The sequence below is a fragment of the Dipodomys spectabilis genome, unplaced genomic scaffold, assembly GCF_019054845.1.
Source record: "Dipodomys spectabilis isolate Male_0828 unplaced genomic scaffold, ASM1905484v1 ptg000118l, whole genome shotgun sequence".
Taxonomy (NCBI): Eukaryota; Metazoa; Chordata; class Mammalia; order Rodentia; family Heteromyidae; genus Dipodomys; species Dipodomys spectabilis.
Genome location: NW_024870795.1, coordinates 4,166,629 through 4,237,110, shown reverse-complemented (window position 1 = coordinate 4,237,110; position 70,482 = coordinate 4,166,629). Strand labels below are relative to the sequence as shown.

At 47.9% G+C, this 70,482-nt stretch overlaps 2 protein-coding genes and 1 non-coding gene across 3 annotated transcripts in view; all 3 read right to left on the bottom strand.

The window, feature by feature from the left end:
• Rcan3 (RCAN family member 3) overlaps positions 1-7,006 on the bottom strand; it is a 16,613-nt gene extending 9,607 nt beyond the window's left edge. The window contains exon 1 of the mRNA XM_042688749.1: positions 6,960-7,006. The gene's annotated coding sequence lies outside the window, so the exon portion shown is untranslated. The remainder of the gene's footprint in view (positions 1-6,959) is intronic.
• On the bottom strand, positions 4,796-4,902 carry LOC122115357. Its single transcript, XR_006148757.1, has one exon. It is a non-coding gene; the product is annotated as a U6 spliceosomal RNA (small nuclear RNA).
• Positions 7,007-28,893: 21,887 nt separating the features above from the next.
• Nipal3 (NIPA like domain containing 3) lies at positions 28,894-64,316 on the bottom strand. Its single transcript, XM_042688632.1, has 12 exons — positions 64,216-64,316; positions 59,352-59,639; positions 55,251-55,319; positions 53,457-53,628; positions 52,146-52,205; positions 50,351-50,496; positions 48,989-49,085; positions 45,301-45,436; positions 41,909-41,997; positions 40,244-40,307; positions 37,104-37,198; positions 28,894-32,516 (listed from the first exon to the last, which is right to left on the bottom strand). Exons 2-12 carry the CDS (start codon positions 59,454-59,456, stop codon positions 32,320-32,322), a joined length of 1,230 nt encoding a protein of 409 aa, XP_042544566.1. The 5' UTR covers positions 59,457-59,639; positions 64,216-64,316; the 3' UTR covers positions 28,894-32,319.
• Between the last annotated feature and the right edge of the window lie 6,166 nt (positions 64,317-70,482).

Here is a 70,482-nt window from a genome sequence, read left to right as displayed (position 1 = left end):
TCCCTGAGCTTCTTTTGCTCAAGGTGGCACTCTACCACTTGAGCCACAATGCCACTTCCGGCTTTTTCTGTGTATGTGGTACTGAGGAATCAAACCCAAGACTTCATACATGCTAGGCAAGCACTCTTACCACTAAGCCACAATCCTAGCCCCTACAATCATTTTTATCAGTTATGGGTTTTTTTTTTTGGGGGGGGGGGTCCGGTCGTGGGGTCTGAACTCTGAGCCTGGGGGCTGTCCCTCAGCTCTTCAGCTCAAGGCTAGCACTCTACCACTTGAGCCACAGTGCCACTTCCAGCTTTTTTCTTTTTTCTTATGTGGTGCTGAGGAATTGAACCCAGGGCCTCAGGCATGCAAGGCAAGCGTTCTACCACTGAGCCACCTTCCCAGCCCCCAGTTATGGGGTCTGAACTCTGGGCTGGGCACTGACCTTAAGCTCTTCAGCTCAATGCTAGTTCTATACCACTTGAGCCACAGAGCCACTTCCAGCTTTTTGTTTATGAGGAATCAAACCCAGGGCTTCATGCATGTTAGGCAAGCATTCTACCTCTAAGCAACCTTCTCAGTCCTATCTTACTGATTTAATTAGATTCTTGTGCCAGAATCTCCAGTATGCATAGGCTGGCAGGAAACAGTATCTCACTGTGGCTTTCATTATAAACTTTTCCTTTAGATGAAGATGTCAGAGTTTGAGCTTGCACAGCACTTTGCACAGTTTTCTCCTCTATATTTATGAGTATTTGCTCACAAATCACTTGTAGCTCCCAGACTGGGAGTGCCTTTGAATCCCCAGGCCCTGTCATGGTGTCCTGCCAGATGCTTAACAAGGCCTACTGACTAAAGCCAGACAGCACTGAGCACCAGCAGGCACAAAGGCAGTGCAACTCTGCATGGATTAGAGGCCAGCTCCTGAAAGTGGCAATGGAGGGGATGGTGAGTCTTGGATGAACAGTTTTAGCAGGAAAACGGGGTACCCTGCAGGCAAAACTGGCAGGGTAGAAGCAAGTCAAAAAGGCAAAAGGATTAGCATCCCAGGGCCCAGGCCCTGCACCCAGCTCTGTGAGCTGCATGCCGTGGTGTATTGCTTGTAGGAGCAGGCAGGAGACCAAGTCAGAAAGGCAGGTGTGGCCCAGGCTGTCACGACAGCAGGGCTACAGTTTTGATGTAAAAACCAGTCAGTATCACACGTGATGGTAGGTTTTCACACTGGGCAATGACAGAACCAACCCAATTTAACTTTTAGTACCATTACAAGTAGGCTGTCTAAACCAGGGTACTGGTGGCTCATACCTGTAATCCTAGCTACTCAGGAGGCTGAGATCTGAGGACTGAGGTTCAAAGCCAGCCCAGGTAAGGAAAGTCTGTGAGACTCTTATCTCCAATTAACCACCAGAAAACCAGCAGTGGTGCTGTGGCTCAAGTGGTAGAGTGCTTGACTTGAGCTGATGAACATGGGGTCAGCACCCAGGCCCAGAGTTCAAGCCCCACCACCGACAAAAAGAAAAAAAAAAGGTAGACTAAGACGTGGGGATGTGGTCCAAGTGGAACAGTGCCAGATGAACAAGCACAAGGTTCTAAGTTGAATTCTTACTATCACCAGAAAAATAAGTAAATAAACATAAGCTGTCTTTATATGGTATCTTTTAGAGATATGAATGTTTTTACTTCTCCATTTAAAAGAGATGAGAAAAATTCTGGGGCTGGTAAGGTGGCTCAGTGGTACAGCGTTTGCCTTACATACATGAGGCCCTGGGGGTTCGATTCCTCAGCACCACATAAGCAGGAAAAAAAAAGCCGGAAGTGGCACTGTGGCTCAAGTGGTAGAGTGCTAGCCTTGAGCTGAAGAGCTGAGGGACAGCGCCCAGGCCCAGAGTTCAGGCCCCAGGACCAGCAAAAAAAAAAAAAAAAACTGTGTCCAGTTTTGGAGGCTGGTGAATTGGGGAGATATGAATGATGGAGTGAAATTAGAGTTAGTTCACACTCTGTGTGTGTGTGTGTGTGTGTGTGTGTGTGTTGCAGAGGATCAAACCCAGAGTCCTGTATACTGCTAATCACACACTCATACTGCTAATCACACACTGTACCATTGGGCTATGCCTCAGACTTTTTTTTTTTGGTGTCAGTACTGGGGCTTGAACTCAGGCCAGGGCACACTCCCTTAGCTTTTTTCATTCAGGGTTGGGACTCTAATCATTTGGAACACACCTCCACTTCTGGCTTTTTGCTGGCTAACTGGAGGTAAGAAACTCATAGATTTATCTGCCCTGACTGGCTTCAAACCTCAACCCTCAGATCTCAGCAAGACTTATAGCCATGAGCCACTGCATCTGGCTCCAGTCAACTAACCCCGGCCCTACCTGGGACTCAAACTCTGGGCTTATACACTGTTCTTGAGCTCCTTTTTGCTCAAGGCTAGCGCTCTACTACTTGAGCCATAGTGCCACTTCTGGCTTTTCCAGTGATTAAATGAAGAGTCTCACGAACTTTGCTGTCCGAACTGGCTTTAAACTGCAATCCTCAGATCTCAGCCTCCTGAGTAGCTAGGATCACAGGCTTGAGCCACCAGCACCTGGCTTTTCAGTCAACTTTTGATGGGACTGTTTTGTTTCAAGTTCCCTCTTCCAACAAAATATACAGCACAGAAGCAATCTTTTACCTGTCTGAAAAATAAATTCTTACATTACACATTCACTTCCTGTTTTGTACCTTGAATTTGGGTGACATTTTTTTTTCAGAAACTTCAAACAGAAGTTATAAGACTTGCACAAGGAACTCCTGAATGTCTGCTTAGTTACCCATTTGCTCATTTGTTTTATCCATCTTTTCTGACATATTCATACATATTTTTAAAAAGGACTATATGCATATATACATATATGTATCCCTTTATTCCAAAATTACATCATTGTGTAAGAACAGATCATTTTCTTACATAACCCGAAGTACCAACGCCAGCAAATTTAGCCAAGTGCTGGTGATTCACACTTGCAACCCTAACTACTTAGGAGGATCAAGTAGGATCAAGGTTAAAATCCAGCCCAGGAAGAATAGGCCTTGAGAGTCCATCTCCAAAATAACTAGCAAAAAGCTGGGCTGGAGGTATGGCTCAGGAGTAGAGCACCAGTTATGAGCAAGAAAGCTGAGTGAGGCACTGAGTTCAAAGACACTGAGTTCAAGCGCCAGCAAACCTCTTGCCTCCCCCCAGCAAATTTAACAATTAATAGTTATCCCAACAATGTCTTCAACAACAATTTTTCTTTCAAAGTTTTAAAATTACCCTTCAGTTATTTGCATTCCCCCTGCAAGATATTTCACTCATCTTTATATTCCAGTATTGCTGCATTTCCTTCACTTAGACAGGTCTGTTTAAAAAAGGACTGGTGGCTGCCAACAAGTTTAAGCAGTGTTATCATATACCACCAAGATTCAGGCTCCAAAGTCAGTCTTAGATTTGAGCACTGACACCTCAGCACTCTACATTAGGAAAATTATTTTGCCATTCCCCATCCTTAACTATAAAATGATATAACAATAGTCCTTGCCCAATAAGGATATTGGAAGACTTAAATGAGAAATGACACTGAAATTAAGTGAGAGTCACTCATGAAGCTGAGATCTGGAGGAACACGGACAAAGTCAGTCTGTATAGAAAAGTCTAAGAGACTATCTCCAAGTAAGCAGCAAAAAACCAGGCTGGAGGCATGGCTCAAGTGGTAGAGCACCAGCTGTGTGCAAGAAAGCTTAGTCAGTGCAAAGCCCCAAGCTCTAGTCCTGGTACCAACAAAATATTTATAAACAATGTTAGATGGGAAGAGGCAATGGTGCCTTTTTATAGGTCTTACAGAATTTTATGTCATGCATATAGTTATCAGAGTGATTGCCAATTTAAAAAAAATTATGCCAACAATGTTAAAAATTTACTAACAAAAATGTTTTTGCAGGCTGGAAAGATGGCTCAGTGGTAGAGCACTTGCCTCGCATGCATGAAGCCCTGGGTTCAATTCCTTAGCACCACATAAGCAGGAAAAGCTGGAAATGGCACTGTGGCTCAAGTGGTAGAGCACTAGCCTTGAGCTGAAGAGCTGAGGGACAGTGCCCAGGCCCAGAGTTCAGGCCCCATGACTGACAAAAAAAAAAAGTTTTTGCTGTACTGGAAGGCATGGTTTCATAACTTTCTGATATCATAAATGCAGTCCAATTTGAATAGAGAACTACGTAAGGAGATCATAAAAGGCAACTTGGTGCTACTTAAAAGGGATCTTTGGTTTGATTACAGCACAGAAGGAAATGACAGAGGTGTACTGGACCTCCGTGGCTACTACAGGAGTTGCTGCTTGCTGACACTGTCTTACTAGAGCACAGGCTCCCGCAGCTGACCTGGGAAAATCCTGGCCCAGAAGAAAAGGCTCAGCCCTCACACTTTAGCTTCCCTATGCAAAGGTCCGAGCTAATCAGGGCTCAGTATCATGCTTAACCTAACTGTGGCCGCAGCTGGCTTCTGGCAAATAAGTCCTTCATAGAAACAGCAGATGAGTGGAAAATCTCCCAGGAGCATAACCATCTGCTCTGCTCTGACCAGGAAATCATCAAGCAAAACATCAAGTACGTGGGGGAAAGGCAGATTCTCTCTCCTCCAGGATTGTTTAAAAACCATTTTAAAGAAGATAATATGCTTCTCAATTTGGAGGACATGTTAAGACTTGATCCAGATGCATTTGTATTTTTTATACATTCAAAAGGCTACAAGAATACTGGAAGTAAATGTGTACTTTGTTTGAATTTATAATTTAGACTTTTTTTTATGGAATGCTTCACGAATTTGAGTGTCATCCTTGCGCAGGGGCCATGCTAATCTTCTCTGTATTGTTCCAATTTTAGTATATGTGCTGCCGAAGTGAACACTTGTCTTTTGTTGTTTTTTTGTCGGTCATGGGGCTTGAACTCTGGGCCTGGACGCTGTTCCTCAGCTGTTCAGCTCAAGGCAAGCACTCTACCACTTGAGCCACAGCGACACTTCCGGTTTTCTGGTGGTTTACTGGAGATAAAAATCTCACAGACTTTCCTGCCCGGGCTGGCTTTGAACCGTGATCCTCAAATCTCAGCCTCCTGAGTAGCTAGGATTACAGGAGTGAGCCGCCGGCGCCCGGCTTAGACTAAGCACTCAAGCCTGACCCTATGGGAGTTCTGAATGCCCATCATGCAGCCTCTATCTCCCATCTTCTCCTCATTCACCATTTGCAGGTCAAATTTGACCAGTTTTAAAAATAAACAAAAACCAGCTAGGCACCAGTGGCTTATGCTATTCAGAAGGCTGAGGTCTGAGGACCACAGTTTTGAGACAGCCCAGGCAAGAAAGTGCATGAGATTTATACCTCCAATCAACCCCCCTGAAAGCTGAAAATAGATTTATAGCTCAGATGTAGGATGTTAGCCTTGAGCATAAAAACTCAGATACAGTGCCTAGGCCCTGAGTTCAAGCTCCAGAACTGGCACATACACACAAAAATAAATAAAAACCTTGGGGCTACAGTAAATAATTTTTGAATTGTGTGTTTTCATGATTCATACCCTCTTTTTAATGATAATCTAAAATTTGTTCTACGTCTAGGGTTTCTGCTCTACCAGGAGTAACATGTTGTGTGTTTTGTTTTTTTTGGTGCTGGACTGTGGTTTGAACTCAGGAACTTAAATCCTCCTTTAGCTTGGGCTCAAAGCTGAAGCTCTTCCACTTGAACTATACCTCCATTCAGGCTTTTTACTGGTTAGAGACCAGCAAATGAACTCTTTTATTTAGGTTAGTTTCAAACCACAATCTGATGATCTTAGCCTCTGGACTGGCTAGGATAACAAGCATGAGTTACTAGTGCAGTACATAACAGGGGTTTAGCATGGAGAAAAGGACAGAAATAACCAATGACTGGTCAGAACATCATAGGACAAATCACCGGCTTCAAGAAGAGATAGAAGGAGAGCTGTAGAGACTGGTAATATTCGCTCTGCAGTCTGTAATTCATTTCCATCTAATCTCTGTTCCAGAGCAGAGTGACCCTCGGCCTGAGGCATTTACCTTCTGTGTGTGTGTCTAAGCAACAAACAACATTAGAGACCTGGCTATTCCACAGGCTGCAGACACCCCATTTTTCCTATTTTGCTTGTTTTCTGTAGAACATACAAAAACCGGTTCTTATTTGTTACTCTAATGCTCTCAATTATGGGGTGGGTGGGTCCCACTGTTTAAAACAATGAAACGCCTTCCTTGGGAAACGGTTTGCCAAAGAAGTCAAATGCAAAGCGGAAGGCCAGGCTTTTTCAAACGCCCCGAGGCGTTGGGTCTTCCCGCAGGCTCCCCACGCCCGCAGTCCATCCTCGAACCCCCAAAGGCAGGACCCCCACGGAGCCCCGGCGCCGCAGTCACAGCCCGACCGCACCGAGGCACCGGCCGGCCGACACCTGGTCAGGGGCTGGCGGCGGCAGCCACAGGTGCGGCGGCGCCGGCCGCAGCGGACGGGTTCGGGCCCCGGGCCCTCCGCCAGCGCCGGGCCGCGCACAGCCCCGGGGTGCGGCTTCGGTCCTCACCCCGGCTGGGGCCGCGCGGCGGGGAAGCGACCCGGACGCGGCGCCGAGGGCGGACGGAGGGAAGGGGACGGCCGGGCCGGGCCGGGCCGCACCGAGGGGACGCGGGGCGCAGGCGGGGGGCGGAGGGGCCGGGCTCCCACCCCCGGCCCTGCTGCCCTCGGCCCAGGTGATCCCTCGGCTTTCCAGAAAGTGCCGGAGAAGGTGGGGAGGGTGGGGGGGTATGTGCGGGGAGGGGGGGGGGGAGGGCAGTTTTCCAGGACGCCTGCTCGATGGCAGCCCGATGCGGCCCCGGGCGCATCCCCGACGGCCGAGGCAGCGGCTTTAACTTTTCGGGCCTCGCCGAGCAGCCGGGCGCCGGCCGCACCCGCGAACCCGGGACTCACCTGCGCGCTCCCGGCTTGCAGGACGGAAGTGAGGGGGGGGGATGCTGCGCGGCCTGGGGCGGACGGAACCGCGGGGGCCCCGCAGCCCGCCACACCCTCGACCCCGGTGGGAGCGGCGGGGGAACGCGGGCGGCGACTGGGACCGAACCCGGCGGCCGGCGTCGCGCGCTCCCGAGCCCGCCCGCGCGCCCCCGCCCTCGCCGGATCCCCGCTCCTTCGGCGGCGCGCCGCGCAGGCGCACAGGCCGGGGCTCGGGGGCGCGCGCTGGCGGGAGCGCGCTCCGGGTGGAGGTCCCCCGCGCACGCGCGCTCGCTCGCCCGCCCCTCCCTGGGTCTCCTCTCCGCCTGTGAGTTGGCTGGGCCGCCGCACGGGGTCGGGGCTTTCTGTGTCCCCGAAAACGGGATCGTAGGCCACCGTCTGGTCTCCCACCCTGGCTGGAAGTAATTCATCTGCTCTAGCCGCTGGCCCACAGTCACTGGTGACAAGAAGAATGAGCTGGAACGGTATCAACCTTTGCTCAGGGCCGGTTATAACGTCCACCGCACGCCACTTGTCACCCGGTTCAGACCAGGAGGTTCCCGGACACCTTGGACTCGGCCCCCGGCCGACGTTGTGCCCTCTCATCCTCCGTCTCTCTGGTCCCTGGAGCCCCAGGACACAGTGGGACATATTATGCCTGTTTTGCAATCGGGAGGAACAAGGGTGGAAGAGTCCTGTGCAGAGATGGGTAGAGGTGGGCCATGCACTTGTATGGGCAGGTGCAATGGGAAGATGCTCCACATAATTGTTTGCAAAGCACCCAAGTCCAGCCTGGAAGGGACCGGGTGTGGCTTCTCTCAGAAGGGAAAGGGATGCAGAGCAGGAAAGACACTCAGAAGACACTCATAGGGAACCCAACAAAGTGAAGATCAGAGCCAAGGAAGCATTGTAGTCACAAAGCACCTGGTCATGGGGTGGGAACGAGGAGTAACGTGTAGCACACTTTTAATCGCAGCTAGATTGTGTGTGTGTGTGTGTGTGTGTGTGTGTGTGTGTGTGTGCGCGCGCGCGCGCGCGCGCGCACATGCTAGTACTGGGGCTTGAACTCATGGCCTGGGTGCTGCCCCTGAGCTTTTCTGCTCAAGGCTAGTGCTCTAGTGCTTGAGCCACAGCTCCACTTCCAGGTATTTTGGTGGTTAATTGGAGGTAAGAATCTCATGGACTTTACTGCTTTGGCTGGCTTTGAACTGTGATCCTCAGATCTCAGCCCCCCCCCCCCCCCCCAGTAGCAAGGATTATAGGCATGAAGCACCAGTGCTGGGTGACTTCCAGCTTTTTGATGGTTAATTGGAGATAAAAGTCTTGTAGACTTTCCTGCCTGGGCTGGCTTCCAATCTGGATCCTCAAATCTCAGCTTCCTGCGAAGCTTGGATTACAGGCATGAGCCACTGGCACCCAGCACAGCTACATTTAAACTACAGAAATGGGTGGGATTAGGACTCTAGCTGCTCTTATGGCTGACACCCCCCACCCCCACCCCAAGCATGAGTTCAGAGAAATGTCCAACAGACCAGTTTCTCCTTCTGTCTTTGCTGCTCCCACCTCTGCAGCCCCTGCAGACTTAACTAAGTTCTTTACTTCCACTCATTGACTGGTATATGTGGAGAGCCCCAACTTTGTCAAGATGGTCAGTTTTCCTTCTCTAATGCAGCAAGAGGACGTTCTTAGATGAGATGGGTTTGGGAATTGCTTAGAGTTCTGTACCCTTGCCTAGGGGTTCCCAATGCCAGGGCACAGAAGGGGCTCTGAGCACTCCTAAGATAAAAGCCTGGCTTAGCCCTTTGTTTAACTCAGTTTCCCTTAGGCACAGTTAGGGGTTGGATTGCAAGGAACAGGCCAGAACAGATCTGCCACCAGAGAGCTCAGGGTAGCAGATCATGTTATGTATGTGTAAAGGAAGGGTCTTGGGGACATTTGCAAAGGATTTGAGTGACAAAACAGAAAAGGAGCAATCCTCCCTATGTGGGTCAGAAAAGGCATCACAGTTTTGTGTTTATGTGGATAAGAGTTTCAAAGATAAAATAGCTTGTAAAGAGCATTGCATAAGCTGGGCGCCGGTGGCTCATGCCTATAATCTTAGATACTCAGGAGGCTGAGATCTGAGGATCATGTTCAAAGCCAGCCCAGGCAGAAAAGTCTGTGAGACTCTGATCTCCAATAAACCACTAGAAAACTGGAAGTGGCGCTGTGGCTCAAGAGGTAGAACACTCGCCTTGAGCTGAAAAGCGTAGAGACAGCACCCAGGCCCAGAATTCAAGCCCCATGACTGACCAAAAAAAAAGCAGTGCATAGAAATAATAGCCCAGAGACAGCACAGGTAATATAAATGCCTAGGACTGGTCTTTTTGGTCAATATTATAAAGTCTTATTCAAGATTCCCCTCTTTGTTTTTGCACACTACACAAACTGGGTTAAGCAAAGAATGGAATTCATTGAATGATAGAAAAAAAGCTTAGGGTTTCAGGAATGGCTAGATCCAAGGGCTTAAAGGATGGCCTCAGTACTGAAGTGTTTTCATTTCCTAACTCTGTTTTCCTGTGTGTTGACTTTTCATAGTCAGGCTGCAATGAGATGGCAGAGTGGCAGCTTACAAATTCAGATCACGTCTTTGCTCAGCACTGTCATCAGATGTCCCAGACAGTATCTCATTGGTCTAATTCAGGTTACTTTCACATCACCAAACAAGGGTCTTGAGAAGGGGCATGGACTATTCCAACAGTTCAGGCTGGGGTCATACATTTGATCTCATGGACTGAGAATTGGGGAGAGGTGGCTTCCTCAGGGATTTTCTTTTTTTTTCCCCTCTTTCTCTTCCTCTCTCTCTCTCTCTCTCTCTCTCTTTTTTTTTTGGTCAGTCGTGGAGCTTGAACTCTGGGCCTAGATGCTGTCCCTCAAGCTCTTCAGCTCAAGGCTAGTGCTCTACCATTTGAGCCACAGCGCCACTTCCGGTTTTCTGGTGTTAATTGGAGATAAGAGTTTCATGGACTTTCCTCCCTGATCTCAGCCTTCAGAGTAGCTAGGATTACAGGTGTGAGTCACTGATATCCAGCTGCGTGAGGGATTTTGTATTGCTCCCTCCAGATCTATTTTTCTTCCTACTTGTGCCTCCTGAGGGCAACCTGCATGCCCTGCTTTCCTAGGTTGCTGGGCCTCTTGCTCACTGTTAAATCCCTCGAGAAGCCGACACTGGGAGCATGTGGGGTCTGGTGGAGGGGGGAAGGCCATCGCTTGCCATAGGTTGACATATATTCATGGAAGTCTCTGTCCCTGACCTTCTTCCTGCAGCTCCCCTCACCCAACTCTGGTAAAACTCTTGTCTCTCTGTCCCTAGAGGTGACAGTGTTTCCCCTCTGTGGCCAGCTTGGGTGTGCCGCACCATGATCACTCCTGCCCCTTTGCCTCCACACACCTGTGTGTACCACCTTGGCCAAGTCTTCATGAGGTACCGTCTGATGGAATCCAATGGGGCATGTTTGCCAGAGGAAACCCAAACATGCACTAGCAAATGGAAGGGATGTACAGAGTGGGTGATAGCAAGACAGTGGTCATGCTGGTCTGAGAGAGGTAAGACAAGACAGCCATGATTGGAGATTCCAAACCAGGAAGGTAGAAATAGGAGCGAGAGGAGGACCGTAGGCTGAATCACAAAGATAAAGCTAAGGGCATCTACTGATGGGTGACCTGGAAATGGTCAACAATAGAGAGCCTATGTGCTTGAGACTCGGCAGAGGGAGTCAGGAGAGGGCGTGGTGGTCCCTGGATTCAGGGCTTAGATGGAAAACTGAATAATACTGTTACCGCCCAGGATCTACCACCTCAACAACGAGCAACTTGAGAGCCAGAGGGTAGGAATGGAATCTTCCACGTCCTTCCTTCCCCTTTCCCTCGGTGTCCAGCGAGGCGAAGGGCATGACGAATGCTTGTGATGAATGAACCAGACATTGGTTCACCTTTCTACCATGCCTTCCCCTTCCTCATTGCTGGGAGTTTGGGTTACAGGCGGAGAGGAAGAGAGAGTGAAAAGGAACCCTGGTGGCTCAGTCCATTGAAACCGGAGCTAAGGTCGATAAGCGTGTTGCTGTCCTAAAAAACTCCAGTGGAGCCGGTCAGCTGATGCCAGGGACCTGAGCAGCACAGCGCAGGCAGGTGACTTCATTGCAGATTTTCGCGTTCTCATTTGTGTAGGAAGCATCCTTCTTAGGTGTATGCCAGAGGCAATCGAGGAAGCAGAAGATCGCTCCCTCCCATTCATGAGTTGCTGCTAGAATACAAAGGAACGTGGTTTCTTTTGGAAAACCTCCAGTGCATCAGGCTAAATGTACACCTCATTCCGTTGTATGTACTCATGAGAAATGTAGGCAGATATCCACCAAGAGAAAGGAGGGCCTTGCACAAGGATGCTTGATATCTTTATTCATAACATCCCAACTGGAATAACCCAAACATCATCAATAGAAAAACAATGGCATATTCAGACAGTGGAAGATTAAATTATATTGAAGAAGGAACAGCCAGGTTCAGTGGCTCTCACTTGTAATCTCAGCTACTTGGAGGTGGAGATTCAAGGCTAGCCTGGGCAAAAAAATTAGTGAGACCCCCCATCTCAACAGATATCTGTTCTCTGAGATACATAGGAGCATAAAGAGGAGGATCATAGCCCAGCCTAACTTGGGCATAAAGCAAAAGAATTGGAGGTGTGGTGTATCAAGTGGTAGAGTGCCTACCTAGCAAGCACTAGACTTTGAGTTCAAATCGAGGTATCACAACAAAATAACATGAAACAAATGAAACATCCCCCATCCCCCCCGCCATGGACTACTGATAAATAAAACAATCAGCCTGAAAGAAAATTGTCAGTCTGTCTGGGAACCAGTGCCTTATACCTATAATCCTAGCTACTCAGGAGGCTGAGACCTGAAGATCACAGTTCAAAGCCAGCCTGGGCAGGAAAGTTTGTGAGACTCTTATCTCCAATTAACCATCACAAAGCTGGAAGTGATGCTGTGGTTCAAAGTGGTAGAACACCAGCCTTGAACAAAGAGAGCTGAGGGACAGTGGCTAAGCCCTGAATTCAAGCCCCATGACGGACAAAACTAAAAAAAAAAAAAAAAAAGTAAGCCAGTACTGGTGGCTCATACCTGTAGTCCTAGCTACTCAGGAGGCTGAGATCTGAGGATTGTAGTTTGAAGCCAACCCAGGCTGGAAAGTCCATAAAATTCTTATCTCCAATAAATTACCAGAAAAAGCCAGAGTAGAGCTGTAGTTCAAGTGGTAGAGCACTACTAGATTTGAGTAAAGGCAGCTCAAGGATAGAATTCAGGCCCTGAGTTCAAGCCCAAGGACTGACAAAAAAAAAGAGAGAAAGAGAAAAAGAAAGAAAGGAAGGAAGGAAGAGAGAGAGAAAAAGAAAGTCAAGTTTAAGAGACATTCATGCCGAGCACCAGCGGTTCACACCTGTAATCCTAGCTACTCAGGAGGCTGAGATCTGATTATCACAGTTCAAAGCCAGCCCAGGCAGGAACGTCTGTGAAACTCTTTATCTCTCATAAACTACTAGGAATAAAACAGAAGTGGCGCTGTGGCTCAAGCAGTAGAGCACTCATCTTGATCTGAAGAGCACAGGGACAGTGCCCAAGCCCAGAGTTCAAGCCCCACAACCGAAAAAAAAAAAAAAAGAGTCATCTAGTCTGGGCATGGTCATACACACTTGTAAGCTCAGCTATATATGCCACAGAGGTGATGTGACTGTGGACAGAGCCTGAGTGGGTAGGTCAGGTGATCTCAGGGTAAGCTGGTCTCAGGGGCAGTTAGAGCAGCGGTCATAGCAAGATGAGAGCTGATAAAAAGTCCATGGGAAATATGCCATGTGGGTCCCAGGAAGAGAGAGTGGTTGGCATGTATGAGGCTTAGCATTTCATCACCAGCACCAAAACCAAAATCCAGTAGGGGAAACAATGTTGCACCACAGCCTAATCCCTAGCCTCTAGGAGCTCGGAGAGATTAATCTGGGTGTAAAAAAAGCATTATTAGCCAAACTCAAGACCTGCTGAGGCCTGGCTTCCAGCTGCAATACAGATTAGGTAGATTACTGATCTGTAATATCTGAGTTGCTATTCACAGACAGAAGTTTCCTCCTATTGTCTGGCCTCTGTCCCTCCTGCTGCTGGAAATTTACTCTCTCCCCTCAAACCCCCTTTTCCCTGGGAAAAGAATATCCATGGGAACAAATATGTGAAATCAGAAAACACAACAAGATTATTGATAAAGGGCAAAACGTCTTGGTAAAGAAAAACCCCCTTCTCCATCCTTGCTAAAGAGCAAAAGAACATCTTTCCCTTACTCATTTACCAAGCTGGCAGCTTTGCAGAAGGCTACTGACCACCATGAGGCTTCTCACCAGCTGTACTGAGTTGCTGTATTAGGAGCTTGTAATAAAAATCATTTCTGTGATAGTGTCAATAGCATTGATAATATTGGTCATGCTGACAAATCAAGATTATGGCCTATGCTCCTGGGACTCAAGGCTATGTTTTTGTTATGTTTTGCTTCTGTAACCTTGCTGGCTTGCCTCAGTAACAAGGCCTTAAGCCCACCAATTGAAGACCACCACCAAGTGGTCCCTCTATGGCCTATTGCAAATCATTATGTATTGATATTCACCATACAGAACAAATGAATTTAAAGGTCATAAAACTATAACCAATGAAAATGTGCCAAACCTGCTTTGCATGGCTGGCTATGAACTCTATGTAACCTACCCTTTAAATACCCCGGCTCGAGGACTGCTTGGGGTCGCAGTCCCAGCTCCCGAGCCTGTGCTGCGTCCCTGGCTGGTCAGCTATCTGCTTCCTCACTAAATTCCTCATTTTGCATGAGACTATCTCTTTGTGGTGGACTCTGGTGAGACGTGGAATCCCCACTGGGAGGGACGTGGAATCCCCTCCCCCAGACCCCATAACAGATCTGGGGGCCACTGGCATCATGAGCTATGGCTTCAGGTGACTTGGCATGGGGGATCCACGATCAGAGTGGTGACATCTGTATTGTGTCACTTCACAAGTCCTCCCCCCCCCTCAGGGTTTTAAAAATAGTCAATGTACCTTTTTCCTGCTTGCCTGCCTGCTTTCCTTCCCTTCCCTTTTCCTTCCTTCCTTCTTTCCTTCCTTACTTTCCTTCCCTCCCTCCCTCCCTTTAATCCTCCCCCCTCCCTTCCTTCCTTGCCTTCTCTGTCACTTTTTTTTTTTTTTACCCTGAAAAACCTAGCCACCCAGGGCCTGATTGGAGAGGTCTGTCACTCATTTTAATCAGAATTTATACCAGCAAGCCGGGAGCCAGGGTCTCACACCTGTAATCCTAGCTACTCAGGAGGCTGAGATCTGAGGATCACTGTTCAAAGCCAGCTAGGGCAGGAAAAGTCCATGAGACTTTTATCTCCAATAAACCACTCAGAAAAACTGGAAGTGGCCCTGAAGTAGAGCACTAGCCTTGAGCTGAAGAGCTGAGGGACAGCGCCCAGGCCCATAGTTCAAGCCCCATGACTGACCAAAAAAAATTTTTTTTATACCAGCAAACTTCAGGAATTTGCTCCCTTACAATGTGTTCCCCCCACCCCAAGTCTTGAGACTTGAACTTAGGGTCTGGGCACTATCTTTGAGCTTCTTTTGCTCAAGGCTAGTGCTCTACCACTTGAGCCACAGCGCCACTTCCAGCTTTTTTCTGTTTATGTGGTATTGAGGAATTGAACCCAGGGCTTCCTGCACACTAAACAAGCACTCTACCATTAAGCCACATTCCTAGCCCCTCAATGACAAAATAAGGAGGTAGTGTGTGTGTGTCTGTGTGTCTGTGTGTCTGTGTGTCTGTGTGTCTGTCTGTCTGTCTGTCTGCCTGTCCTGGAGCTTGAACTGAGGGCCTGGGCACTATCCTTGAACTTTTTTTTTTTTTTTTTTGGCAGTCTAGGACTTGAACTCTAGGCCTGGGTGCTGTCCCTCAGCTCTTTAGCTCAAGACTAGTACTCTACCACTTGAGCCACAGCATCACTTCCAGTTTTCTGGTGGTTTATTGGAGATAAGAGTCTCATAGACTTTCCTACCCAGCTGGCTTTGAGCCACAATCTCAGCCTGCTAGCTAGGATTACAGGTGTGAGCCACCGGCGCCTGGGTTATCCCTGAACTTTTGGCTCAAGGTTAATGCTCTATCACTTGAGCCATAGCTCTACTTCTGGCTGGTGTGTGTGTGTATGTGTGTGTTTTGTGTTTTGTTTTAGGTCTGAGACCAGGACTTGAACTTGGTACTTGCCACTTTCACTCATTGGTTGGTGCTACAAACTGAGCCATGCCTCCAACCCTATTTTTTAATTGATATAAAGGTGATGTACAGAGGGGTTACTGTTTCATGAGTCAGATAATAAGTACCATTTTTCTTTCCCTCCCTCAGTCTCTCCCTCCTTCTCTTCCTTCCTTCCTCCCTCCCTCCCTCTCTCCCTCTCTCTCTTTCCCTTTCTTTCTTTCTTTCTTTTCTATTATCTTTAAGTAGTTGTACAAAGAAGTTCCCATTCGGGCTGGGAAGGTGGCTCAGTGGTAGAGCACTTGCCTTGCATGCATGAGGCCCTGGGTTTGATTCCTCAGCACCCCATAAGCAAAAAGAAAAAAGCCAGAAGTGGCACTGTGGTTCAAGTGGTAGAGCACTAGCCTTGAGCTGAAGGGCTCAGGGACAGTGCCCAGGCCCAGAGTTCAGGCCCCACGACCGGACCCAAAAAAAAAAAAAAAAAAGAAGTTCCCATTCTACAAAACAGTATAAGAGTACAAAGTGGGGCTGGGAAGGGGGCTCAGTGGTAGAGTGCTTGCCTTGCATGCAGCACCACAAAAGCAGAAAAAGCCAGAAGTGGAGCTATGACTCTAGTGGTAGAGCGCTCGCCTTGAGCTGAAGAGCCGAGGGACAGTGCCCAGGCCAGAGTTCAGGCCCCACAACCGACAAAAAAAAAAAAAAAGTACAAAGTGTTTGACAACATTGTCATCCGTCTCTCTCTTTTTTTTTTTTGGAGTCCGGTTGTGGGGCCTGAACTCTGGGCCTGGGCGCTGTCCCTCAGCTCTTCAGCTCAAGGCTAGCGCTCTACCACTTGAGCCACAGCGCCACTTCCGGCTTTTTTCTTTTTGCTTATGGGGTGCTGAGGAATCGAACCCAGGGCCTCATGCATGCAAGGCAAGCGCTCTACCACTGAGCCACCTTCCCAGCCCCCTCATCCGTCTCTCTTAACCTGTCCCTTCTCTCACTTTTTTTCAATTGAGTTTAGGTGATTACATAAATTTCACATATTTCACAGCATTATGGAATAGTGATACTGAGAGTCACAAGCACATTTTAACTTTCATAAGGCAAATTGTCATTATCATGGTCTACACAGTTGGTGAATTCTATGAGCTTTGACAATGCAAGTTATTTTTTTCCACATCAAGTGATGTTTACATTTCTTTCCTTTTGTGTAGTGTGGGCTATTCCCACTTATTCTGTTCCTCCTCTTGGCTTCCCTCTGTTGTGTGCATATAGCTACCATATATATGGTCAAGAACATGGAGTCATTTAGCAATGATATGACAAAATGGGTGGCTGTCCTTTGTTTCTTGAGTCCTGTTACTTTGCCATATCTTCTTGTATTTTGGCTTTAGCATCCACATATCCACCATGTGCTGTTTGTCTCTTTGTTCTTGGCTTACTTCACGCAAAATAAGCTGCTCTAGTTCCATCCATTTCCCTGCAAATGCCATTATTTTGTCCTTTCTAATGGCTGCATAATATTCCATTGCCTATAGGTACCACAATATTTGAATCCACTCATCAGTAGTGGGGCATCTGAGTTGTTTCCAAGTCTTGGCTATTGTGAACGGTGCTGCAATAAACATGGAGGTGCATGTGTCTTTGCATACTGGTTCCTGTTGCTCAGGGTAGATGCCTAGGAGTGGTATGACTGGGTCATAAGGGAGGTCTATATTTAGCTTTCTGAGGTATCTCCAGATTGTTTTCTAAAGTAGTTGTATTAGTATACATTCCCAACAGCAATGCAGTAGGGTTTCTCTTTCTCTGCATCCCCTCCAGCATTTGTCATTGGCAGGATTTAGGATGTGGGCCATTCTGACTGGGGTAAAGTGATATCTCATTGTTGTTTTTATTTGCATTTCCTTTACAGCCAGGGATGATGAACATTTCCTCATGTGTTTCTTTGCCATTTTTATCTCTTCTTCTGAGAAGTCTCTCTTTAGTTCCCTTGCCCATTTCATGATTGGTTTGTTAGATTTATGAGGGGTTAGTTTCTTGAGTTCCCTGTATATAATGGATATTAGACCCTTGTCTGATATTTTGCTGGTAAATATTTTTTTCCTAACTAGGTGACTTTCTTTCTAGTTTGGTTGCTATTTCTTTGTCTATGCAGAAACTTTTTATTTTAAGGTAGTCCCATTTGTCTAGTTTCTCTCCAATTTGTTGTGACCCTGGAACTCTGTTCAGGAAGTTCCTGCCTGTACTTATAAGTTCAAGTGTCTCTCCTACTCTGTCCTACAGTAGTTTCAGAGTATCAGGTTTGATGTGAAGGTCTTTAATCCATTTTGAGTTGATGTTAGTGCATGGTGACAGGCTGGGGTCCACTTTCAGTTTTCCGCATGTGGCCGCTCAGTTTTCCCAGCTCCAATAGTTGAAGAGGTTATGATTCTTCCACTGTATGTCTTTGGTTCCTTTGTCAAGTATCAACTGACTGTACATATGCGGCTTTATTTCTGGATCCCCTAGTGTGTCCCATTGGTCTTCGGGTCTCTTTTTGTACCAGTACCAAGCTGTCTTTGTTATTATGGCTCTATAATAGAGCTTGAAATCCGGTATCGTGATCCCTCCTGTGTTGTTTCTTTTGCCTAGAATATCTTTGGCTATTCTAGGTCTTTTGTTGTTCCGTATGAACTTTTGGACTATTTTCTCTATTTCAGTAAAGTATGTCATTAGGATTTTAATGGGAATTGCATTGAACGTGTATATCAAATTTGGCAGTATAGCCATTTTCACTATGTTAATTCTGCCTATCCAGGAACATGGGAAGTCTTTCCATTTCCTGGTATCCTCTATGATTCCTTTTTTTAGGCTTTTATAGTTTTCATGAAATAGATCTTTTACATCTTTGGTTAGGTTAATTCCTAGATATTTTTTTTGAGGTTATTGTGAATGGGGTTGTTTCCTTGATTTCCCTTTCTGCTTGTACATTGTTGGTATACAGAAAGATGAGTGATTTTTGTGGGCTAATTTTGTATCCCGCTATATTGCTGAAGTGGTTCATAAGCTCTAAGAGTTTGGGGAGGGAGCCTTTTGGGTCGTTAAGGTATAAAATCATGTCATTTGCAAAAAGAGATAGTTTAACTTCTTCCTCCCCTATGCAGATCCCTTTAATATCTTTTTCTTGCCGTATTGCTCTGGCTAAGGATTCCAGAACTATATTGAATAGGTCTCTCTCTTTTGACAACAAATAAGAAATTTCAACAAGAATAATCTAAGACTTTCTCCAACAAATACGAAAACATATTGCAAGCTGGATGTTGGTGACTCAGGTCTGTCATTGTAGCTACTTGGGAGGCAGGAAACAGGAAAATCACTGTTCCAGGCCAATCAAGGCAGAGAAGTCATTGAGACTCCATCTCAAAAGAAAGAAGCAAGGTGTAATGGTGTGTGCCTGTCATCCTAACCATGCAGGGAAGCCTAAAATGGGCAGAATGTTGCCCAGCTGTGTAACTGGGCCGGAAGTAAGGCCTTATCTTAAAAATAATGAGGACAGCCCGGTGCCGGTGGCCTCACACCTGTAATCCTAGATACTCAGGAGGCTGAGCTCTGAGGAATGCAGTTCAAAGCCAGCTAGGGCAGGAGAAGAGCTGAGGGACAGTGCTCAGGCCCGGAGTTCAAGCCCCATGACATACATACATACATACATAGATACATAGATACATAGTGAGTTCAAGTTGCATGCTTGTGCTATGAGCCAACTGTCATCCTAGCTAGTCAAGAGGTTGAGATCTGAGGATTATGGTTTGAAGCCAGCTCAGGCAGAAAAGGTCTGAGACTCTTTTATCTCCAGTTAACTAGCAAAAGACTAGAAATAAAGCAGTGGTTCAAGTGGTAGAGCACTAGATTTGAACAAAAGAAAGCCAAGGAACAGTATCCAGGTCCTGAGTTCAAGCCTCAGTATCAGCACAAAAGACAATTCCTCCCCCCCCACCCCCATATGAAACAGCCATCCCAGAAAAGGACTGGAGATATAGCTAGCAGTAAAGCACCTGCCTAGCAAGTGTGCAGCCCTGAATTGAAGCCCCTGTATCACCTTCTCCCACCCATACCCCTCTACATTGTAAAGCCTTAGTATCTTGAAGTATATTACTGGTGAATAAGTGATGGATGGAGGATGATGACCAATGGAACATCACCATGTGGGAAGCACTCAGTGCCATGCATAAGGCAAGAGGCATCTGTGAGGAACACAGGAGATGTCTGCTAACCACAGAACTGCACGTGACAAGCACCTCTGTGGTATAGACAAATGAGCTTTAGGCGAGTGCAACAGGGGCTCTGTGGCTTCTTTTTAAAAAAAAAAATTAAAAAGTGAGTCAGGCACTGGTGGCTAACATCTCTAATCCTAGCTACTCAGGAGGCTGAGATCCGAGAATCATGGTTCAAAGCAGCTTGGGCAGGCAGAAAAGTCCATGGGATTGTTACTTCTAGTAAAGCAGCAAAAAGCTGGATGAACAGGTGTGGCTCAACTGGGAGAGCAACAGCCTTGAGCAAAATAGCCTCTCGGCCCTGAATTTGAGCCCTAGTACCAGCACAAAAATATTTCCAGGGCTGGGAAGGTGGCTCAGTAGTAAAGTGCTTGCCTTGCATGCATGAGGCCCTGGGTTCAATTCCTCAGCACCACATAAGCAGAAAAAGCCGAAAGTGGCGCTGTGGCTCAAGTGGTAGAGCGCTCGCCTTGAGCTGAAGAGCTGATGGACAGTGCCCAGGGCCAGAGTTCAAGCCCCACAACCAGAAAAAAAATATTTCCAAACCAAGAATTTAAATTTCCCATCTGTGCACTGCTGTGAGCCCAGCTGATGTACAATGGCTCTCAGCCCCACATCACAGCCGTGTTTAAATCGTTGCGTGACCTGAACGTTCTCTGCCCTTAATTTGGTGGAAATCTGCCTCTCCAGGGAAAGTTATGGAAATTCAAGCCAAAGAGAGCACACACTGTGTGCTTTATTTTAGCCATCAGTGAAAATTAAGAGATTTATTTGAGAGGTGTCATGTCTGTTGCAGAAGTTGGGCAGGGTTCCAGGAAAAATGAGTCAAATATCCACAGTCCTTGAGCTGAAGAAAACGAAGTAAGATCTAGTTTTTTGTTTGTTTGTTTTTGTTTTTTGGGTTTTTTTGTCGGTCATGTGGCCTGAACTCTGGGCCTGGGCTCAGCTCTTCAGCTCAAGGCTAGCGCTCTACCACTTGAGCCACAGCGCCACTTCCGGCTTTTTCTGTTTATGTGGTGCTGAGGAAGTGAACCCAGGGCTTCGTGCATGCAAGGCAAGCGCTCTACCATTGAACCACCTTCCCAGCCCCCAATCTATTTTTGTTGTTGTTGTTATTTTTGTTTTTATTTTGGTCATGGGGCTTGAACTCAGGGCCTGGATGCTGTCTCTGTGCTGTTCAGCTCAAAGCTAGGACTAGTTGTAAAACACCTGCTAGCTTTCTACCACTTTGTGCCACAGTGCCACTTCAATTTTATTGTGGTTAATTGGAGATAAGAGTCTCACAGACTTTCCTGCTTGGGCTGGCTTTGAACCATGATCCTTAGATCTCAGCCTCCTGAGTCGCTAGGATAACTGTGTGAGCCACCACTGCTCGGTAAGATTTAGTTGTTGATGAGCAGTGTGAATGTGTAGCCATTTCTGTGACAGCAACATCACCTACCCCGTGGCTGATGAATGCTCTGTCCTGCTGTATGTACAGTACAGGTGAACTCATGTAATTTGAGAGTACTGCACTCTGTGTATTCCAAGCATTTGTGGGCTTTCTTCATAGTCTTCTTGGGTCTGTATATACTCATGGATATTGAGGGTTTACTGTTATTTACAAATGAAGACATTTTTTTTTTATTTTATTTTATTTTTTATTTTATTTTATTTTATTTTTTTATTGTAAAGCTACTATACAGAGGGTTACAGTTACATGAGTGAGGTTATGAGTACACTTCCTCTTGAACATTGTTACCCCCTCCATTGTTTTCCCCCTACCATCCCCTCCCTCCCTCCCTTCCCCGAGGTTCTTTTTTTTTTTTTTTTTTTGATTGTGATTAAATGATTACATAATTTCAAAGTCACAAGTTCATTCTAACTTCCCTGGAGCAAATTGTCTACCACAGTCTGTAATATATAACAGTGTTCACATGTTATATACCATATTTGTGATCAGCAGCATGAGGATATTTAGTAGTGGTTCAACCAGATGAGCGGGAGTTCTTTGTTTCTTAAGTCCTGTTAGTTTTGTCGTATCACCTAACCTTTTGGATTTAGCATCCACTTATGAGGGAGACCATGTACCGTTTGTCTCTTCGTTCTTGGCTTACCTCGCTCAACATGATTCCTTCTAGCTCCATCCATTTCCCTGCAAATGCCATTATTTTGTCATTTCTAATGGCTGCATAATATTCCATTGTGTATAGATACCACAATTTTTGGATCCATTCATCTGTGGTGGGGCACCTAGGTTGTTTCCATATCCTAGCTATTGCGAACAGTGCTGCAATAAACATGGAGGTGCACGTGTCCTTGTATATTGGTTCCTGTTGTTCAGGGTAGATGCCTAGAAGTGGTATGACTGGGTCGTAAGGGAGGTCAATCTTTAGCTTTCTAAGGACCCTCCAGACTGCTTTCCAAAGTGGTTGTATAAGTGTACATTCCCACCAGCAGTGTAATAGGGTTCCTCTTTCTCCACATCCCCTCCAGCATTTGTCGTTGGCTGATTTGTGGATGTGGGACATTCTGACTGGGGGTAAGGTGGTATCTCAGGGTTGTCTTTATTTGCATTTCCTTCACCACCAGGGATGATGAACATTTCCTCATGTGTTTCTTTGCCATTTTTATTTCTTCATTTGAGAAGTCCCTCTTTAGTTCCCTTGCCCATTTAGTAATTGGTTTGTTAGGTTTGGGAGGGATTAGTTTCTTGAGTTCCCTGTATATACAGGATGTTAACCCCTTGTCTGATATATTGCTGGTAAATATTTTTTCCCAATTAGTTGGTTGTCTTTCTAGCTTAGTTGCGATAGATTTAGCTGTGCAGAAGCTTTTTATTTTAAGGTAGTCCCATTTGTCGAGTCTCTCTCCAACTTGTTGTGACCCTGGGACTCTGTTCAGGAAGTTCCTTCCTGTGCCTATTAGTTCAAGTGTCTCTCCTACTCTGTCCTGCAGTAGTTTCAGAGATTCAGGTTTAATGTTAAGGTCTTTAATCCATTTTGAGTTGATGTTGGTGCATGGTGATAGGCTGGGGTCCACTTTTAGTTTTCTGCATGTGGCTGCCCAGTTTTCCCAGCACCAGCGGTTGAAGAGGCTGTGTTTCTTCCATTGTATGTCTTTGGTTCCTTTGTCGAATATCAGCTGGCTGTAGGCCTGTGGATTTATATCTGGATCTTCTATTCTGTTCCATTGGTCTTCGGGTCTGTTTTTGTGCCAGTACCATGCTGTCTTTGTGATTATAGCTCTGTAGTAGAGTTTGAAGTTCGGCATGGATAGCCCTCCCATATTGTCTTTATCCCCTAGAATTGTTTTGGCTATTCTAGGTCTTTTGTTGTTCCATATAAATTTTTGGACTGTTTTCTGTATTTCAGTGATGTACGTCATTGGGATTTTAATAGGAATTGCATTGAATTTGTATATTAGTTTTGGAAGTATCACCATCTTTACTATATTAAGTCGGCCTATCCAGGAGCATGGGAGGTCTTTCCATTTCCTAGTGTCTTCTGCAATTTCTTTCTTTAACTTTTTATAGTTCTCATTAAATAGTTCTTTTACATCTTTGGTTAGGTTAATTCCTAAATATTTTATTTTTTGGGAGGTTATTGTGAATGGGGTTGCTCCCTTTATTTCCCTCTCTTCCTGTGCGTTATCAGTGTATAGGAAGGCAACTGATTTTTGTGGGTTTATTTTGTATCCTGCTATTTTGCCGAAGTGACTTATGATTTCTAAAAGTTTGGGGATGGAGTTTTTGGGATCGTGGAGGTATAGTATCATGTCGTCTGCAAAAAGGGATAGTTTCACTTCTTCTTTCCCTATGCGGATCCCTTTAATGTCTTTTTCTTGCCTTATTGCCCTGGCTAAGGGTTCTAGGACTATGTTGAAGAGGAGTGGAGACAGTGGACATCCTTGTCTTGTTCCTGTTTTTAGGAGGATTGGTTGTAGCTTTTCCCCATTAAGTATAATATTGGCTATTGGTCTGTCATAAATGGCTTTTATTGTTTTTAGAAATGTTCCTTCTATTCCTATTTTCTCCAGAGCTTTTAGCATGAATGAATGTTGAATTTTATCAAAGGCCTTTTCTGCATCTGTGGCGATAATCATGTGATTCTTGACCTTGGCTCTGTTGATATGCTGGATTACATTTATTGACTTACGTATGTTAAACCATCCCTGTGTCTCTGGGATGAAGCCTACCTGATCATAGTGTATTATTTTTTTTATGTGTTTCTGGATTCTGTTAGCTAGAATCTTGTTAAGGATCTTTGCATCTGTGTTCATCAAGGAGATTGGCCTGTAATTCTCCTTTTTGGTTGGGTCTTTGCCTGGTTTGGGGATGAGTGTGATATTGGCTTCGTAGAATGAGTTTGGGATAGCTCCCTCCTTCTCTGTTTCTCTGAAGAGCTTGAGGAGTATGGGTATTAGTTCTTCTTTAAAGGTCTTATAGAATTCTGCTGTGAATCCATCTGGTCCTGGGCTTTTTTTTGTTGGAAGGCTTTTGATAGCTTCCTGTATCTCATTATAGGATATTGGCTTATTTAATTGGTTAACTTCTTCTTTGCTCAGTTTGGGTAACTTGTATTTCTCTAAAAATGCATCCATTTCCGCCAGATTTTCTTCCTTTAGAGAGTATAGCTTTTGAAAGTAGTCTGTTAGAATTGTTTGGATATCTTGGGTGCGTGTTGTGATGTTTCCCGTGGCATCCCTAATCCTATTAATATGGGTTTCCTCTCTTCTTTTTTTAATTAATCTTGCCAACGGGCCATCAATTTTGTTTATTTTTTCAAAGAACCAGCTTTTTGTTTGGTTTATTTTGGTTATGGTTTTCTGATTTTCTAATTGGTTAATCTCTGCTCTCAATTTGGTTATCTGGCTTCGTCTAGTAGCTTTAGGTCCCATTTTTTCTTGTTTTTCTAGCTGTTTTAGTTGCAACATGAGATTATTTACTTGGTCTGTCTCCATTCTCTTGATGTGGGCACTGAGGGCAATAAATTTGCCCCTCAGGACTGCTTTTGCTGTGTCCCACAAGTTTCTTTGTGAGGTGTTTTCATTTTCATTGAGTTCTAGGAAATGCTTTATTTCTTCTCTGATCTCTTCTGTTACCCAGGCCTTGTTAAGGAGTGTGCTGTTCAATTTCCATGTATTAGAGAAATTTCTGCGGTATGCTTTGTTATTGAGAGCTAGCTTGATTCCACTGTGGTCAGATAGGATACAGGGGATTATGTCGATCCCTTTGTATTTGCTTAAGTTCCTTGAATGAACTATGATATGGTCTATTTTGGAGAAAGTTCCATGAGCTGCTGAGAAGAATGTGTACTGTGTTGTTTTAGGGTGAAATACTCGGTAGATGTCAGTTAATTCCGCTTGAAGTATGGCCTCACTTAATTCGGTAGCTTCTTTGCCAATCCTCTGGTTGGTAGACCTGTCCTTTGGTGAGAGTGGCGTGTTAAAGTCTCCTAGTATTATCGTATTGGGATCTATTTTATTCTGTAAGTTTGAGAGCATTTGTTTAACATATCTGGGTGCACCAATATTTGGGGCATATAAGTTGATGATGGTTATATCCTCCTCTTGGATTGTTCCCTTTATTAATATGTAGTGTCCGTCCTTGTCTTTCTGTACTGATTTTAATGAAAAGTTTATTTTGTCAGATATCAGGATAGCTACACCTGCTTTCTTATTGGGGGAATTTGATTGGTAGATCCTTTTCCACCCCTTCACTCTGAGTTTGTTTGTATGTTTGGCTGAGAGGTGGGTCTCCTGAAGGCAACAGATGGATGGGTCTTGTTTTCTGATCCAGTCCTCAGTTCGTTTTCTTTTAATTGGCGAATTCAGCCCATTTATATTAAGAGAAAGTATAGAGAGATGCATTGTTGTCCCTGCCATTCCGTTTTCCTAAGTTTTTCTTCTTTCCTTTCCTCCTGTGCTTGCTCAGTTAGACTTTGAGTAATGCCTGTTTGGGGCAGGTCCCAGTTCCTGGTTGCTTTCTTCAGGTTGTGTCCCCCCTCTTAGAATTCTTTGTAATGCTGGCTTAATGTTTATGTATTCATTTAGTTTTTCTTTGCTATTAAAAGTTTTCAGTTCTCCATCGAATGTGAATGCTAGCTTTGCCGGGTATATCAGTCTGGGTTGGCAGTTATTGGCTCTCAGGGCTCGTATGGTGCTTTCCCAGGCTTTTCTTGCATTCATTGTTTGTGTGGAGAGATCTGCAGTGATTCTAATTTTTTTCCCGTTGTAGTATAGCTCCTTCTTCATTTTTGCTGCATGCAGGATTGTTTCCTTATTATTCAGATCCATCATTGTTACTATTATGTGCCTAGAAGTGTTTCTCCTGGGATCTTGCTTGTTGGGTGTTCGATAAGCTTTTGTGATGTAGTTAAGATGGTCGTTTTTGAGGTGGGGAAAATTTTCATTGACTATCTTGTTAAATAGGTGTTGCATTCCCTTGCTCTGGAATTCCTCACCTTCTTCCACTCCGATTATGCGAAGGTTAAATTTTTTAGCATTATCTGCTTGCTATTGAATTTCCCTTTGGTTTAATTTGAGTGATTTTTCCATATCTGTCACTTTTTGGTCCAGTTGGTGTATTCTGTCTTCTGTATCTGACACTCTACCTTCCATTTCATTCACTCTGTTGACCGTGGCTTCTATTGTGGTTTGCATGGTGGAAATGGATCCCTTTATGGATTCAATGTTGGTTCTCAGAGTACTGATCTCACCTCTCAATGAGGTGAGATCAGTATGCATTACCTCTAATTTGGCGTTTATCTCACTTCTTACTGAGGTTTGTGCAGCTTCTATTTTTGCATCCAATTTTTGTTTGATATCCTGTATATCTTTTGATAGTTCATCCTTGTGCTCTTTCAATTTCTGATCCATTTCTCGCTTTATTTCTTGAGTCATTGCCTCCAGCAACCCTTGGATGTAGTTTTTGTCTTCCATTCCTGCTTTGCTCCCACTGGGGCTCTCCCCTGCGTGGCTGCTGGCTTTTGAGGTGAGCTTGCTGTCCTGGGTAGTGGTAAACCTTGTGATTTTTCTCTGTGATTTTCGCATGGGGGTTCAGGAGACTGCTCTTCAATCTTGTTTTGGTGTGTCTGTCTTTGCTTGGTTGTTGATTCTGTATTGGTAGAGAGAGTCTGTGCCTGATCTGGATTCTGTTGGGAGCCTATTTCCAGCTGCTATTCACTTAGGATTCTCAGCTCTCTGCTGTAGCAATTCCCGCCTTTGGAAGGGTTGAGCAGCCTAGACTGCTTGTGTTTGCTCCTGCGGGTGCTCTTGGGAAGATCAGATGCTCTGGATGCACTCTCCCAAATACTGGAGTCTGCTATGGGCTCCTGATGTGTTTTTGTTTGTTTGTTTTGGGCTGGTTGTGGGCTTGAACTCTAGGTTTGGGTGCTGTCCCTCAGCTCTTCAGCTCAGGGCTGGCACCCTACCATTTGAGCCACAGCCCCACTTCTGACCCTTTTTGCTTTGTTCAGGCGCCGGTCCCCTGGCCTGGTTCCGGCCCCAGCCTGGAGCGCGCTCGTTAGGCCTGTGCTAATGTGTATACCACCTTGGTTATGCAGCCTGGAGGACACAGTTCAAATTTCTTCTACTGTTGGTAGTCTTGACCCAGGGGCACTGTTCCTGGGTTGAGCATTTAAGCTCCCTTCCAGGGGCGCTCTTGCTCTGGCCTGGCCAGCAGAGTGTGCTCCACCGGCTGGTGGAGCTCTCGAACAGTTCCCAGTTTTAGTGGGTCCTGTGGTCCGGGTGTTGGGGTAGGGAGTCTAGGTCAGGGTCTGGGGATTCCCTCCAGCTCTGGTCTCCCTTGATGGATTCCCTGTCCCCTGATGGGTACTCACCCTGTAGGTCGTCAGTTGTTGTTGCAGTCCGTCAGTTGTTGTTGCAGTCCGAGTTCAGTTGGGGTGGTTGCGGGCTGGGTTGGGCGGCCCCCCGCTGGGTCGTTGCAATCGCGATTGGGCGGGTGGTCTGCGGACAGGTCCCTTTGTGGCGCTGCTGGTGCCGGGCGGCTTTGGCGGGATGGAGCCTCTCCGCTCCGGTGGAGAGTGATGGGTGGGGTGGGATCCTCCTGGAGACTCCCGGCTGGTAGGTTTCTCTGTTCCTGGCGATCCGCTGTTCTGCAATCCGGTACCTGGTGGTCTGCAAGCAGCCCCCTGTGTCTCTGTGGCTCCGGCAGCCCCCGCCGGGCCGGCTGGCCGGCGGCTTGGCGCACTGCCGCGCGGCCAGTAAAGGTTGGGGGAGGGGTCTTCGCTCTTCTCTGTTCTGAAATTCTTCTTTTCCTCTCTTTCTTTTTTTTGTTATTTTCCACCTCTGGTTTTTCTCTGAGTGTTCGTCTTTTTGTTGTTGTCGGTCTCTTGGGGAGATTAAAGGTTGGAACTCGAACTCTCTTTTTGGTTGGAGAGAGCTGTGGCGTTTCCCTACTGCCCCGTCGCCATCTTGGTCCCCCCTCCTCTCCAAATGAAGACATTTTAAGTAAAACATGAAACCAGTGCTTCAATATAACAGTGTCCTGGAGGATGCTGATCATAGTTATGGAACTTTGCATCTACTGATTCATCTGTTTTTGTTTATGTTGTTGTTGTTGTGTTTTTCTTTTTTGGTGCTGGAGTTTGAACTCAGGACTTTGAGTCAGCTAGGCAGGTGTTTTACAACTTGATCCATGTCCTAGCCCCATTTTTGCTTGTAGCTCTTTTTCAGGTAATATCTCTTGTTTTTGCCCAGGGCTGATCTCAGACCTTGGTCCTCCTCTCTATGGCCTCCTAAGGTGCTGAATGTCAGGTGCATGCTATAGTGACAATTTACTGGTTGTGAGAGAGCTCACTAACTTTATGCCTGGTCTGATCTTGAGTCTGATCCATCCCATCTCTGCCTCCCCAGTAGCTTGGATTACAGAGGTATGCCAGTGCACTCAGCTAATCCAACCTCTCTAGTAACCCTTAGGTATTTACTATTATTCCTGTTTCAAAGGCAAGGCACACAGAGGCTAAGTAGCTTGACATATGCCACCCAGCTCATCAGCTGTCTAGTGAGAATCTGCTTTCAGCCACTGCAGGAAAAACAAAAGTAAGTGTTCAATTCAGCCTAAGGTGAATCATGGCCACCTCTAGGTCTATCCAGTTAATACAACACCCACTCACTCTGTGTGGAAGCATAACCTTCATTAAAATGAAAAAATCCAGACCCTGGCTCACACGGGCCACATTTGAAGTGTGGGCCTGTATGGGAGCTGCCATAGCAGGCAGCTCAGACCTTGGACATTTCCATCACCACAGGAAATCCCGCGAGAAGCCGTGTTCTAGGTAATGGTCCTCTAGACCTAGTGTTCTCCATAGCTAGTCTTTCTAGTGCATTCTAGAAAAACAGTAGCCAGACAGAAGACTCACACTCAACAAGTACCGCATGGATAGACTTTAATTAAATATCACTTCATAACGTTATTTGCACACACTTTTGAAAAATAAGACGTGCCATGTTAGTTGTGATGTCCACAAAATAGAAGTATCCACACAGTATGCTTTAAAGTGACTTCATTTACACAGCTTCTCAGAGAAACACACAAACCACTCTTGCCTGTCAGCTTGCACTGCACCAGATTTGGAGTTCACCAAGTTACCAGGCTGGGGGCGGCCGTGTCCACAGAATGCCCATCCGCAGAAGGTCCTGAAGCTGGCTGATTCTGTTGGGAGAGCAATGGCGAGCCAGGCCTCCTCTCCTTACCCAGCATTGGATTCCACACTGAGCTCTTCCCTGAGTAGCCCAAAGCTTAAAGAGAGGGCACCATCAGGCTGCAGCTTCCCGGGGGGGGGGGGGGGCGGGAAGTGGGGGAGGGTGGTGCCCTGCCCCTGCCTGCACTAATTCTAACGTCTAATATTCTAATTTGAAAACCCAGAATCCTAGGATATAAAACAAGAAGAGCTGCTGGGGTGGAAGACCAGAGAACAATTAAAGTTGAACCTAAGTCTGATGACTCTAAGGTGGAGACTTTCCATTTTATGCTGCTCGGAGTATTTAAGATGGCTTGGGTACCTGGGCCAAGAGGGACGAGAATCAGGGTGTGTGACACTCTCCTTCCATCATCCTCACAGCTCATGCTGTCTTGTCATGGTTAAGACTCTCCATGTATCCCTGGGGTCAAAGGCCAGGAACATTAAGCCAGTCTGAACTCTGTGGGTCTAGCTCTCAGCTATACCCTGGACACCCTAGAGACCTGCCCAGCCTCCACTTCGGGGGCTGTCACCCAGCCTTGTGCTCAGCTCTTGGTGGTACAGCTCTGCAGGATGAAGCCTCTGTCCCCAACCTGAAGGCAGGTAAGCTGCCCTAGCCCAGTGGCGGTTCCTGGGTGCTGTGGTCCCCTTGATCTGCAGCATGCCTGAAGTTACAGTGCAGGGCGGGGCTGCCCACTCAGCTGGCCAAAGCCACGTGCCCACAGCAACCCAGGAAAGGGCCCAGGAAGGCTGCGAGCAAAAATTGTCCCATCACTACTACTGGCCACCAGGGTTGACACAGATAAAATGTCCCTGCTCATCTTGTTTTTGCCCACTCTCCCCTCACTTCAGTCTTAGGGGGAAAAAAAATCACTAGAGAAATGAGTAGCTGAATAGCAGCACAACCTGATTCAATCCTAGGCTTGGAGCTTGACCATGAGAGGCACCTCATAACTCATTTCTTCCTCCAGAAGAGCTCCTTTCCAACAGGGGCTGATCCTGTCATCTCTTCCGCATGAACCACGCAGGCTCCTATGCCTTATACACTCCACTTTAAACGCTGCCAGGTATCTAAGCCGCTCTGTGGTTTGGCTTCTACTCTTTCTGTCCTATCTTGGTGCCTTTCCTAATGCTGGTCCCTCTGCTGTGTGTGTGTGCTCACGAATGCACACTCATGCACACACTTATGTGATCACCCTATTCTCTGCTTTGCTCAGATCTTCACATTTGCCAATGTCTGTGAATAGGCTCAGCGCCCAGCCTTTGGCAGGACCTCCAGTGCTGTCCTTTTTTCTCCACTCTTATACTTCACACCTATGGTAGCCCACCCTGCAGGAGATTTCTGGGTATCTGTGCTTTGTCTGGAGCTAGGGAGCCATATCATAGGTTTGAGTTTCATCCTCCTATTTCTTAACACACAGTAATAAGTGATAACCCATCCTAAGAGGGGCAATCATTGTCCATTGCTTTCTTAGGCAACAGAGGACAAAATACAAAAGTGGTTAAGAGAAGATATGGAAGTAGGCATCACAGGTAGCAGATGGCAGAGATCTGGAGTCAGGTAAGGAGTCGGTATAGAGCGCAAGGCATGAAGATGAGAGATGTACGGACACTGGGCTGTTAACACTGTCGTCTGGCCTAGTATATATAGACTACCTAGGGAAGCAGGGGGCGTGGCTCTGACGTGAGTGGAGAAATGCCACAGGTCCCATAGGGCTGTCTGACTTGCCCAGAGGATCCAGAGGACATAGAATGGGGGACTTTAACTTTCTGGCAGGGGTGGGTGGGCCTCTTAGAGTTTTGGTGGCTATGTTTTTCCTTTTAGTAGGCTTCTGACCGGGGTGTGATCTTGGGATGCCTGCTAGTTAAGAATGCAGATTCCTAGGCTACATCCCTGTCCTCCTAGGCCTCATCTCTACAGTTAGGGTGAGAAATCTGCATTCTAAATAAACTCCCGAGAGGGAGGAACTGTATGTATAAAGTTTGCAAACCTTTACCTGCCATCTCCCAAAACATACAGTCAGTCTAGGGGAAGACAATGCTGGGCACACACGTGGGCACTGTGTGTTGGAGCCGAGGAGGCTGACAATCTCCGCCGATTCCAGCAAAATGAACCCGTGGCTCGTTTGGTTTGTGTAGGTTTGTAAAGGGGATGCTCAAGGATGGGAAGTGAGTGAGCTGTTTCTGAAGCAAGCACCCCAGGCTCTTCCCAAAAGAAAATGTGACTCATCAAACAGCCGGAGCATCTGTGGACCCTTTGGTAAAGAATGGACAAAAAAGCCAAATACGGTGGTCCACACCAGCACTCAGGAGGCTGAGACAGGAGGATCATAAGTTTGAGGCCAACCTAGAGAGAGAGCTCCTACACAGAGAGCTCCAGGTTGGCATAAGAGAGACCCTATCTCAAAAAAAAAAAAAGAGGAATGGACAAGATGGAAAGGGCCTACAGGAAGCCTCTCTTATTCTTCCCTTCTCCTAACTTCCTTCCGGGGAGGGGAGCAATCAAGTAGTTCTCACAGGGCCAGAGCCAAGTTAGTTTTCAGGGTAGATACAATAAAAACACACTGCACATGTCTTCCCTGGGAGGCAGATGCTCACTGCCAAGCGGCCAGTGATTGCACATCCCGCTCAGCGTTGGCCCACAGTGCCACGCAAAGGGCGGGGAGAAGATACTGTGGACAGGATTGTGGATGACACGGGTGGAGACAGGCATGCATGTGAGGTGGAGGAAGATGGCGGCAGTGGAGGTCTGTAGTCTTCCTCTGGAGTTGAGGATCTCCGCCTGGCCTCAGCTCTCAAGACCATGGCAACCGTTAGCCTGGGAGGCTCGGCAACCTCACAGCTTCAAACCCCATCAGGGCCCGGCTGAGGCCGGATGCTGCAACACCTGCCACTTTCAGACTGCCTTCCTTCTCCCCATTTGAAATTTCCAAGACCAAGTTAACACATCTTTTGCCAGGGACAAAGATTTCCCAAGACCTCCTTCCGCAGAGTTCTTGGTTAAAAAACCTAAGACTTGAAAGGCAAGTCTAAAGGTCAAGAATGAAGGGGAGACCTATTGTTGGGCTGGCCCAGCCAGTTAGAAACCAAGGGAAGGAGAGCTGGGCTCACGGTGGTTCATTCCTTCTTGGTGTGCTCCAGGACCCGGTAGGGAACAGGGGTGCTCCTGGAGCCATGTTCTTCTTGCATGACTGGCAGTGTGGCAGGAGCGTAGATCTCAGAAATGCTGTCGTTGTTTTCCAGGGCCCCATAGGAAAAAGAAGCTTTGAGGTCAGGCTGGACGGTCATCCCTTTGTCGTGCATGCTTTGCATACCTGAAATGAAATCCATTTCCCAATGGGTCATTATCTGTGAAGGGAGCCAAGAGGCTACACTTTCCTCTATTTTGTCATGGACTAATCAGAGCTTGGGGGCTGATCGCGTGCACTATCAATTTCCTGGATGCTTCAGATTGAAAAGAGAACATCTCTAACTAGTTCCTAGAAATTTTACAGTTGCTAAGCAACAGGGATACATCTCCAGGAGATAGGCACGCAGACCAGCCAGGATGAAATGGGAATGTATGTTTGGACCCCTGGGTAGAATGAAAGGGGCACTGTGCTTTGGGATGTGGTAGATGCCAATGCTTTACTATGGAATAACTCAGGATCTGAAAGGTTTATGCTGTGGAGGAAGGAAGGTGACTTTTGTAGTCAGGAAACCTGAGCAACGTGCTCAGAGGGAAGGTTTGACCTTTAACATGAACATTGAGGAGAATGAGGCAGCCGGAGGGTAACATAGCAGACATCACCCAGTGTAGCCTGTACCAGGACTCCACTTCTGGAAGCTTAAACTCTGCAGCTTGTAGACTGAACTGGAATGCCTCTTTACACACTTGCACTCAATCCCCAAGCTAACCTTGTGCCACCATCCCCATTTTCTGGTTAAGAAAACAGAGATTCAGAGCTGGAGCTAGTGGCACATACCTGGAAAATCTTAGCTACTCAGAAGGCTGAGATCTAAGGATTATAGTTCAAAATCACACTGGGCATGGAAATCTGTGAGACTCTTATTCCCAATTAACCACCAAAAAGTTGGAAGTGGAGCTATGGTTCAAGTGGTAGACACTATTGAACGAATGAGGTCAGGGATGGGGCCTATGCCCTAAGTTCAAGTCACAGGACTGGCAAAAAAAAAAAAAAAAAGAGAGAGAGAGAGATCTAGAAGGGTTGGGGGCATAGCCCAGTGGTAGAGCGCTTGCCTACATGCACTTGCCCTGGGCTCCATCCCCGGCAACACTAACAAAAACAACCCTCCCTCCGAACCAACCAACCAGATGAAACTCCTCAGAGATTCACAGAGGGCTAAGGTCACACAGCAGAGGCAGCTGGGATGCAATGCCAGAGTCTGTGCTCTCATGCGTGCTACAATGGGGTGGGAAGATCCATTTGGGGAAGGCCCCGTGTCTCCATGTGGCACAAGACTCAGCTGGTAGTTAACTGAAGGCCACAGTGTAAGTGTCTGTGGAGCCAGGCACCGGTGGCTGACTCCTGTAATCCTGGCTACTCAGGAGGCTGAGATCTGAGGATTGCAGTTCAAAGCCAGCCAGGGCAGGAAAGTCCATAGGACTCTTATCAACAAGCAGCCACCAAAAAGTTGGAAGTGGAACTGTGACTCAGTGGAAGAATGTGAGCCTTGAGCCAAAAAGCTGAGGGACAGAGCCCAGGCCTGTCTATGGTTGGACTAGGGTGTGGCCTAACTGGTAGAGAGCCTGCCTAAGAAATGTGAGGCCCTGAGTTCCAACACCAATACCACACACACACACACACACACACACACACACACACACACACACACACACACAGAGTCTGTGCTTAAGAATTTGAGGATGGGTATAGGAGACAAGGGGGAAGATATCATGACCAAGTGTTGTCATTTTGTCATTATTCTCTGACCAAAGACTGCTAAGAATACTCTGGAGCCTGTCAGAGGTGGTGTTCCCAGCTCACTGCAATGACATACGGCCCTTGGAGCCATGGGGAACATGATGAGGGGTGTGAGGACTTGGGATGGGATTTGGGCTTGGTCTGTGATGTGGGACAGGGTTCAATGAGGTGAGGCTATACTTTGGGTTTGATGCTGTCAGAAAGCAAGGATTCTTTTGTACCTGGATCTTTTTTCTTACCAGTACTGGGACTGAACTCAGGACTTTAAATTCTTCCTGGGCTATTTTGTTCACAGCTGGCACTCCACCACGTAAGCAATGCTTCCAGTCCAGATTTTGGTGGTTAAATGGAGATCAATCTCTCCAGTTTGTCTGCCCAAACCAGCTTTGAACCTTGATTCTTAGATCTCAGCCTTCTGAGTAGCTAGGATTGTAGGCATCAGCCACTTGTGCCTCGTTGGTTGGTACCTGGAATCTTAAGTCTTTCTCTAGAAGATTCAGTAGACTCAAGCTGAGGTTGGAAAAGCAGCAGCCATCTCCACGTAAGCCAGTGAGGGATGGCTGCTCTTTCTTGGGACTTGGACAATGTTCAGGTGTGACCTGTGCTGAGCCTGACAACAGAACGGTCCTGTGTGTGGTGAGCCATCCCAGTCAGAGTGGCCTTGGCTGCCGCTGGGGTTCTGTGAAATGACTCTACTCAGGTGGAGAGCAGCAGAGCCAGCAAGGGCCAGGCAGCTGGAGATGGATGGGGAGGCTGCTTTTCTCTTGCTTGTGTTTAAGAAGGCTTGGAAGGCTTCCGACGCAAACCTCTGAATTGCTGCATGTGAATTTGGAAACTCTGAAGACCTCATGAAAAGCAGCTACTGGTCAGTCCTGGTGATACCAATGTAGGCAGACACTGGTCAGTTCAGGCATGACCAGGGAAAGCAAAAGGACTGCAAGAATGCTCTAAGCTCAGAGCCCAATGCTTTTCTTCTGCACGTGCCGCCTGGCACCAGGTCAAACAGATCGATGTTGAAAATGTTCCAAGTTTTTCTTTTTTTAAGCAAAAAGGAAGTGCAATCAGATTTAACCAGGCATCTACCAGGTCCCAGACACTGTGCAAGAGCTTGAAAGAAGGAATTACAATTTAGGTTGAGGATGCGCGGCCTTGGGAGGTCGCACAGCGAGCAGGTGGCAGAGCTGGGATTTGAACCCAGGTCATCTGAACTCCAAGTCCACGCACGCTCGTCACGGTACAGGATACCTATTTATTCAGATGTGTCCTGACAACCACCACCACCACAGGGCAGGGCCTCTAGATTTCTAGATGTCCTTTCCCACTGGTCTAAAGGTACAACAAGAAAACCAAGAGCCACACTCACAAACAGGCCACAGCATGTTGGTGTCTAAGATTACCTGAGGTTACCTTCTATTGGCCACTAGAAAACAGGTCTGTATATATGTGGACATATATACAGATATTGTATAGGTACACACAGTTGATAAACACACACAAAAGCACATATACGTACACATACTTGCACACACAGAGTTGACACCTCACCTATCTGGAATTCAGCTATCCAGCGCCCTCATCTATTCCGGAACACAGCCGAGAAACAAGGAAGTAAGCAGAAAAGGCATCTCAGCAGCCAGATTAGATGTTCAGACGACGTCCATGCGCTACAGCCCAGGCCCTTTCACTCCTAGGCCAAGCCTCATTCGTGTTGGGTTTATCCAGCATTTGAATAAATTGGGCCAAATGAAAAGACTTAAGGAGCTGCTACAGTCAGGCAGGCTGCTCACAGCAAGGACAGACAAGAGCTTACCGGCACAAGAGGAGGAGGAGCTACTGTAAAAAGGGGATAATAAGCTACCGCTGTGGAGGCCATTTAATATGAGAGCACCTCGGTCAATCCCAAGAACACGCTTGCCTCCTGCCACTGCAGCCGGGAGCTGCTCTTGAGTCCTGCACAACTGTATCATCCATGTATTTGTATTTCCAGCTTTAGATGGGATCAATGAAGACTGAGTGATTACTTTTGGGAAAGAGTTTTGTCACATATTTAAAATAAAGATGAATTTTGTGCGATCACTGGTGATCTGTAGAAACTGAGCTTGGCAGACCCAGCCGGGGGCCGGGCTGGTCTTTCCTGATCTGCATCCTATTTATTTATTTATTTATTTATCTATCTATCTATCTGTTGTAGGGTTTAAGCTCAGGGCTTGGGCACCATCCCTGAGCTCTTTGGCCCAAGGCTAGCACTCTACCACTTTGAACCACATTGCCACTTCCTTTTTTTTTTTGGTGGTTAACTGGAGATGAATGTCTCAGGGACTTTCCTACCTGGGTTGGTTTCAAACTAGGATTCTTTACACCTCAGCCTTCTGAGCAGCTATGGTTACAGGTATGAGCCACCAGTGCCTGGTGATCCGTGTACCTTTCAGGCTGGCCAGACATCCTCTAGTGGGACCTGTCTCCATCTCACACCTCACTGGGGCAGAAAGCTTTACTTTTTTACTGTCACTGTTGGGGCTTAAGAGCATCTGAGCTGGTGCTCTTCAGTGTGAACCTTTGACTCCCTGGATAATTAGAACAACCCACTCCCTTGGTGGGATCAGGGAGTGAGGTTATCTTGTTTGAATTTCACCCATTGTACCAGATGACTGGAGTTTTCCATTTGCAGCCACTCAGCCTGCTGGGGAGATTACAGCACATGCAGTGTGAACCAGGATGTTCTTTAAAAGATCCCGAGACAGACATAGGAACTGGCAAGAGGTGCTCAAAACCAACAGAGGTGCCTCAGCCATTGCCTCCTCTTTTGCACAATGAGATTCAAAAACAAGAAAAAGGACAGGGAGAGAGACGGGCTCACACCACAGCAGAGAGGCACATCTTTCCCACATCATGCCCCGCCCCCTGTCTCCATGACAACTGGAAGTGGCAGTCACTGTACTTGGGCCGCCAGCTGGGCATGTGGGGTTTTAACATTACCTGGCATGGCGTCCATGGAAATATAGGGCTCGAATGGAATGGCCTTCTTCCTGTTCCGTGTGATCAGAAAGACACCCAAGAAGGCGATGAGACACCTGAGATACAGAGGTGGATAAAAGAGGGAAAGAAATAAGGCCAGGAAGAAGGGAGGGGGATTTTCAGCCACAGGGGGAAGGGACAAGTTAAAAAACAAAGGGGAGGAGGGTTGGGGCAGCCCCGAGACCCTGTAGGACCTGAGGCCAGCGGGCAGTGGATACTAGGGGGTAACAGACCCCACCTGTAGTCCTCAGACCCGTGAGCAGAATGAGTAAGATTCTGAGGTGAAGGGCTCAAAGTTCTTCCACATCTACTCTGGCAGTGTTTTCAACATCACCTTGAAAAATGTTTGATTTAAACTAAAAAATTTTTTTTGTTTTTGTTTTTAAATTCAGGTAATGGTGGCTCACATCTGTAATTCTAGCTATTCAGGAGGCTGAGATCTAGAGGATCGAGGTTTGAAGCCAGGCTGGGCAGAAAAAGGACAAAAGATTCCCTGTCTTAATTAGCCAGCAAAAGACTGAACTAGAGCCCTGGCTCAAGAGGTAGAGCAAGATAAACAAGTTTGAAGCCCTGAGTTCAAGCCCCAGTACAAGAAGCTAAATAAATAAATGAATAAATAAATTCAATCATTGCAAAGCCGGGCGCTGGTGGCTCACGCCTGTAATCCTAGCTACTCAGGAGGCTGAGATCTGAGGATCGCGGTTCAAAGCCAGCCCGGGCAAGAAAGACCGTGAGACTCCTATCTCCAATAAACCACCAGAAAACCGGAAGTGGCGCTGTAGCTCAAGTGGTAGAGCGCTCGCCTTGAGCTGAAGAGCTGAGGGACAGCGCCCAGGCCCAGAGTTCAAGCCCCACGACCGACAAAAAAAAAAAAAAAAAAAAGGATACAGGTGGACCTGTTGCAACAATGAGAAGTATAAGGTTATGTCGAAAACGAGCTTTACAACGTTGGTGGGGGGGGGAGGGGGGAGGATTGGGTGGTGGGGAGGTAGGGGGAGGTAGGGAAGGGATGTGAAGGGTAAACAAAGGAGGAGGCTGCAATGCTTGGTAAGAAATGTATGCATTATCCTGCCCATGTAATTGTAACCCCTCTGTACAGTATGTTCACAAAAAAAATTAAATTAAATTAAAAAAAAATTCAATCACTGCAGAAGTATAAATAAGTAAAACTTGAAAAGCCCCCATCCAGTTCTCCTTCTTTCAGATTATTTTTTTGTTTTTGTTTTCCTTTGCCTTATATAAACAAGAAAGCATCCAAAAACTGAGGTATAATTTATATGTAAAAAAATGTAAAGATTGCTGGGTGCTGGTGGCTCATGCCTGTAATCCTAGCTATGCAGGAGGCTGAGATCTGAGGATTGTGGTTCAAAGCCAGGCTCGGCAGAAAAGTTTGTGAGACTCTTATCTCCAATAAACTAAAACACAACAAAACGGAAAAACAGGTGGAGGTGTGGCTCAAATGGTAAAGCATTAGCCTTGAGCAAGGAACTCATGGATAGTGCCAAGGACCTGAGTTCAAAGGTCAGGACTGGCAAACACACACACACACACACACACACACACACACAAAATAAAAATTTTAAGTGCATAGATGGATACATTTTGCTTGTGTTTCCACTTTGTGTGCCAGTCCTAGGTCTTGAACTCAGAGCCAGGGTACTGTCCCTGCGCTTCTTTTTTGCTCAAGGCTAGCACTCTACCATTTGAGCCACAGCACAACTCCAGCCTTTTCTGTTTATATGGTACTAAGGAATAGAACCTAGGGCTTTATGCATGCTAGGCAAGCGCTTTACCACTAAGCCACATTCCCAGCCCTTTGTGTTTCCACATTTGTAACCACCTCCCCGGAAGGTTGTCTCCTTGTGTCCTAATTCATGCCAGGCCACTGGGAGGGAGACCTACCTGATTTTTTCATCACAGGTTAGATTTGTCTGGTCTCAAATTCTTATGAGGTAATTTTTTTTTTTTCAGTTGTGGGGCTTGATCTTTAGGCCTGGGTGCTGTCCCTGCACTCTTCAGCTCAAGGCTAGCACTCTACCACTTGAACCACAGCACCACTGGTTTTCTGGTAGTTAATTGGAGGTAAGAGTCTCACGGACATTCCTGCCCAGGCTGGCTTTGAACCATGATCCTCAGATCTCAGCCTCCTAAATAGCTAGGATTATAAGTGTGAGCCATCGGCACCTGGTTTATGAGGTAAATTTTATATAAGGGTATCGGTTGTTGTACAGCCAGGGTCTTCCCATGGAGCTCAGGTTGGCCTAAGTAGTTGATTAGTTCTAACTATCGTACAGAATCCATTGTCTGAATATTCTATTTTTTTCATTGTTTTATTGATACTTAGGTTGCTTCAAATTTGGGCCATTATGCATAAATCTTGTGTCTGAGTCCTTTTGTCAGTGCACATACTCAATTCTTTTGTGTAAGAAGGCAGAAGTAGGATTTCTAGATCAGTGCATCGGCCATACGTTAGCAAGATGCTTGTAACTCTTCTCACTTTATGTATCCTGGACATGGTTCTGTCACTATCTACAGGCCGGCTTCCATTTTTCAAAATGGTGGCATGGCATTTTTCATGACATTCGCCTCCCACAGCTGATTTATCCTGTGTTCTATTTAGGCTGATTCTGATTGTGAATGTACGCAACTGAGTTAAAGGTTCATAAATAACCTCATCCATAAATGTGGCAGCATCAATGTTTTTTCAGGACAAATGATTGTAAGTAGGATTGATTATAGTCAATTTAATGGAGGTCAAGAAGAAGCTCCTTTAAATTTTGCATTCATGCTGACAAATTGTTCCTCGCACGACCACACTGCAGATTGGAATGGGGTCTCTCCCATCCATGTGGGATACAATCACTCTTAGTGTTTACAAGATGATGGTGTCTTAGGCAGTGTGTCTAAATGAGGTGTTTTAGAAATGACAAGGAGATTAAAGCCTCAAAAGTGATGCGAGGTGGGAGCATGATGTGTACCTGTGGGGACACAGCCCCCCAGCCGCCTCTGTGATACAGGGAGGGGGAATAGCTGGTATTAATTCTCTGCACCAATCCCCAGCTGGCTGGAGCACCAGGACCAGGCAGGCAGGCAGGACTCACCCCAGGGCAAACATGCAGATGTGCAGCACATCCTCCCCAATGAAGTCCAGGTAAAAGATGGCGCCTGCGCAGCAAGGAACAGAGAAGGTGGTGAGCAGTTTCCGGGTCACTGGCTCGCCGGGCCCACTAGGCTTCGGCTACGTTCTTCCCTGCAGGGAACCACTGACCAAATGTAGTATGACAGTAGAACATGAGAAGGACAGACTGAAAGCCATTTCGAGGGACAGGCAGGCTCCCACGCCTCACCTTGGGCTCCTCTTGACTACATCTTTTTTTATTTCTTTCTTTTGGTCAGTTGTGGGGTTTGAACTCAGGGCCTGGGTACTGTCCCTTTGCTCAAAGCTAGTGTACTACCACTTTGAGCCATAGCTCCACTTCTGGTTTTTGGGTGGTTAGCTGGAGATAAAAGAGTTTCAAGGACTTTCCTGCCCAGGTTGGCTTTGAACTGTGATCCTCAGATCTCAGCCTCCAGAGTAGCTAAGATTACAAGCATGAGCCACCAGCGGCTAACTCTTTCCTGATCAAGGCTCTTGTTCACGACTTAGTTTAGCTTCCAGCTGCCTGGGTCAGTGTCCCCCTTGAGCCCTCGCGCTGAGCCCAGCACAGCCCTGGGGGGCCATGTGGCACAGTTGTCCTTCCTGAGGACAAGAACAGGACACCACCACCTGAGCACTCAGTGTCACAAGCCAGGCCTCTTGAGAGGCCTGGGATCTGATCTAACCTTTACTCAGGAGATTTTCATTCACTGTCATTTAAGAAACAAGGTGGCAGGTGCCTGTAGCTCCAGCTACTCTGGAGGCTCACAGGAGCCTAGAAGTTCAAATCTAGCCTGAGCAACATAGTGAGCTTCCATAAACAAAGGAATAAATGAATAAACAACCAAATGCAACAAACATAATGATGTGCTTATAGCCTCTAAGTCATTTCAGAAAGAAACTTAAAACAACACTCTTGGGGCTGGGAACGTGGCTCAGGGGTAGAGCACTCGCCTTGCATGCATGAGGCCTTGGGTTCGATTCCTCAGCATCACATACACAGAAAAAGCTGGAAGTGGGTGCTATGGCTCAAGTGGTAGAGTGCTAGCCTTGAGCTGAAGAGCTCAGGACAGTGCCCAGGCAGAGAGTTCAAGCTCCACGACCAGCAAAAAAAAAAAAAAAATCAACACTCTTGGGGTAGGGTAGAAGACTGGGGACTGACTACCACTGATCACCTACTGAGCACCCGCAAATGGCTCGTGCTTCAGGTACTTTCTATGTAGAAAAATGACATAGAATGACTCGTGGTCATTCGGCTAGTAGAGGCTGTGGAGCTAGCAGATAATGACCAAAATTGCTGGAGAAACTTTGCCCAGGATCCAGAAACCATATAAAGCAGGGGACATTTGGATTGTACACATCGCCAGTTATTACTCCCATCTTAGGAATGTGGAATCAAGGCTCAAAGAGGTAAAGGAACTTTCCCAGAGCCACACAGCTAGTATGCACCAGTGCTGGGAAGCAAGCCCGAATCTCTCAGGCCTTAAGTCCTGCATCCTCCCCATGAATCACCAGCAGAACCAGGCAGTAGAATGGGCCAAAGGATAGAGGCAGACCCCACCCCTCACCTGGGGCACAAGGTCCTACTGCTAAGGCAGAAGATGGAAATCCAGTGACCTGCCACCCTTACCGGCTGTGATGGCCACGGTGGTGGACAGGATGTAGCCCACGCTGGCAATCAGGGAGGAGTCATAGAGCTGTGAGGCTTGACTTAGAAACCTGCAACATGCAACACACAACGCTCAGGTCAATGGACTGTGGGGACAGCAGAAGGCTGAGGGAAAAGCCACAAAGATGGGCGTGGCTTGCGTTGTGAAGTGGAGGCACAAAGGTGGTCCCTGGTTTTATAAGATGTTTTGTCCTGTTTACAGGGTACTGAGCACCTGAGGTCTGGGTTCCACCTGCCCTCCTCACACCTGCCTTCAATCACATGGCTCTGACCCCCTGAATGCTCTTCTCCTCTCCCTGGACCCTCAGCCCACTAAATACAGCCACTCCTGGGTCTGCCTCACAACCCAGACATTCTCTTATTTCTACCTGGCCCACCATTGTGATTACTTCCTTAAAACATGATCTGCCTAATTAAAAAATAAAGTGATCACTGCAATAAAAATTGGAAAAAGATGGGGCTGGGAAGGTGGCTCAGTAGTAGAGCACTTGCCTTGCATGCATGAGGCCCTGGGTTCGATTCCTCAACACCACATAAGCAAAAAGAAAAAAGCCGGAAGTGGCGCTGCGGCTCAAGTGGTAGAGCGCTAGCCTTGAGCTGAAGAGCTAAGGGACAGTGCCCAGGTCCAGAGTTCAGGCCCCACGACCGGACCCCCCAAAAAAAAATTGGAAAAAGAAAGCTGGGCACCAGCAGCTCACGCCTATAATCCTAGCTACTCAGGAGGCTGAGATCTAAGGATCTCGTTTTAAAGCCAGCCTGGGCAGGAACATCTAGAAAACAGGAAGTGGCGCTGTGGCTCAAGTGGTAGAACGCTTACTTTGAGCTGAAGAACTGAGGAACAGCGCCCAGGCCCAGAGTTCAATCCCCATGACTGACAAAAAAAAAGAAAAAAGAAGATGAAAATAATTTCTAATCTCTGCAGGCATGATGGAAACTACCTTAATTTGGGAACAGATTCTTTGCCCTTCTCCAGGTGGCATTCAGCTTGATACTTCATAGCTGCTCACATTGTCTCTTTATGGATTTATTGTGCCCCCAGCTGCAGGACCACAAGTCTCTTTTGAGGACAGAGACCAGAGCCCTGTGAGCCGAGGGTGGATGATTGGGAGATGAGAAGTTTCTAGGAGGTAGCAGGCCCCCTGGTCTCCTGAGTGAACCCAGAACTCTGCACAGAACTATGTACTTGGCAGGGGCTCCCAAGTATGTCTGCAATTTTGTCCCAGTACTAAAAAGAATAATAGTCAACAGGAAGTTGGGTGCTGGTGGCCCATGCCCGTGATCCTAGCTACTCAGGAGGCCGAGAGCTGAGGATTATGGTTTGAAGCCAGTACAGGAAGAAAAATCTGTGAGAAAGAAAAAGAAAGAGGAAGAAAAGTCTATGAAATCTCCAATTAACCAGTAAAAAGCTAGAAGGAGAGCTATGGCCCAAGTGGTAAAGCACCAGCCTTGAGTGAAAACACCAAGTGAAAGCGTGAGGTCCTGAATTCAAGTCTCAGGACTGGCATACACAGAGACAAAAAAAACAAACAAACAGTCCACAGATAATAACAACTACTGTGAGCACCTCCAAAAGCTGAGCTGTGAGACCCAAAAGCATTGGGAAGATGGAAGGCCTCTCCCAACATAAACTCTTAGAACGCTAAGAGTTTCCCAAAAAGGTCAACCAGTCCTGGCTTGAAGGGAATTTCCACACCAAGTTTTCTGGGAACTTGTGGATAGACAAAAATCTATGCTACTTGTTAAGTCATTTACTGCTTACACCTGCTTCTGAAGATGTTATTTATCACTTGAGTGGGCATATACCACAGGATTAGTGCTTGTTGACTTCAAGGGCATGTGACCTCACTAGGCATGTACGCCCTCATAGCCTACTCAATAAATACCTTGTAAAGTAGACACAGGACACCTGAGGCTGCTGGAAGACGTCAGGCCCCGGTGCCTCAAACCTCAACTCCTCCATCTGGTGTCCATTACTGTCTTGTCCCTGATTGCCGCAAGTTGTGACAACCCATCATCACAAGAGGTGCTGGGCTGAGTGAGTCTCCTGTGACTCTCAGGAGAACTGAGTAGGGAGGCTGAGCAGTGAGGGGCGTGAGAGGGGCGTGGCCAGGAGTCAGCACCTGGGTTCAGCTCTCAGCTCTGCCACTTCCCAGCCTCAGCCTCTGGCTCAGTTCCCCATATGCAACTATGGGACGATGTCCTCTTCCTCCACAGGGTGCTATGGGGACTGGATGTACAGATGAGCCCCTCGAGGAACTTCAGCCCAGAGCCTCCAACCTCCAAGGATGCTGGATGCTGAGCCAAGCCTGACTTTCCAGGCTGGCTCAGCCTCACAGCCCATCCAAGTCCTTTGTACCTATGCAGGCTGCCATCTGCACTATTCCTAGAGGGGCTGCTGTCTTCCTGCCCTTCAGCCAGGTGCTGGGCTCAGCTGTGAGCACACACAGGTCCTGCCCTTGGGTCGGCTTGTTTTACTCTCCAATCTTGCTTAGAGAGAGAAGCAAGCATGCACTCTTCGGATGGGGAGATTCGGGGGAGATTTCGTGAGTAGATAAGCAAGTGCCTCTCAGAGGGCAAAGCTGTAGAAGCCACCGAGCTGGACAGATGTCTCCTGAGAGACTCGAGGAAGGAAGGCTACCCCTGAGCATACAACTCTCACTTTTATTCCCTTCCCACCACAGTACAAGGGCTTGAATTCAGGGTAGCCCCTTAGCTTTTTCGCTAAAGGCTGGTGCTCTCCCATTTGATCCACACCTCCATTTCTGGCTTTTTGCTGGTTAATTGGAGATAAGACTCTCTTGGACTTCCCTATCCAAGTTGGCTTCAAACCACAATCCTCAGATCTCAGCCTTTTGAGCAGCTAAGATTGCACACGTGAACTACTGGCACCTTTCCAATGCTCACCTCTTTTTTTGTGTATGTGGGTCGTGGGGCTTGAACTCTGGGCCTGTGTACTGTCCCTCAATTCTTCAACTCAAGGTGAGTACTCTATCACTTAAGGCACAGTACCACTTCTGGTTTTCTGTTGGTTAATTGGAGATAAGAGTCTCACGGACTTTCTTGCCTTGGCTGGCTTTGATCCATGATTCTCGGATCTCAGCCTCCTGAGTAGCTAGGATTACAGGCGTGAGCCACAGATGCCTGGCAATACTCACATTTTGAAGCTGGGGGTGGGGGGTGAAATCCATTGGGGCCTTGATTTTGAAGCAGCCCAGCCCCTGGTTACTCCTCTCCCCACCCTGGATGCCAAACCCTGCCTGTTTTTTCCTTCTCTGCCACTTCACAAGCAACCAGAATCAGGCCCAGGGAATGGGACAGACCTGAGTCCCACAGGGAAAGGATCTGGAACTCACGCGGCTTGGTAGACCGCGGTGGCCACCATGCACACAAACATCACGTAGAAGATGGGGTAGTCGAGCTGCAGGTTCCCTTGAATGGACAGGACCAACATCCCAGCCACAGCCTTCACCGTCACCACCGTCATGGAGCCTGCAGATGGCACACAGGTATAGGCAGCCTCAGGGAAAGGCAGGGAGACAGGCCCTGAGAGTTGGTTTATCACCCTGAGGAAGCTGGTGTCAGATGGGAGGAAACCTTGACAGAGCCAGCCTGGGGATTTACACAGAGACGACACTGTACCTTTTCTGTGATGACCCGTTCCCTATGCTGACCAAGAAGGCAGGAAAGCAAACTGCCCACAGCTATCAATGGTCACTTGTAAACGCCACCACAAGTGGGCGCTAAGTGCACTAAGTGCAGGTGTGTGCTCAACAAACTCAGGCGCTGGTGGAGGCCGCAAGAATCTTTGGATGGACAAGGGGGACTTCTTTTGAGCACAGCCTCATGGCAATCATGGCAAAACCACATGGTGTGTGAAGTCAGGAGCTGCTGCTTGGTAATGCTTGCATACATACAGTTTTGAAATATTTTGGTTGTTTTGTATGGGAGCTTGCACTCAGGGCCTTTTGTTCTCATTTGACTTTTTCGTTCAGGGTTGGCACTCTACCATGAGTCACAGTTTCACTTTTAGCTTTTTGGTGGTTATTGGAGAGAAGAGTCCTACTGAGTTTTTGGCTGGCTTTGAACTGCTATCATCAGATCTCAGCCTCCTGAGTAGCTGGGATTACAGGCATGAGCCATGGGTACACGGCTCTGAAAATACTTCTTAACTCCAAGAGGTCTCCAGTGTTTTTGCAGCATATCCCTATGGATACACTCATATATACATGGGTTTATTTATTTCCAAAGGGTGGTCATGTGACACATGGACTTGAGAAAGATGACCTGGAAGTGTAATTTCAAAGGGGAAGAACAATGATACAAATTTTGAGGCTTCTTTCCCCACACATGCAGTGGATGGCCTTGCTCACTCTACATGGAGACCTGGCTTTGCCATGGGACAGAAATGGCTTCTACCTGCACCAATCATATCTCTGCCAAGCAGGAGCTAAATGAAGTGACCCCAAGTGGTACACACATACATATGTACACACACACACACACACACACACACAAGTCCCTCCCTGAGGTCACACTGCTTTGCTTCCCACTCCCGTGAGCAGCCCCCTGAGCAGCACCTTCTGGGACCTGAGGCCATTACACTACAGTTTCCAGCCCCAGCCTGACCCACATCACAGGCTGTCCCGTGCGTGGAAGGGGACGGGCCCACAGCCTCAGCACTTGACGACCTTCCTACTCAGAAGAAGCTGCTTCAGAAGCCGGGCGCTGCTGGCTCACGCCTGTAATCCTAGCTCAGGAGGCTGAGATCTGAGGATCGCAGTTCAAAGCCAGCCCAGGCAGGAAAGTCCATGAGACTCTTACCTCCAATAAACCATCAGAAAACCAGAAGTGGTGCTGTGGCTCAAGTGGTAGAGTGCTGGCCTTGAGCTAAAGAGCTGAGGGACAGTGCCCAGGCCCAGAGTTCAAGCCCCACGACCGACCAAAAATAAATAAATAAATAAATAAAAAGAAGAAAAAGAAGAAGGTGCTTCAGGCCGCAGGTTCTTCTGATCACCCTGAATAAGTCTCTCAGGTTTAAGAATGTTATACTCTGGAGAGAAGTTGATCCATTCCATTTTTGTGATGTTCAAAAAGGCAAATCTAAAGGTACTCAATGAGTGGGTCTGGGAGGAAGGAGGTCTGCGGAGGAGCTATCACTGGGCACAGTGTTTATTTCTGGGGTGACAAAAATGTTCTAAAATTAGATTGGGATGATGGCTGCATAGCTCTGTGAATATACCAAAACTCACTGATTTGTATACGGCGCTAAGTTTTACCTCAATAATTTAAAAAGTAAATTAAAGCCAGGCACTGGTGGCTCATGCCTGTAATCCTAGCTACTGAGGAGGCTGAGATCTGAGGATCATGGTTCAAAGCCAGTCCCGGCAGGAAAGTCTGTGAGACTCTTATCTTCAATAAACCACTAGAAAACCGGAAGTGGTGCTGTGGCTCAAGCAGTAGAGTGCTCCCCTTGAGCTGAAGAGCACAGGGGCAGTGCCCAAGCCCAGAGTTCAAGCCCCACGACCGACAAAAAAAATAAAATAAAATAAATTAAATTAAAATAGTGTGAGCCTGTCAGGCGTGACAGGCATCTGAGTGGGTGTGGGGCAGGGAGCAAGGGGAAGATGGAAGACTCATACTGGGTACTGCAGCTCATCTCCCATAGTCGCTTGCTCCTCTGCTGGCCTGCTGTTTTTAGGGTGAGGATGATGTGGCTTAAAGAGACAGAGCCCAGGAGGAGACTGGAGCGAGCAGGAGGCAGCCAGGGGTCCCCAAGCCTATCTGGCTCATGGAGTGATGGGCAGCAGTGTGTCCTTCCTTCAAATTGACCATCACCTCCAAAGAACCCATCCTCCTCAAAGGAAAGAAGAAACCTCGAGTCCTAATTCCTCAGGAGGCTGAGACCTGAGGACTGCGATCCAAAGCCAGCCCAGGCAGAAACGTCAGTGAGACTCTCATCTCCAATTAAACACCAAAAAAAAAGCCAGAATAGGAGCTGTGACTCGAGTGGTAGAATGCTAGCCTTGAGCAAAAAAAGCTTAGACAGTGCCCAGGCCCTGAGCTTAAGCCCCAGGACTGGCACCAAAAATAAATAAATGAATGAATAAGTAACCAAATAAGAAAAGGGTAGAGAAGGAGAAAGAGAATGTAAAATCTACTAGCCTTGGACTCTGAGATGCCGCACTGTAGGGCATGCTTGCTAGCTCTGCTCACATCTCTGAGATGACCTCTGACCTCACCTCCTTGTTCTGTGCTTCCCTTCCTGTGGTTGCCAGGCTCCCACTAACATGTCCTGTACGTGCCAGTCCTCCTTTCAGAATGGAGGTTCTGGATGATGTGGGGGCATGTCCACCTCACTCACCAGTGACTGCAGTTCTTGGGGTATTGTTTTTTGTCACCATGGGGCTTGAACTCTGGGCTTGGGTGCTGTCCCTGAGCTCTTCAGCTCAAGGCTAGTGCTCTACTACTTGAACCACAGCGCCACTTCCAGTTTTCTGGTGGTTAACTTGAGATAAGAGTCTCATGGACTAGGGCTGGGAAGGTGGCTCAGTGGTAGTGCGCTTGCCTTGCATGCCTGAGGCCCTGGGTTCAATTCCTCAGCACCACATGCACAAAAAAGAAAAAAGCTGGAAGTGGCGCTGTGGCTCAAATGGTAGAGCGCTAGCCTCGAGCTGAAGAGCTGAGGGACAGCGCCCAGGCCCAGAGTTCAGGCCCCACAACCGGACCCCCCCCCCCCCCCCCGCAAAAAAAAATAGAGTCTCACAGACTTTCCTGCCTGGGCTGGCTTTGAACTGCAATCCTCAGATCTCAGCCTCCTGAGTAGCTAGGCTTACAGGCATGAGCCACTGGTGCCTGGCAGTTCTTGTTTTTGTTTTTTTTTGAGAAAAAAATACTGGAAATTGTGGCAGCAGCCTCTTCTCATCAGGAACCCCTGCTGAGTGACCCTTCCCCTCCTCCACCTCCTCCCCACCCCCCACCCGCTCCCAGGTTGGCCTTGAACAGCTTCTGTCTTTAAACCCCACTGGGCAGTTCCCTGCTTACCAAGTAAGGCCACCAAGAGGAGAATCACGATGATGTTGTTGGCATTCTTCTCCTTGTAGAAGTACAGGAGCAGGCAGAACAGCACGATCTCCACCAGCTAGACACAGAGTGCAGCAAGGGCTGGTTGGTGGGTGTGCCAGGGAGGAGGCGGGGCTGCTGGGGAGGGCGGGGCACCAGGGCTGGGGGGGTGGGGCATCATCAGCATCCACTGGAGCACCTGGCCTTTCCCAGTGAATGGCAGAGATAGGCTGGAGAGAAGGTGAGCTGAGAGAATCTGCCCTGGCACAGAAGGGTTCCCTGTCCAGCTTTCCTAGAGCTGGGGGTGGGGATGGGGCAACCCTTCTGACTCAGATGGCTAGGACAGTCCCCCTTCACTGCTCCCCAGGTATCCCCCTGAGACTTGGTGGGGGAAGGGTTTCAACAACACTTGCTCACAGAGCAAATTGGTCAAAAATACACTCACAGCCCCTCTCCAGCCAAGCTTAGGTGTGCCCACTTTATAGTAGAAAGAGGAAGGCAATTGCTGGGTGTGATTGTGCATGCCTGTAATCCCAGCATGTTGTGGAAGCTGAGGCAGGAGGATTAAGAGTTCAAGGGCAATGTGGGCTAATAACAAACCCAGTCTCTGATGATGATGATGGTGATGATGATGACGATCATGTACAATGGGCTGGAGAACCACGGTGACCCTGGGTTTACCTCTAACTAGCTGGGATAGTCAGTCCAGTCCTTGGCTACTTCCTCTGACTACAGGACTATAGTCCAGGCTTACGCTGAATGAACTAATGCAGGCCACGCCTCATGCTATGCATTTTACCTTTGTCAAACTCATTACATAAGCACAGTACTTTGGTGATGTAGTGGCAGCCACAACCCCATGGTAGCAGGATTTGAACCTGGCTCCAGGGCCCACACACCTTCCCAGTAGGCCATGCTGCAGAAGCTCACTAGGAGAGGACTACAAGCTGCTTTGAGAACCTTCCCCACCCCCTACACCAACAATGTGCCCTTTCTACTGCTTAAAAGGCTTATCAGTACTGCCATGGGCAGTGCAGTGGCACCAAGGTGGAAAGCTGATTGTGGGCTCCGAGTCCCTACTGACTCAGAAGCAGGAATGGGCATTTTGAGGAGAAAAGAGTTTTAAAATCCTTGGTAATTACAGACCAAAACACAGCTGTTTCATTTCCCTGTTTCTCCTGGGCTTTGTTCCAGGGAACACATATTTCATCTAGTTATCATCAGATGCAATTTCTTCTTCCTCTCCCCTCCCCTCCCCTCCCGTCTCCTCCCCTCCCCTCCCTGCCTTTTGTCCTTCTTTTTATTTGTGCTGGTACACAGCTCCAGGGGAGAGCCATCTCTTACCATGTACAGGAGAAAAGGCCAGCTCACGAGGTGCCTCGTGATATTCTCGCCTGTCATCTTCTCATGGCTGTTGGGTGCGAATGTCACCAGCAGGTAGGTGCCCACAATCGCCAAGCCACAGCCCACGAAGGACAAAACATAGCGTCCTGCAGGGAAGAAGGGGTGGTCAGAGGACCAGGCAGGGGCAGAGCACGAGGCACCTGGCAGGGGAAGAGTGGCGTGCACTTGTGCAGTACACCAATACCAAGCGCTTGGTTTTTGTTTTGCTTTTTGCTGGTCCTGGGGGGTTGAACTCAGGGCCTGGGCGCTGTCCCTGAGCTTTTTGCTCAAGATTAGCATTCTACTACTTGAGCTATATAGCTCCACTTCCAGCTTTTTTAGGTCATTTATTGGAGACAAGAGTCTCAAGGACTTTCCTGTCCAGGCTGGCTTTGAACCATGACCCTCAGATCTCAGCTTCCCAGTAGCTGAGATTACAGCATGAGCCACCAATGCCCGGCGTTTGATAACCTTTAAAGAAGTATAACATGTGTGCAAAAAGTGCTCGTTGAATTCTCACAAAGTGACGTGGGTCAACACACATAGGTATAAGTGTATCCATCAGGAAAGAAGAGACTGAATTCCTCACTTGTACCCTTTCCAATCTCAGAGTACACCCCTGCCTAAAGCGGCCTTAACTCCAACCATTCTGATGGTTTTGTCCTTTACATAAATGGGGTCCATGTTCATGGTCAGTGTGTTTGTGGGGTGCCTCTTTGTTGTGTGTCGAGCTAGCTTATTCAACTCCACTACTGAACTGTGGCTCTGTGTGACCATGACACAATTTACACATTCTGCCATTGGCGGGCATCTGAAGGGCTACCAGTCTTGGGCTATGATGTTCTGTGTGCATCACCTGGCACTGTGTTTCCTGGGTCATGGGGTGTGTGCAGGTTGGGTTTGGCAGCTTTCCAATCTCCACTCCCTTCAGTGGAGTAGAAAGTCTGGTTGCATCTCTCATTTGGGATGAGCTGGGTTTTTTGTCAGGCATGGTGCTTGAATTCAGGGCCTGGGTGCTGTCCCTGAGCCTCTTTGTGCTCAAGGCTAGTCGTCTACTACTTTGAGCCACAGAGCCATTTTCAGTTTTTGAGTGGTTAATTGGAGATAACAGTCTCACGGGGACTTTTCTGCCCAGGCTAGATTTGAACCACAATCCTTAGATCTCAGCCTCCTGAGTAGGTAGGATCACAGGTGTGAGCCACCGATACCTAGCATGAGATTTTTTTCTTTTTTTGACAGTCCTGGGTCTTGAACTCACAGCCTGGGACCTGTCCCTGAGCTTCTTTTACTGAAAGCTAGCACTCTACCTCTTGAGCCACAGCGCCACTTCTGACTTTTTCTGTTTATGTGGTACTGAGGAATTGAACCTAGGGCTTCATGCATGCTAGGCAAGCACTCTACCACCAAACCACATAACCAGCCCTGAAATGATTTTATAACAAATAAAAAAGCAGGGGCAAGCCGGGCGCTGGTGGCTCACGCCTATAATCCTAGCTACTCAGGAGGCTGAGATCTGAGGATCGTGGTTCAAAGCCAGCCCGGGCAGGAGAGACCGTGAGACTCTTATCTCCAATAAACCACCAGAAAAAAACGGAAGTGGCGCTGTAGCTCAAGTGGTAGAGCGCTTGCCTTGAGCTGAAGAGCTGAGGGACAGCGCCCAGGCCCAGAGTTCAAGCCCCACGACCGACAAAAAAAAAAAAAAAAAAAAAAAGCAGGGGCAGAAAAATGAAGACTGGGGTCATGGGCCTGGACTTACTCAGGAAGTCCCTAGGCTTCCATTTTTCCTTGATGAATATGATTCCTATGATGGCGCTTGCTGAAACAAAGCAGAGAGCAGAGAAGTGAGGTTGTTGTCTGAGCTGCCTCCCCCACCCACCCACACTCCTGGGGTCCCCCCCCTCCAATGCAGACTGGCTGGATGCTCCTAACCCCTCTCTCCGGCCCACTGAGCACTGTGGGCTGAGCACCAGTGGTGTAGCAGGTGCAATTACACCATTACTTCGGGGATATCCACCCTTGGGAGTGGCTTCTAGTTAGTCCTATTTGACAAATGGAGACACTGAGGCTGAAAAGAGGTGAAGCACCCATCCCTAATTGTTTAGCTGGGCTGGAAAGGTAAGATTTGAACCCAGGGCTGTTGAAGTCAAGGGCTCTAGCGCCTTCCACTCAAACACCCAGCCATGGTTTTCTCTTCCTGACTTCTTCCCCATTCACAAGTGTGCTCCCTGCAAGTGTCCCGCAGGGCTGGTTAAACTGGCCAGGCCTCACCTCCTCTGCGCCTCAGGTCTCTAGTCTATGTGGGAATGTGCTGCATCCAGCTGCTCTGGCTTGCTGACACACAGCAAGAAACAGACAACTGATTCGCCACATAAACCAGCAAGCACTACAAATACTATACCCTTTCCTCCTTTCTCGCTTCTCCATTCCCTCTCTCCATGCTTTCTTCCTCCTCCTCCTCCCAATCCGTCTTCTTGGCAGTGCTAGACAGGACCTCTGGGACTTGCCCTGGCTACACAAGCACTCTACCACTTACGCCACGCCTCAGACTCCTCTTTTTCTTCTGTCTCTCTTCTTTGAGAGACACTGAAAACAACTACTTCTCTGACTCCCAGGAGCAAACTACTGGCATACAGCCAGCACTCAACGTGAACTGGAACTAAAGTGAAACATCTGGAATGTTCACGGAAGGGTCACAGGTGGTCAGTGGGTGGCCAAGGGGTGGGAGAAAGGAATAGAAATTCTTGTAAGTTTTCTGGCTTTCACCCAAGTCTGGAGCCTGAGGGCCAGCCCCTGTGTGATCTAGGGGAAAATAACTCTACCTCTCTGTGCCTGTTTCTTCATCTGGAAAATGGGGGTGGGGAAAGGACTGGTCTCTCCCTAGACAGGTTTCTGGAAGGGCTGGAAGGACGCAGATCTGTAAGGGGCTCAGCGCAGGGCTGGTGTGGTGCAAAGTTCTTTGTATGAGGCTAGCTGACTGCCAAAGCAAAAACCTTCTGTTCAGTGAGAGAAGGTTCTGGAAGGCCTCACACAGAAGGGGCGGCCCAAGGGCAGGATGGCCAGGACTTACCTATCACAGAGACGGCACTGAGGGGCACGATGAGTGAGAGCGGGGCGAAGGCGTAGGAGGCAAACACACCCAGCTCGCCCAGCAGCATGAGGATCAGGCCGAGCCACCATGTCTTGGTCTTGAAGTAGGCGCGAGGATCCTTGCAGCCTGCCAGGCGGATGTGGCAGTATTTCTAGAAGGCCGAGAAGAAATTTGATTTGCCCACGCTCTGAGAAAATAACTCGGTGATTGAATGTACCCTGTCAACACCCCGGTTTTAAAAATAATTTGCTAATGAAGAGGGGGTGAACGAGGACATGTGGGCTCAGACTTGTTTATCTGCAGTAGAAACCTGTTGAAATTGCTCTAAGAGCAGAGGAGGGTGGATGGAGTGGGAGGTTGATCAGGATACCTGGGTTCTGTGGGGGAACTTACAATGAAGCCCCTCTGGCATGACTAATGTAGGATCATTAAAAATACTTTGGGGGGGCTGGGAAGGTGGCTCAGTGGTAGAGTGCTCGCCTTGCATGCCTGAGGCCCTGGGTTCGATTCCTCAGCACCACATAAGCAAAAAAGAAAAAAAGCCGGAAGTGGCGCTGTGGCTCAAGTGGTAGAGTGCTAGCCTTGAGCTGAAGAGCTGAGGAACAGCGCCCAGGCCCAGAGTTCAGGCCCCACGACCAGACCCCCCCACAAAAAATACTTTGGGAAGTTGGGCACTGGTGGCTCACGCCTGTAATCCCACCTACTGAGGAGGCTGAGATCTGAGGATCATGGTTCAAAGCCAGCAAAGTCTATGAGACTCTTATCCCCACTAAAACTACCAAAGAAAGCTGGAAATGGAGCTGTAGCCTAAGCGGTAGAGCGCTAGCCTTGAGCACAAAAGCTCAGGAACAGCACCCAGGCCCAGAGTTCAAGCCCCAGGACTGGCAAAAAAAAAAAAAAATGCTGGGAAGCCTTGCAAATGTTGTTAGTTAGAGTTCTCACTCAGAGCAGGAACAGCTGCTTGTTCAAGTTGGCTGTCCTCCAAATAGCCCAGCAGCGGCCGCAGCAGCTGCTGCTGTTGCTGCGGTTTCTTCTTCTTCCTCCTCCTCCTCCTCCTTCTTCTTTCTTTAATTTTCCAGTTGTGGGACTTGAACTCAGGACCTGGGCACTGTCCCTGAGCTCTTTTGCCCAACACGAATGCTCTACTACTTTGAGCCACAGCTCTACCCTTTTTCTTTTCTTCCTTCTGCCCCTCCATTCTTCCCTCCCTCCCTTTGTTTCCTCCCTACCTGCCTCTCTCCCTCCCCTTCTTTCCTTAGAGAGGGTCTCACTATGTAGTGCAGACTGGCCTTGAACTCATACTCGTACACCTACCTCAGGCTCCGAGTTGGAGGGGTTACAGCTGTGAACCACCACACCCAGCTTTTCTAATGCACATCACATGCAGTGGTGCACTCTGGCTCCTGGCTCTATCTTGGGCTGCTATGAGCAGAGGCCCAAGGGCTGTGGGGTGGGCCCCCTAGCTGCTGCTACAGCTCCATCAGACTAGAACCAGACTTGAACTTGACATGTTAACCATTGCAGCAGCAAGCTTGAGAGTGGTGGGTGAGGCCGGAGCCAGGCTGCCCAGTTAGGCAGTCACTGTGTGGCCTGATTGTGGCAGACCTAAGTGAGGAAGAGCTCACGGCCAGGGGTGAGTGGCACCAAATCCAGAGAGATTCTGGAACAGCCCTGGGGCTGCTGGTACAAACAGAGAGGAGGATGCTGGACCTGGACAAGATACCACTTATCCGTTGTATCTGTGCCCCAACAGCGCTGGTGACAGGGACTCACCTGGAGATTAAGGGCAATGCTGACTACGAGGTGCCCGAAAATTGCCAGGAGGGCGCCAATCAAGTTTTCCTAGAAGGAAATTTAACACAGCAGATGTGAGTTGTGACTCAGCCAAGCGGACCTCTGGTGCCAAATGTTTACTGACCCCCAACAATCCTAAAGAACAATGCCCCCATCCCAGGCCCTAAATAGAGAACAAATTTAATACCTCAGGCTAATCCCGCTGTGTTGCCTGATCACAAAATAGCTGGGCTTGGTTGCATCCCCGCTATTCCACCTTTGGTCACAAAGATCTGATAAGGTCTTACTCAGCCCTGATCCTCCTTGCCACGTGAGGGTGCCACCATCTTGCATAGAGAAGTGGCACTTGCAAGAGAAACCCAGGCTGGTTACTTTGCACCAAGGGAGTCTTCATATTCCCAGTGGGGCGCAGTGACCTACTTGCTCAGGGGATTGTCAATTATTTAACTTCTAAAAAGTTAATTCTGGTACTGGTGGCTCCTAATAGTAATCCTAGCTACTCAGGAGGCTGATATCTATAGGATTGTAGTTTGAGGCCAGCTTGGACAGAAAATGTCCAGGATACTTCATCTTCAATTGACCAACAAAAAGCCACCATGAGCAAAAAAAGAATAAATAAGAGTGCCAGACCCTGAGTTCAAAGCCTGGAAAACTCAACTCATGTCATTATATTAGTGATTTTAATCATGAGACTCTTTATCTTTAATTAACCAACAAAAAGCCAGAAGTGGAACTGTGGCTCAAGTGGTAGAGCAGCAGCCTTGTGCCAAAAAGCTCAAGGACAGAGTCTAGAACCTACTTCAAGCACAAGGACTGGCACACACGCATATGCGCGTGCATGTGCGTGCGTGCGTGCACACACACACACACACACTCCCCCCCCCCCCCCCAAAAAAAAAGTGGAACAAGCCAGGCACCAGTGGCTCATACCTGTAATCCTCGCTACTCAGGAGGCTCAGATCTGAGGATTGTGGTTCAAAGCCAGCCCGGGCAGAAAAGTCCATGAGACTTATCTCCAATTAACCACCAGAAAACTGAAAGTGGAAGTGGCACTGTGGCTCAAGAGGTAAAGCGCTCACCTTGAGCTGACCTCCTATAATCCTGAAAGAAATTTCCCAGGAAGGCAGCCACAAGCCAGAGCAGGAAACCTCGAGCCTGTATTGGTATTCAAACAGAAGCTTAGCTTGGTCCGGCTTCTCCTGCCTCTTGTCTGCTCCCATTTAAATACCAGCTTCCATTTAAATACCCCAGTGACAAGACTAGCCACCACTTGCCAATGACACTCATCTCCCACAATGCCTTGGGCTTACAGACAGGATCAGACCTTGTATCCAGACTAGCCCCAGGCCCTGCTGCACCTGTGGCCTGGCTTCTGGCCACCTCCCTGACACTCAGACACTTGCTGCCTCCAGCAGACAGGGCCATAACCTTCCCCAAGACTGTCATTTCCATACTAATCACCAGTGTCTGGAACAGAATGGTCCCTGCAGCATGTCTGACACCAAGTAGACAGCACAGAGTGGTGGCCAGGTGGTAGACTAAGGATCTGGATCTGAATCTTGCTTGACTACCTATGGCTGTGTGTCCTTAGGCTAATCAATTAACATCCTTGTGCCAGTTTCCTCATGTGTAAAATGGGGTTATAACAGAGCCTACCTCATAGGACTTTTGGGAGGATGAGCATCATCTCTGTTGACTTCTTCCCCACAAAGGTTAGCTACTCCTATTATTATGATTATGACTAATTGCTGTGGATAAAGGATCTATATTGTCCTGCCAGGAAGATGGATGAAGCTGGAGCTGGAAGGATGGGGAGTGTTTTCCAGGTCAGAAGAGAAAGGTGCAGGCAGCTTCGGTTTCCTTATCTGTGAATTCAGATCATCCTCATAACTACCCGACAGGACAGATCTGAACCTGGCCTGCAAGCGGGGCGTAAATGGCCTTCTCCAGGCTGCAATGCTAGAAAGCAACAAGGCCAGGGCTTGAAGGCAGGTCTGTCTGAATCTGGAGCCCATGCTCTAAACACCCTGCCTTATCTCTTTTTGAGTGCCAAGGTTTGTCTTGGCATGTGCAGACGTTTTTCCTGCCTCCTGCTTGACTCCTTGAGGACAGATATATCTCAATTTTTCTCATAGCTCCTGCCCAACCCAGCACCAGCAAGGATTTCTTCTATTCAGAAGAAATGGTGGCTTGAGTTTTCCAGGCTGAGGCAAAGAGCCAGTATTCTGCTGGATGCAGTCTCTCCTTAGCGCACCCGTTCCCCAGGACAATCCCAGCTATCTCCTCCCAGGCAGGGCAGAGGGCAGGACTTCATCTAACTATTAAAGTCAAGCCAGCCTCCAGGCCTCTCACTCCTCTGTAGTCCCCTAAGTCAGATGGCCTTCCTGCCCAATTCTTAGAGAAGTGCCCATAATGCTGGCTCATCCCAAGACACTGTTTTTGTTGCCCCGCCCTCCACCACTGATTGGACCAGGATAGACACTGATCCACATAGGCCAATCAGCTTTTCCCTGTTGAATGTCCAAAGTCACTTAGCTAGGGTAGGGAAGGGAACTTGAGCCAACTGTTGCTCTTGACCCCACCCAGTACTTCAATGGGCTCCTAACCACCTGCTCACAGGATTGTCTCCTTCCTCAATTCTGGCACTTCCTGGAACCCTTATGCTGGCTTAATTATCTCTGTTCTGGCACAAAGATAGTCTGTAATAAGCAAATGAACTGAGTTTGTGATTCAAATGGAAGCCTATTAGAAATCTCATCACGGAGAATGTTCTGTATTAGATTCTATATTTGTCCTTCTGGCATCCATTCATCACTACAGTTAACTACAGTTAACTACAGTTTCTGATTGTCTGCATTCTGAAGACTCGAGCATTAGTGACCTCCCCAGCAGGGGACACAGGGCCCCTCCCAGGGCTACAGAATTCTCTGACTCAGTGAAGGAAGCTCCCAGATGCAAATGACCCACTCTAGAGTACACAGCTCCAGTGAGCTCCTTCAGCAACCTCTCCCTGCGCATCAACGTGACCCTGCCCCAAATCAACCCAAGGCAGACAGCTAAGGGCAGCCTCTATGCCCCAAAGTTCTCTGGACTTACACCAATTAGTAGATACTAAAATTCCCATCCTTCCTCACCTTTCCCAGGAATCCAGCCAAAATACAAACCTTATGTGCAATGCACTCCCAAATCTGTAACACAAGAGGGCACACAAAGGAGAAAGACTAAAATATGAGCAGAGCTTGCCTCTGAATAAAATCCTGTAGAGTGTGTGTGTGTGTGTGTGTGTGTGTGTGTGTGTGTGGTTGATGAGGAGGTGGGTGTATGTGTGTGCCAGCACTGGGGCTTGAACGCAAAGCCTTGCATTCTCACTTGGATTTTTTTGTTGTTGTTGTTCAAGACTAGCACCCTACCACTGGAGCCACATCTCTACTTCTGGTTCTTTGCTGGTTAATTGGAGATAAGAGTCTCATGGACTTTTCCTGCTCAGGCTGACTTCAAACCACAATCCTCAGATTTCAGTCTCCTAAGCAGTTAGAATTACAAGTATGAGCCACCCACAACATAGTAGGTTATTAAAAAAAAAAAAAAAAAAAGCAAGTCTTCTAAGTGGAAATGCATTCTTTTTTTTTTTTTTTAATACCACTTTTAAGATGTTTCTCTATAGCTGGGCACTGATGGCTCACGCCTGTAATCCTAGCTACTCAGGAAGCTGAGATCTGAGGATCACAGTTCAAAGCCAGCCCAGGCACGAAAGTCCATGAGATTCTTATCTCCAATTATCCACCAGAAAACGGGAAGTGGCACTGTGGCTAAGGTGACAGAGCACTCGCCTTGAGCTGAAGAGCTGAGGGACAGAGCCCAAGCCCAGAGTTCAAGCCCCACCACCAACAAAAAATAAAAAAAAAATAAAAGATGTTTCTCTATATTCCTGTGTTCTAAGCAGCATCCATCCACTGTCCTGTTGTACATGGAGATGCTGCCTGTTTCTGCCAGTCTGGATTCTCCTGTCAGCCAGGCCTGTACTCTGCTATTGTCTCGTTAGGAAAATACAAAATCCCCAGCTCAAAGGAGAGCACTTGCCTTGTAGGAGAAGGAGCCCTCGCTGAGGCTCAGGCTCACTGACGTGGCCCCGCTAGTAGGCGGAAGCGGCTGCAGCCGCAGGCCTGCACTTTGCGCTCCATCCATGGCGTCTAATACGGCATCCTGTTCACCCAAGGCTGGGCTGCTGCTAAACCAGGCTTATGCAGGCAGCCATGTCTGCTGGTGCTGACCTCCTTCCAGCAGGACAGCAGGACGGAAGGGAGACTCTTCTGGCTGCGTTACAGCTTCCTCCTCAGCTTCCCTGCAAGGGCAGGGTTCTTCCTGTGTCTAAGGGGCAGAGAGGAAGATTAAAAATGCATGCATCAGCTGGGGTACCTGAGAGAGCCTTCAGAACCAGAAGGGCCACATATAACATTGCAGCATCCCTTCAGCCCCAAGATCACTCACCTACTGCAAGGCTTCCTCTCAAGTTCTTCAGATTTCTCCTTTCTGTCCTCCACCCTCTGCCTTCCTCCCACCATATCTTAAACTAAACCTTCCTTTTGACATGGACTCCTGAGGACAAGAATACTGCCTAGGTCTACTTCTCATAAAAAAAAAAAAAAAAAACAGAACAGCTGGGCACCGGTGGCTCACACCTGTAATCCTAGCTACTCAGGAAGCTGACATCTGAGGATTGTGGTTCAAAACCAGCTCAGGCAAGGAAAGTCCATGAGACTCTTCTCTTCAATTAACCACCAGAAAACCAGAAGTGGCGCTGTGGCTCTAGTGGTAGAGTACTAGCCTTGAGCAAAAGACGTTCAGGGACAGTGCCCAGGCTCAGAGTTCGAGCCCCACGACGGACCAAAGAAAATAAGACCATCAAAAGTCAGCCATTTCTGGGTGTGGTCCTTCCCACCTAGAATCCCAGCACCCAAAAGGAAGATTGAGAGCTTGAGGTCAGTTAGGGTTATATAGTGAGACGCTATCTAAAACCCTCCCACAAAGAAAAGTGATCTCTATGGCACATGGAGGAAATGTGCTGCTACCCAGATCAGTTGAGTGGCCATCAGATTGCTTTGCCCTCTCAGAGACTCAGTTGTCTTATTTGTAAAGTGGGGGTAATCATGTGGTCTCAGAAACAGCAGCAACATTTATCCTTGTTCATGACACTGAACTACATTGTCAATGTTTCTCAAACTTTTCTCCCAAATACAGAAGAAAATGTGTCCCTTGTATTCATGGCCAAAACCCTACCACAGTGCTAAAGGTTTTTTGTTTCTTTTTGCCAGTACCAGGATTTGAACTCAGAGCCTCAAGTTTGCTCAGCTGGTGCTCGACCTCTTGAGCCACACCTCCTGGCCAGCTTTTTGCTAGGTAACTGGATGTGGAGTCTCTTGGAACTTTTCTGTACAAGATCCTCCAGATCTCGGTCTCCTGAACAGCTAGCATTAAAGGCATGAGCCATTGACACTAAGCTCTGAAGTCTTCTTATATTTGCAAAAAATAAAAATAAAAATCAATCCCCACCACTAAAGACAAAAACAAAATAAGAAAAAAAAAAGCCCACTCAACAAAAAAATCGTATTTGGATTCTATTGAATATTTTAATAAAAATGTTTAATGTGTGTGTGTGTATGTGTGTGTCTGCCAGGACTGGGGCTTGAACTTTGTGCCTCACACTCTCACTTGGCATTTCTCCTCAAGACTAATGCCATACCACTTGAACCAAATCCACTTCTGGCTTTTTGCTAGTTAAATGGAAATAAGAGTCTGTCAAGGACTTTTCTGCCCAGGCTGGCTTTGGACTTTGACTCTCAGATCTCAACCTCCTGAGCAGCTAGGATTACAGGCCTGAGCCATTGACACCAGCTTTAAATCATTTCTGGGGAGCTGGGAAAGTGGCTCAGTGGTGGAATGCTTGCCTCACATGCATGAAACCCTGGGTTCCATTCCTCAGTACCACATAACACAGAAAAAGCCAGCAGAGGTGCTGTGGCTCAAGTGGTAGAGCACTAGCCTTGAGCAAAAGAAGCTCAGTGATAGTGCCCAGGCCCTGAGTTCAAGCCCCAGGACTGGTGAAAAAAAAATGATTTCTGATCTGCCATATGTGACCTTTGGGTCGGATCATTTCGCTTTTCGGCCAGCTTCCTCAGATGTAAAATACGAATAACAATGTTTCCTCTCCTACAGGGCTTGTGAATTCTTGATGAAATAAATCATATAAATGCACGCACAGCAAATGGCCAATGGATGTCAGTTGATATTAGTATCACTTTTTTCTTCTCTAGTTTAATCAAGTAATATATTCATGGATTCTTCCACAAGATAGATACTGAGGGTTCACAGACATAGATTAAACAGTCTGCCATACCCAAGCATCAGGAAACTGTTAGCCCTTTGTCGTCTTGTTCTAGGTCCAGGATTCTGATTTTTATGTTTTAGAAATAGGGAAAACATATTCTAGACCCAGGAGCCATCAGATGCAAGCTTAGGACAGGAGTTGGCACAAGACCATTTGATCCAGATGTCAACTTGTTAAAGGGCCTCAGAGTTAAATTCTAGTTGAGATAGTATCCAGGCATGAGTTATATTCATCAGGTGAGTATAACTCACATCCCATCTCTTCTCTATTTGTAAAACTCTTAAAGAATATAGGTTTGCAAAATTATGAGGAAAGCATAATTATTTTTACTAGATTTTTTTCTGTGCATGTCAAAATCATCCTTATATTAAAGTTTTGAGTCTCCTATCTTGGCATTTTGAGTTCAATGAGAGTCTTAGAAAAGGAAGAGAGTGTCTCAGGGCTCTTTCTACCTCTGCAAGGTCCAGGAAAGCCTCCAATCTAGAATTGAAGCCGCCCTGGAAAGCAAATTCCAGGATGATGTTTGCCAAATTCTCTCTTTCGTTCTTCTCCCAAGAGATCTAGTCAAAGCCTGACAAAGTGACTCAAAACTAAATACAGGCCTGTTGGGCTGGGTGTGGTGGCTCAAGCCTGTAATCCTAGTTATTTGGGTGGTAGGGATTCGCAGATTGTGGTTTTGAGGCCAGCCCAGAAGAAAGAAGTTGGCAAAACTCCATCTGGATGGCTGGTGGCATGCTTGTCACCCTTGGTATTTTGGGAGTGCAATGACTGAATGGAGTGGCATGTGCCGGTCATTCCCAGAGACAAGGGGGAAGCACAGGCTGGCCCTAGCATAAAGCAAATTCCTACGTTGAAAATAACCAATGCAAAAAAAAAAAAAAAAGGTGTGTGGGGGGGATTGGAGGCATGGCTGGTGGCTTAAGGGGCAGATCAACTGGCTTGGAAGACCCTGAGTTCAACATCACAACACAGCACAACAAAATGAAAACAAAATTGAGCTAGTGCTGCCCCAGATAAAATACACACACACACACACACACACACACACACACACACACACACACGCACGCCTACCAAGCACTCTGAGCTGTGGTCACTAAGAACATCTTACTCAGTCAAGAATGTCTCACTCAGTCCTAATCAAGCAAACCACAACTCTGAAGTGACAACAAAGATCTGCCAGTCTCACTCACAGGATGTCCGAGAAAACAAACAGGCCTTGGAGACTTGCTAGGGGGTGGCAGGAATCCAGACTTTCTAACCTTTAGGCCAGCTGCTTTTCTAGTGCTGTTTCTGTTTGCCCCGGGTTTTAATCAACAGCTGGTTTCTTTCTGGGTCTCCTGCAGTCAGAACATGGCATTTTCTGGGCAGGGGAAGAGTTTGGCTTTGGTGGACTCTTGGCCAACTGGTCGCCCTTAGAAGGTACAACACTCTGCCTGCTGACTCTCTCGACTTCAGGGAATTTTTACTGTTATATATATATATTTGTTTATTTATTGGGTCTGGTCATGGGGCCTGAACTCTGGGCCCGGGCGCTGTCCCTCAGCTCTCCAGCTCAAGGCTAGTGCTCTACCACTTGAGCCACAGCGCCACTTCCAGCTTTTTTCTTTTTGCTTATGTGGTGCTGAGGAATCGAACCCAGGGCCTCAGACATGCAAGGCAAGCGCTCTACCACGGAGCCACCTTCCCAGCCCCTATATTTACTTATTTAGTGCCCATTATTAGGGCTTGAACTCAGGGGGCCTCACACTCCTGCTTGGCTCTTCCACCCCAACCCTGGCGGCCTTTTGCCGGTTAGTTGGAGATAAAAAGTCTCGTGGACTTTCCTGCCGCGGCTGGCTTTGAATGGCCATCCTTAGACCTCAGCACCTGAGTGGCTAGGATTGCAGTGCGGTGGCCAGGGCACCTTTCTAGGACCAACAGATCGGTCCAAGGGGCCCCTCCCACTGTGGACTGACAGTTACAGCTCTTGGTCATGGACCCTGGAAAAGAAGAGCATCGCCAAGGCGCCTGCTGCTGCTCTCCTCTCAGTGGGTTATCCCCCCCACCCTCCCCGCTCTCACACCGCAGGTTTTGCAGAGCAAGGGCTGTGGGCCGGTGGAGGTGAAGGGCGGGTGCGTTGAGAACGTGGCTCCGGCTGCACACGGGTACAACACGCCCCTCTCACCACCTGCGGGAGCCGCTGCGGCGGGCGGGCGGCGTCGGCCACGCGCCGCGCCCGCCCTCCCCGGGTCCCCGGTCACGATCGGGGGCCGGCGGCCAGCGCGGACGAGCCACCCCTCCCCGGCTCGCCCGACGCCGGCCCGGCCCGGCCCGCAGACGACTCATTTTGGCGTTGACCGCGCTTCACTTCCGGATCTGGAGCAAGCCCAGGTCCCCCTCCCGTCACCCTCGATGCAAAAGTGCAAAGCAAACAAGCAAAACCAACCGGAGGCAACGGGACTCGAACCGACCGGGCTGGCAACATGGGGGGAGGGGGCGTTTACACCAGGGGACGTGAGGTGATGGCAAATGCACCGCTCTCCTGACACCCTGGGACTGGCCTTCGCCCGGACTCACCCGCGGCGCTTCCTCTCGCGTCCACCTGTCAGAGGTGACTCCGATCAACCCCGAGGAACGACCTCCCAGATCCCAGATCCCAGATCCCAGCCCAACGCCGGGCTGCCGGGAGGCTGCAGTGTTTTGCTTTCAGAGGTCGTGATATGATTTGTCCAGATGTCTGCCAGTCAGAGGCTGACGGAGATTGCGCGCAGGCGAGTGGCTGATAGGAGGGGTGGGCGGGACATCCTTCGAGGACTTGGCTGCGCCGTTAAGCTTGCTTGGAGCGTAGGGGCGAGACCCGGGCACTCGGCCGGGCGCTCACCCCGAGGTCCCTTCTAGCGGCCACCGGAAAAACGTTGGGGACAACCCTCCTTCGGCCTCGGCCAGCGAGAACCCAAGCGATTGCTCACCCCCACCTCCTTGACAGGTGGGCTCGACTTGAGCAGCCTCGCTTCTCATCCCCACTCACCTCCCTGGCTTTGCTCCCGGCGGTTCCCGCACCCTACCTTCCCGCCAGGTGTTCAAATCCTAAACCTTGCTGAGCGCAGCTCGCTCACGCCTGCAATCCTAGCTACTCCAGAGGCTGAAATCTGAGCACCAAGGTCTCCGAAGCCAGCCTGCGCAGGAAAGTCCCCGAGACTCTTCCCTCCAATGGACCAGCAAAAAGCTGGAGGAGCTGTGGTTCAAGTGGTAGAGCACCAGCCATGAGTGGGAAAACTCAGGATGGTGCCCAACCCCTGAGTTCAAGCCCCAGGACCAATACTTCCCTCCCCTCCTTTTCCCCTTCTCTTCTCTCCCACCCCTTCTTCCCCCAACCTCCCCAAGACTCAGCTCTCCCCCGGAAGCTGGGCCAGCTGGGCCTTGTGTAAGGAGGGCTCCTGGAGTGTTCCATGTCAGCTGGTGTAGAATTGCATTTCTTTTTACTTGGATGCTAATTCTCCGTGTGTGTGTGTGTGTGTGTGTGTGTGTGTGTGCTGTCCCTGAGGGCTTTTGTAATTTTTTTTTTTGTTTAAAGCTGGTGCTCTAAGGCTTGAGCCACAGCTCCACGTTTTTTTGTTGGCTAATTGGCTTTGGATCTTTGTCCTCAGATCTCAGCTTCCTGAGTGGCTAGAATTACAGGCGTGAGACACGGGGGCCTAGAGAAGTAAGATGTTTATTTATATATATATTTTGGTCGGTCATGGGGTTTGAACTCTGGGCCTGAGCACTGTCCCTCAGCTCTTCAGCTCAAGGTGAGCGCTCTACCACTTGAGCCACAGCGCCACTTTTCTGGTGGTTTATTGGAGATAAGAGGCTCAAGGGGGGCTGGGAAGGTGGCTCAGTGGTAGAGTGCTTGCCTTGCATGCCTGAGGCCCTGGGTTCGATTCCTCAGCACCACATAAGAAAAAAGAAAAAAGCTGGAAGTGGTGCTGTGGCTCAAGTGGTAGAGCACTAGCCTTGAGCTGAAGAGCTGAGGGACAGCGCCCAGGCCCAGAGTTCAGGCCCCACGACCGGACCAAAAAAAAAAAAAGACTCAAGGACTTTCCTGCCCAGACTGGCTTTGAACCTCGATCCTCAGCTCTCAGCCTCCTGAGTAGCTAGGATTACAGGCGTGAGCCACCGGTGGTCGGCTGATTTCTCTCTCTTTTCTCTGCCTCTCCCTCTCTCCTCCTTCCTTTTTTCTTTCTCTTTCCTTTCTTTTTCCTTCCTTCCTTTCTTTTCTTTTTTTTTTTTTTGGTGGGGGGTTCCGGTCGTGGGCCTGAACTCTGGGCCTGGGCGCTGTCCCTCAGCTCTTCAGCTCAAGGCTAGCGCTCTACCACTTGAGCCACAGCGCCACTTCCGGCTTTTTTCTTTTTTCTTATGTGGTGCTGAGGAATCGAACCCAGGGCCTCAGGCATGCAAGGCAAGCGCTCTACCACTGAGCCACCTTCCCAGCCCCTCCCTTCCTCCTTTCCTATTTTCTTAGCAAAATCCTAAGGCTTTGGGTCTTTCCTACATTTTTAAGCAATCCCTTGGATCAAACCCACAGGTCCTGGAAGAACTTGCTGCTTTCCTGCGGATTTTTGAAACGCCTCTAACGATTGGTCAATAACTTTTCTAGCCGAAAAAAAATAACAGAGGATTCCATTGGCTACCGGCGTCCAATGTTAGGCGGTTGCCATAGCGACGCGGAGGCGCTTCGGTGGGAGGCCGAGTCTGTGAGGCGGCTGTGACGGAAGAGGACGGGGCGCAGCGCCTGGGATGCCGGCTGGGATCTCTGATCCCCGGGTGCGTGCAGAACCCCCGCGCCCAGCTGGGTGGGGGTCCTTCCTGGGGTGTGCCTCAGTGTCCCCCACCGCCCGGTCAGTGGCCTCGGCCTTTGCGTGCTCCGCCGCGGGCGAGCGGCTGAGCCCAGCCCGGGGTTGCCTTGGCCCTCCGCAGCAAACGTACCTTGGGCCTCAGTGTTCCCAGCTGTAACATGAAAGCCTGAGACTGGAATTAGAGAGTCCTCAGCCAGTTGCTAGTTTGTGTGTGTGTGTGTGTGTGTGTGTGTGTGTGTGTTTTGGTTTTTGTTCTGTTTTCCAACTTCTGTGACACACTTTTTTTTGGCCTAAGAAAAATACAAAATGGAGGACTTTGGAAAGTGTAAAAAGTTCCTGGAAAGCTTGATAACGTTATAACCAAATCAATCAACACCTGTAGCCAAAGCTTCCTATGAGCCAGCTGCAGGAAAGTCCATGAGACTCTTAACTCCAATTAATCAGCAAAAATTGGAAGTGGAGGTGAAGCTCAACCGGTAGAGCACTAGCCTGAGTGAAGGGACAGAGCCTAGGCCCTGAGTTCAAGCCCCCAAAACCCTCTCTCTCTCTCTTTCTCTCTCTCCTTCTTTCTCTCTCTCTCTCACACACACACAGAGACTATATGAACTATGGGAAATCATCAAGGTAGAAAAGGCATGAGGTTTACTTTTAGTTGGTTCCAAGGGTTGCAATTAGAATGGAGGAAAAAGAAAGAAGCAGCTCAGACACAGGAAGGGAATTGCTGGCTATTAGAACTGCCCAACAATGAACTGCAAATTTTCAAACTGTTCTGGGGAATTTTGTTTAAAAAAAAAAAAGGAAAGGCTGGGAAGGTGGCTCAGTGGTAGAGCGCTTGCCTTTCAATGCATGAGGCCCTGGGTTCGATTCCCCAGCACCACATAAGCAAAAATAAAAAAGCCAGAAGTGGCGCTGTGGCTCAAGTGGTAGAGTGCTAGCCTTGAGCTGAAGAGCTGAGGGACAGCACCCAGGCCCAGAGTTCAGGCCCCACAACTGGACCCCCCCCCCCCCCAAAAAAAAGGAAGTGGTGCTGTGGCTCAAGTGGTAGAGTGCTCTCCTTGAGCTGAAGAGCACAGGGACAGTGCCCAGGCCCAGAGTTCAAGCCCCATGACCAAAAAAAAAAAAAAGACCATATCAAATATTTGCTTTGTAACTTTGAAAACTATTTTCAATATCCTCATATGAAAACAAAACAAAACAAAAAAACAGGCTGGAGTTGGGCACTGGTGGCTCACACCTGTAATCGTACTCAGGAGGCTGAGATATGAGGATTACGGTTCAAAGCCAGCCTGGGCAAGAAAGTCCAGGAGACTCTTATCTCCAATTAACCACCAGAAAACCGGAAGTGATGCTGTGGCTCAAGTGGTAGAGCACTAGCCTTGAGCTGAAGAGCTCAGGGACAGCGCCTAGGCCCAGAGTTCAAGCCCCAGGACCAAAAAAACAAAAACAACAAAAAACACCACCCAAAACAAACAACAACAACAACAAAAACAGGCTGGGAATGTGGCTTAGTGGTAGAGTGCTTGTCTAGCATGCATGAAGCTCTGGGTTCCATTCCTCTGTACCACAGAAACAAAAAAGCCAGAAGTGGCGCTGTAGCTCAAATGGTAGAGTGCTAGCCTTGAGCAAAAGAAGGTCAGGGACAGTGCCCAGGCCCTGAGTTCAAGTCCCAGGACTGGCAAAAAAATAAATAAATTCAGGGACAGTTCAAGCCCCAGGATTGACACCAAAACAAAAAAGAGAAAAAGGAAAAAAATGCTAATGTAAGACCCCTACAGTCAAAATAAATTAGAAAAAAAAGTTTAAACTAGAGTTTGAAACTTTATAAAATAGCAAGACAGAAGGACATTGTAGAAAATATATACATTGATAAAAGGAAGGAAGCAGTTACTTTTTGTCCAAAAATTAGCATTAGATACCCATATGTAAGAGTTTTGATGCGCTAAAGTATTCTTTTCAACAAACAGTGCTAGAATAATTGAGTATACAAGGGTAATATAATGCACTTGAAGGGTTGGGGATTTAGCTCAGTGGAAGAACAGTTGCCTGGCAAGTGCAAGGCCCTGAGCTAGGTCCTTAGCTCTAGGGGGCAGGGAACTATAAAAGACCATGAACTTGGGCTGGGAAGGTGGCTCAGTGGTAGAGTGCTTGCCTTGCATGCATGAGGCCCTGGGTTTGATTCCTCAGCGCCACATAAGCAGAAAAAGCCGGAAGTGGTGCTGTGGCTCAAGTGGTAGAGCATTAGCCTTGAGATGAAGAGCTGAGAGACAGCATTCAGGCCCAGAGTTCAGGCCCCACAATTGACAAAAAGAAAGAAAAAAGAAAAAAAAGACTATGAACTTGACCCTTACCTCATTACCATATGCAATATTTACCTCTAAAAAGATTCTTGGCCTAAATGTAAGAGCTTAAAACTATAAAATTCTCAAAGAAAACAGGAGGTATATTTGTTAACTTAGTAACATCTTAGGACAGTGTGTGTGTGTGTGTGTGTGTGTGTGTGTTTTGTTTTTTGTCAGTCATGGGGCTTGAACTCTGGGCTTGAGTGCTGTCCCTTAGCTCTTTAGCTCAAGGCTAGCACTCTACCATTTCAGCCACAGGGCCACTTCTGGTTTTCTGGTGTTTTATTGGAGATAAGAGTTTCTGGGCTGGATTTAAACTGTGATCCTCAGATCTCAGCCTCCTGAGTAATATATATATATATATATATCATGTATGCAGAATGTGTTAAGAACTTTTACAACCCAACAATAATCCAACTGTTTAAAAAGTTCAGATTTGGAACTTTGGAGGTATGGCTCAAGTGTTAGAGCACCAGCCTTGAGTGAAAAAAGCCAAGTGAGAGTTTGAGGCCCAGAGTTCAAAGCTCCAGCACACACATAAATATTCAAATTTGTTTTTTTTTTTCGGTCCGGTTGTGGGGCCTGAACTCTGGGCCTGGGCGCTGTCCCTCAGCCCTTCAGCTCAAGGCTAGCGCTCTACCACTTGAGCCACAGCGCCACTTCTGGCTTTTTTCTTTTTGCTTTTGTGGTGCTGAGGAATCGAACCCAGGGCCTCAGGCATGCAAGGCAAGTGCTCTACCACTGAGCCACCTTCCCAGCCCCTAAATATTCAAATTTGAACATATTTTACCAAAGGGAATAACAGAAATAAACCTGTGAAGGCATGTAAATTAAAGTGGCACAAGGTCCCAGTATGCAGCCATTAGAATGTTTCAGTTAAGGTTTTAGAGCAGGTCACAGATGATGACAGACGTGTGCATGGCAGCGGGATCACCATGGTGACTGGACGCCCCCTGGTGGCTGCCAGATGTAAAGGCTGGGAGGGGAAAGACTGCAAAAGAACACAGGAAGTTATGGAGTGGCAGATAAATTCACCATGTTAATTGTGAAGGCGTTTAACACAACTGCAAATATTTGCCCAAACTTAATTGTCTACTTCACACCAGTGGATTTTACTGGATCTAAACTCTTCTGTGTGTGTGCCGACACTGGGACTTGAACTCAAGGTTTGTGTGCTGTCCCAGAGTTGATCTCTCTCTTTCTCTCTCTCTCTCTCTCCCCCTCTCTCTCACAACTGATACTGTAGTGCTTGAACTAAGCTTCCTCTTCTGGATTTTTTGCTGGTTAGTTGGACATCAGGGCTCTCAATTTTTTTTTCTTGCCAGTCCTGGGGCTTAAACTGAGGGCCTGGGCACTGCCCCTGAGCTGCTTTTGCTCAAGGCTAGCACACTACCACTTTGAATCATAGCTCCACCTACAACCTTTTCTCTGTGTGTGGTACTGAGGAATTGAACACAGGGCCTCATGCATGCTAGGCAAGCATTCTACCACTAAGCCACATTCCCAACGCAGTCTCTCAAGTTGTTCTAAGGTTGGTTTCAAACCTCAATTCTCAAATCACAGCCAGCTGAGTGGTTAGGATTATAGGCATGAGCCACAAATGGTGTGTGGGGGGGGGGGGCGCCCAGCTTTGCATTCCATAGAACAGAATCTAGAATGTAAAATTG

Coding starts and splice junctions, on each gene's coding strand:
- Nipal3 (XM_042688632.1), bottom strand. CDS start 59,456: ATGGATGGAGCGCAAAGTGCAGGCCTGCGGCTGCAGCCGCTTCCGCCT. Junction 41,998..45,300: donor ACCGCGGTCTACCAAGCCGC/GTGAGTTCCAGA, acceptor TGCATGTTGCAG/GTTTCTAAGTCAAGCCTCAC. Junction 40,308..41,908: donor CACCGTGGCCATCACAGCCG/GTAAGGGTGGCA, acceptor CTTGCTGCGCAG/GCGCCATCTTTTACCTGGAC.